The sequence below is a fragment of the Peromyscus californicus genome, unplaced genomic scaffold (assembly GCF_007827085.1).
Source record: "Peromyscus californicus insignis strain IS unplaced genomic scaffold, ASM782708v3 Scaffold_8__1_contigs__length_139910024, whole genome shotgun sequence".
Taxonomy (NCBI): domain Eukaryota; kingdom Metazoa; phylum Chordata; class Mammalia; order Rodentia; family Cricetidae; genus Peromyscus; species Peromyscus californicus.
In genome coordinates, this window is record NW_026294606.1 from 129000755 (window position 1) to 129072246 (window position 71492).

The window sequence follows — 71492 nt, forward strand, 5'->3', positions numbered from 1 at the left end:
AATTGGGAAGAAAATCTGATTAGGAAACACTTGTGAGGAAAAAATCAACATAACTACGTATTATTTTCTCCCCCCCCCCAACTAAGGTTCAAACTTTAATGCCAGGTAGATCTTGAAATCTTTAATTCTTTGAAAAGCTCTCTAAAAAAAATACTGTGGCAACCATTATACTTGCTCTGAAAAATAAATGAAAATGACTCATCAAATTAGCCAAACCTGAGAGAAGTACATATAACTAACTTAATTTACCAAATGGCAATATGGCTCACTGCTAAGCATAGTGCTCATTCCAGAATATACTATTAAGTCTAGTTTTGAAACCAAGTTTCAGTAAGCAGTATACAGTCTTCAGTCACTGAATTCAAGACAGAGCTCACTCTCCTGTGAATTCACTAACCTTACAAGAAAAAAGAATTAGCAAAAAAGAAAATGTGAGCATGGTTTGGGAACTCTCGAGTTTAAAGTATCAGGGGACACACCTGGCTGCACTTAAAAGCACCAAAGTGCCTCCCTCTAGCATATTTCAGTTTAAAACATCCAGCGTGGTTAGGATCCCTCTACTTACCACAAGTCTTGGTGGGCATTGTAAGAGTGTATCAGGCTGGAAAGTCAAGGTGATTTTTTTTTTAATTTCAATTATTTTTAAAAAATATTTATGTATTATGTATACAGAGTTCTGCCTACATAAAGAGGGCGCCAGATCTTATTATAGATGGTTGGGAGCCACCACATGGTTGCTGGGACTTGAACTCAGGACCTCTGGAAGAGCAGCCAGTGCTCTTAACCTCTGAGCCATCGCCTCAGCCCCTTAATTATTTTTGTATATGACTATTTTGCTTGCATGTATGTATGTACACCACCTGCATGAAATGCCCATGGAGGGTAGGAGCTAGTATTGGATCCCCTGGAGCTAGAATCACAGGTAGTTGTAAACCTCCATGTGGGTGCTGGGAACTGAACCTGGGTCCTCTGCAAGAGCAGCCAGTGCTCCTAATTGTTCAGCCAGCTCATTAGACCCTGATGACAATGGTCTTGGAACTTATGGATTTGATTCAGAATCATTTTTTCCTCATATAACACATGACCTGTAACAGCTGTGTTTGGGCTTTTTCCATTGTGAACTCAGTTGTATGTTAAATGATAGAGCCAAATATTTTCAAATCTGTGAGCTTCCATTTCCATTTTCCCATTGGTATATTTCCAATGAGCTAATATTTTAGTTTTCATCAAGTTAATTTTTTATATTTTTATGACTTAAAAATTATCTGCCAATACAAAGCTGATAAAGATTTCTCTGTCTTCTAAAATAATCTACCCTTTCATTTTAGACTATGTCCATTTTGAATTAGCACTTTGTGTATGCTGTGAGGTTGGAGTTAAGGCTTATCCCCCAATATTCATATCTAGTTGTTCAACACTGCTGTTGAAGACAAGCCTCTCTTGATGAAATTCCTTTGGTACCACTGTGAAAATCACCTGGCTCTAGGAGTCAGTGTGTGGGCTTCTTCTTGTTTATCCATGTGACCATCTTTATACCAGCGTATTGATCTTAACGGTTTAGCTTAAAATAAGCATTGAAGTGATGTAGGGTGTGCCCTCTGTTCCTTCATGAAACTGTTTTGTCTACTCTAGATCCTTAGTACTTCATGCACTTGTAGAGTTTACAGCTTTAGACCTTAATCTCCTAGAATGCATGGCAAGAACCCCAGGGGTTCCGGCTGTCTACCTGCAGGATTTCCAGATCATCGTTTCTCAAGGCCTTTTGTGTCTGCTCTGCTTTGTGTCTTTCATGTCAGCCCTTAGAGGAAGGCTGGTCTTTCCTGTTTCCTGGGAGAGTCTGTATAGAGTTGAATTTTATTAAAATATTTGGAAAATGTTACCACAGATCCTCCTGGATCTGAGATATCCTTTGTGGGAACAGATAATTGACAATTTAAAATAGAGACAGAGGCTCTGGATGTCATCTGTTCCTGTGAGCTTTTGTTGCATTTTCTTTCAAAGAACTGTCAGTTTCATCCAAGTTCAGCACCCTGCTGCTAAGGCTGACGTAGTATATCACCTTTAACATCTACCGGCCCAACGGTGAGACCCTGGCTTTCATCCCTCACATTGGTAATTTGTAATATTCTCCTCTCTCTTTCTGCATAAATTTTCCTTGAGTTTAAATTTTACCATTTCTTTAAAATAACCTTTGTAACTCAGTGGTAGAGCACATGCTTAGCTTTCCTGAACCTTCAGTTCATCATCAGGAAACATACACACACGATCACACACACACACACACACACACACACACACACACACACACACACACACACACCTTTGATGGTTGAATGAGAATGGCCCCACACACGATCACACACACACACACACACACACACACACCTTTGATGGTTGAATGAGAATGGCCCCCATAGGCTTATATATTTGAATTCTTGGTCCCCAGTTGGCAGAAAGGTTTGGGAAGAATTAGGAGGTGTGGCCTTGTTGGAGGAGGTATGCCACTTTGGTTGGACTTTCCAAAAGCATCTTGCCATCTTCAGAGCACTGGCTGCTTCCCTTTGTGTGTGTGTGTGTGGGGGGGGGGGGGATGTGAGCTCTCAGCTGCTGCTCTAGTGGCATGCCTGCCTGCCACCATGCTTCCCACTGTGATGGGATGGACTCCTATCCCTCTGGAACTGTAAGCTCCAAATAAAGCCTTCCTTCTACAAATCGCCTTGGTTGTGGTGTTTTGTCACAGCAATAGAAAAGTAGCTAAGATGCCATCTTTCTGTTTCATGTTTTCCCCTGTTGAATTTACGGTTTTCTCATGAGAGTCTGGTGGGGAATCTGAACAGGGTCTAGGCAGCCCAGACTGATTTCCAGCTCACAATCCTCTGCCTCTCTCTTCTGGATGCTGCAAACGTAGGTGTATGCCAGCAAATCTGGAAAAGAGGTTTTGACTTCAGATTATTTCTTTCTTTCTGCTTGTTTTTAAAATTTGTTCCTCTTTTCCTCATTTCTTAAAGGGAATACTTAGATTATGGATTTGAAACCTTCCTTGACTTCCCAGTGAGCCTGTCATAGTAAAGAAGTTCCCAAGCACTCCTCCAGCTGCATCCACACATTTTGATGTTTACATTTAAAATTAATTAAATATGTTGGTTGTTCACATGAAATACGTTTGATATGTTCATATTTAAACTTAATTGACATATTTTCTCATGACTGTCTCTGTGATTCAGTTTGTTTGATGTATATATTCTGATTTCCAATTATTTAGGAATTTCAAAATATCTTTCTCCTACTGATTTCAAATTTAATTTCTTGGTGAGTAGAGAAAATAATTTGTATGATTCCAGTTATGTAAGTTATTTTAACTTTATTGATGTTTCTTTTCTGGCAAGAGACCATTTTGGGGTCTGAAGAGATGGTTAGGAACTGTCCCTCCTGTAGAAAACTTGAGTTTAGGTCGTAGTAACCCTGCTCACAAAATCCTGGGGGTTGTAGAAATGGTTCAGCAGTCAAGAGCACTTACTGCTCTTGCATAGACACTGAGCTGGGTTCTCAGCATCCACATCAGCTGGTTGACAATCTCCTGCAATCCCCACTCCAGAGATCTGATTCCCTCTTCTGGCATCTGTGGCAACTGCACACACACACACACACACACACACACACACACACACACACACACACACACACACACACAGCCACATATTCACGCAATTAAAAATAAGATCTTACATAAAAAAGAAAATTAAAAATAACATCATATATGTATATGTAAGCTCGCCTCTACAGCTCAGGTTTTGTTAAAGTCAAAGCAAGAACGCTTTGCAGGTCGGGATACACTCGGTGGTCAAAGCATGGGCACCTCAGAGTCGGGCCCCCAAATAAGAAACACAGTTTTAGTCTCAGTTTTCTGTGAGATCGAATGAGATCAGGAGAATGCTGATCTAAGACATCATGAAGTGGTCAGGAGAACTGAAAGCCTAAAAATCGCCAGGATTGGGGGGCGGAGGGTACGAAGAGAAACATCCATTAATGGTATACGCTTCGTGCGTTTTCTGATTTTAGAAATTAAAAGAAAAAAAAAAGGAAAATGTGCTTTTGGAAACGAGGGACGGCAGCCTGTACTGCTCTGCTCACTCTGTTTTGAATGTGATCGGATGTCTGTCGCCCAGAGTCTGGTTGTATCAATTTCCAGAATGCTGTTTTTACCCAGAATGACTTCGAACCACACTTCCCAAGTTCCTGGCGAGACAAAAGCCGCTCGGCGGGGCCGCTTTCTTGGGCGCGTCATCTCTTCCGCGTGATGATTGGTCGCTGCCTTCCCAGGACACGCCCAACAGTCCTGATTGGGCCTCAATGCCCTTTTGTTAGGGCAAAGGTGGACCCGGTGCTCCGCCGCGGCCTGCCGGGGCGGCCGGCGGCCAGCGCGCAGGCGTGCAATCTCGAGTTAGGATTGGTGGGAGGCCGCCTCCTCGCTCGGCGCACGCTCCGTGGGCGGGAAGGGCGGGGCTGCCGCTGTCAGTTGGTCGGAGAGCCGCGGCCTGAGGCGTCCTCCGCATCCCGCCCCCTCCCGGCGCCTCCGACGCAAGGTGAGGCGGCCCGGGGCCGCGGGGGTCGGGGGACCGCCGGGGCCCCGCCGGCGGGGCGGGGCGGGGAGCGGGGCGGTGGCCCGGGCGCTGGATCACGGGGCCGCGAGGCCCGACGCCCCGCCGAGCCTTGCGCAGCCGCCTTCCCGGCCGCACGCTGCGGGCTCCGTGGGAAGAGCCTGGCGGTGCCGGACGCGACGCTGTGGGGGTGCGATGGGACCCAGGTGCTCGGAGAGGACGCCCTGCAGCCTGATCTACCATTCAGCTCGCCGCAATCCTCCTGCCTCAGCCTCCCGAGCGCTAGGATTACAGGGGTGGTGGCCCACGCCTGTCTGGGGTGGGACATCTTTGCTTGCGCCCGGGTTTGTTTCTTTGTCAGCTTTTCTCAAGCATCCAGTGGAACAAATATTGGGGAGTAAGGTTTGGGAAGGAGAAAACACACGCTCTTCTGTTAGACTGCCAGACTCTGACGGTGTAATAGCCATAAGGACAGATGTCCCCAAACCGTTATCTGTTTCTGAGACTCAAAGCTGTGCATGGGAATCCTGGTGCCTGTATGCGCCACTGGTTAAACTGGATGCAGCTAGCTCTCTGGAGATCTAATTAAGTCTGAAATCCTTATTGACCGCGTAGTTCCTCGATTTCTATAGAATTTGAGACCCCAAATATGTCAAAGCAGAACATGGACAGAGAGAAACATCACACTCGAGTGGATGCAGCTTGAAGTAAATGAAATTCATCTTTGGTTGTTTTGTTTGGTTGAAATGCCAAAGGAGTCGAGTTTTTCAAAACATTTGACCATCTCAGATTAGGACCTTAATTATGTCTTGGCTGTGAAACGGGAGGCAAGACCTTTATAAGGTTTAGTATCCACATCTGTGAATTGCAGTTTCCTTCTGTTTTGATAAAACTATGTATGTGAAGTGTTTGGTGCATTGGACTCTTAATCTTTAAGAACATCAGCTTGCTGGTGAGTGGATAACAGATGAGAGACATCAGCTGCGGATGCAGAAAGTCCCGTGCTGGAGTTTGGATGGATGTTAGGGAAATGTCACACTCACATCTGAGACGTTAAGCCGAGCTGAGGTGGAATGGCGGGGGCGGGGGGGGGGGGGGGGACGACGACACACGGATGGACACACAAACTGGACATGACTGTAACCTTGACACTGGGTAACCACCCTGATGTGGATTAGGCCACTCTTAGTTTTGGCCCTGAGTTCTAATATGAGGCATTTGGCCACATGGTTTTACTAAAGTTTCTTCTGTGGTCCAAACAAGGGCATAGAGCTGAGAAAGTAGCAGTTAAATGCTTACGAAGTACACAAATTTGAACTCATTAAATTCTCAGAACAAACCCAAGAGATGTATAGTTATTAGCTCCATTTTATGGATAAGGACACTGTGACTGAGATTTTTTAAACTTGACCAAAATTTCAGAGCCTGTAATACAGAGTGAGGGTTTAAGTAGTGATCATCCAAATCTGTGTTTTTAATCACTGTGCTAAATATCTTGAGAGGAGGTCTTAGAAGGTATGGTGTGAGCATGTAGCAGTAGTTAAAATTAATCCTGGCCTACGGCTTGCCATATCCCCCAAGCCTTACTCTCTCTACCCTTTCCACTTCCTGGATTTAAAGTATAAAAGGTTACAGACTCTCATTCACTAACAAGCTAGGTATACACAGGCACTGGGATTACCTGTGATTTTCAAAGAAAAGTTTTTTAAAGCTCTGACATAGAGAATCTCAGAGAATCATGTCGTTTTCAGAGCCAGGGCAGCTGGTAAGTCACAAAATAACTATAAGGTTGTGTGTGTGTGTGTGTGTGTGTGTGTGTGTGTGTGTGTGTGTGTGTGTGTGTGTGTGTGACACAAGTGTGTCACTGCTCAGTGACCCCACAAATCACAGGCGTGGCAGTGTGTATGCTACCCCAGTGCTTGGGAGGTGGAGGTAGGACCTCTGGAGCTTGCTCTAAAACCATCTAATGGAATTGGTGAGTTCCAGCTTCAACCAAAATCTGTCTTCAAAAATAAGGTGGAAAGGGACTAATGGAGACACCCAGAGTTGACCTTTGGCCTCCACACATGCACACAGACATAATACACACAAAACAGCTTTATGTCAGTTTGAAAATTGAACGTTGTTTAAATGGAGAGAAATATTTTTAAAAAAATTACCATGCAGTGTAGTTTCCTTACATTGTCATACATTTGTTTGATTGATCTTCAAATACTATAATAGCTTAAATAACTTTAAAAACAATTTTGAAAAAAAATCTAGTAATCCACTTTCTCTGAAGTGCAGAGAATCTCTGTAAAACTGAGGTAGAAAACATGAGAAAGCAGGCTTTCTGTGCTGCTTGGGAGCATGCTTAATTTGACAGCTCTTTAGCAGTGCTGTGTAAGGATGCTCAGTAGCTTTCTTTCATCCTGAGAGCTGCCGGAGAGTCCGCTTTTACATTTGCACACTGGGCATTCTGTCTCTGAAGGATTTGTATGTGTTTACCTTTCCTCCTCTTTGTAATTGTCCTTAGTCGGAGTCTTTTTAAAGTACTGTACTGTGTGTGTCCTTTGCACTTCAGAGCAGTAAGGCATGGGAGAGGTCCTCTGGTTCACATCCTTGAGCTACCTTGTCTTTTGAAAAACAAGCTCATATTTTACTGTTATGTCTGTTTCTTTTTCTTGTTGCAGACCATTCATCCAAGAGTGTGCATTCAAGAGCTGAAAGCCTGTTGCCCAAGATGATGAATGCTGACATGGATGGTAAGGTCTTCATTCTTTTCTGTGTATTCTTCTACTTTCTGTATGCTTTTGCTTTATTAAGCAATGGAAAGAGCAGACAAACAATCTTTAGAAGGTTTAGGTGGTGACGGCGCACACCTTTAGTCCCAGCACTCAGGAGGCAGAGGCAGGTGGATCTCTGTGAGTTCAAGGCCAGCCTGGTCTACAGAGAGAGTTCAAGGCCAGCCTGGTCTCCAGAGAGAGTTCCAGGACAGCCTGATCTACAGAGTGAGTTCCAGGACAGCCAGGGCTGCACAGAGAAGGTTTAAGTGTGGCTGCTTTCCCATTGACTTTAGAAAGCACACACGGTGGCTTCCATTCTGAACCTGTATGGGAAGTTCAACTTAATGCCCCTATCTGCCCTGGAGTAGAGGCTCTGTATACATAGTTCTTAAGACAATGGTTATGAAATGTTCTGCAGAATGTTAAGTGCTGCATGCCAAAACTGGTACAGTGTTTATTAATAATAAATTGAACACTTTTTATTACAGCAGTGGATACTGAGAATCAGGTGGAACTGGAAGAAAAGACTCGGCTTATCAATCAGGTGTTGGAACTCCAGCACACGCTTGAAGGTTAGATTACACTTTGTAGTTTTCCTGAATGACATCCAGTTAGCGTCAAAGTCCATGGAATAGTTGGGGTTGTTTTTTGTTTTGTTATTTTGTAAAAAGAAAAAATGACTGTTATTTGTACGTGTGGGCGGGTGTATGTGCCAGGACCCTCTTGTGGAAGTCAGCAGCTGACATGTGGGAACATTCCCTCCTTCCAGCATGTGTATCTTGGAACTGAACTCAGGTCATCAGGTTTGGGTTGCGGGTGTCTTTACCCAGTGAGCCACGTTGCTGGCCTCAGTTGTTTTCTCTCTTTCTGTTGTCTACAGCCTTGGCTGGTGGACTGAAGGACAAATTTGCCTCGGTAGGATCAGTCACTGCTCTGACACATCCTTTTCAAGGTGTCAGCAGGATGCTGGCTTAGCGTGAGAGCTCTCCATGTGGCAGTGTGTTACTAAGCCTGCTTCAGGAAAGCTGTGTTAAAATGGAAAAAAGCATTCATTACCTCCAGAGATTCAAGCTGATCATAGATTTGTTTTCATTTCTACCTTCCTTCCATAAAATTAACACTCACATCGACATGTCTTTTGATGTTTAATGCCATTAAGTATTGTTTTTTGTTTGGGGCACAAGCTGAGCACCAGCTTCTCACTTGACAGTAGCAGTCAACAAGGACTGCTGCTTTTCCTCTGCTTCAGTTCTCCTGCTCTAGTTATGTGTCTGTGGGCCCATCTCCTCAGTTCCTCTGAGAGCAAGCGTTAGCTCTAAAACACACTTCCCATCTGCTTTCATGACCCTTAGCCAGTTTGCTTTTTCTCCAGAAAAAGCATGGCATATTGTATATTGACATGCTTAATGTTTACTCCCGATCCCCCTGGGTGCCCACGTGTTCACTGTTGCTGTAGGGTGGCGCCTGCTTCTGTTGGTCATTATACACTGGTTAAATGTGTGAATGGAGAGCGTTTTCACTTGTTTATTAGGACCTGCATCTTTTGAGTTTTTAACTAATGGTTAACTACTGCTTGGATCTCATGCCCAGCATAGGAATCCAGTTGTGTATCTAAAGTATTTCCAGTAAAGACATTGTAGTTTCATGTGGTAGGACATGGACACTTTATCAACACAATGTTTTCTAACCTCTGTAAGAGTTAACATAAATGCTCAACAGACTGAGTCCCATGGGAAACGCTGTCAACAATCACCATCTTTGTCCTCAGTAAATTGTTTTTACTTAAGCCCTTACCCCCCGCAATCTGAGTGAAAAACAGAAAATTTACGAATTGTGGTATTTATTTATTGGCAGTGCTCGGGGCCAAATCCAGGGTGTCACACATGTCGGCAAGGGCTACACCACTGGGCCACACCCTCAGCCTGGTCTCAGTCTTTTAAGAATGAATAACATGGAATCACTGCCATGATTTTATTGATAATTGTATTTTTGGCTTTGTTTTTTATATATAGATCTTTCGGCAAGAGTAGATGCAGTTAAGGAAGAAAACCTGAAGCTAAAATCGGAAAATCAAGTTCTTGGACAATACATAGAAAACCTCATGTCTGCTTCCAGTGTTTTTCAGACAACTGACACGAAAAGCAAAAGGAAGTAAAGAGCTTGCCCCCCTCTCTTCTGTGGAGTGGCTGCTTTTTTTTTTCCCTTAAAGCTTGGATATGATCCAAAAGTTACAGTATCTTCCTTTGCTTCCTTGAGTATTTATAAAGAGAATGTCAGATCTAGGTAATATTAACTGCTTAACAGGAAACATCCTTGAGTTAATGTTCTACGTATTACGTTCGTCTATGAAAATGTGCAAATGTAGAGACTTTATAATTAGAATTACAGATATTTATGAAGAAACTTGAAGATGAATGTTTTGCCAATTTGCTTATATATATATATATAGGTTTAGCACTGTCTTTTAGCATATGCCTAACTAGTAAAATATACAAAAAAATAACCATGTTGTGAAAAAGTGACCAAAACCATGTACTGAATGCACAGCCTCTGTACCTTGTCCACCATCGTGTGCCTCTCCTCCATCTGCCTCTTCCTCCCCATCTCCCTGACCGTAACTTCAGTAGATGTCACTACCAGAGTAACCGGAACTGTAATTGTTGACACTTAACCAAAATAAGACACTTTCTTAGCTAAGGCTTGCCATTTGTGATACTTAGTTATAAGGTAGGATTGCTGGTTTCTCTTTAATCAATTGAAAATAGATTGAAGCTATAAGAAATGAAGGGTTTTCTTTGAAATGTAAATTGTCATATTGAGAATCTAAAAACTCCCTTTTGCACAAAATAGCCCATTTGGTGTTGAAAAGATAAAAGTGCTGGTCACATGTATGTGAGAAATAGAAAACCTTGAGGAAAGATAGAAACAGGAAACTGGATAAGCAGAAGTAACCAACTCCACATGTTTTCCCTCCAGATGTGTGTTAGCTCTGGCTCACAGCTGCACTTTTGGGACAGTGTGAAAGCGGACTAAGTCTGACATGAGCAGATGAAGTAAGCCACATGTCAGAGAGACCGGGTAAGAGTTTGGTCTCAAGGTTTATTTGTACCCAGGAAATGAACTTTTGCAAAATTAATTGAGAGTATATTAGTATCAGAATCATGAATATAAGAGAGTTTTGTATATGTGATAATTGTTAGCCTTAGTATTTTATCTCGGTTGTTTTCCCAGAATTTCTGTAAACTCAACACGTGGTTGCAGAATTTTAGTCATTTCTTTTTAACAATTTTAAAAAATTTAGTTTGTAGCTTTTGTTTGATAAAGGAATTGATATCAAATGTTACCATAGGAAAGATCCACGAATGCAGCTGAAGGCTCTTATATTGGGCTGTGTTGACTTGTGGGATCATCCAATGTATTAGTGCCGTTAGCTATATGGACATGTAATCCTCACATTGCAGATATTTTGCAACCCTTTTGTGACTGCTTTACAGATATTTAAAATTGTGTTCAGAGTTCTGCTTTGCTGTTTAATAAAAAGCTGTTTCAGAGGTTGTGTGTGTTTGGATACAGTTGCTGAGTAAACGTGCAGTGGGTATCCAGGGTTTGCAGTGCCACAGTGTAATAATGTGTCTTATTTAAGCTTCTAAGACTGCGACAGCAGTAACCTTTTATTAACAGTGTGCTGGAGCTTACTCTTCTAGTTAAAGTTCCAGGGAGGGGGCTGTGTTTGGGTTAGGCTCCTTGCCCTCTATTGTTCCCAGGCTAGCCGGCTTTGCTGTATAGGAGGTTCAGTTGTTTTTTAGCCATGGCTTTTGCCACACCAGTAACACTGTTCCATTTGCAGGAAAGGGCATGGGAGTGTGCAGTCTAGGTGTGGTGGGCACTGCCTGGGCCTCTTTACATCCAAAGCCTGGGATGGCCGCGGATAAATGATTTCTTGCCTGGGAAGCCACATGTGGCTACAGCTTATCCCTGTGGTAGGAGGTGAAGGACTTGTCACTAGCAGCCCCAGCCACAGCTTGATCTTTTGCTACAAAGTATTTGGAACTACTTCTCCCACAGATATGTATTCCAGCACCCCCTATCCAGTTAAACATTAAGCTCAAAATCCAAGATCTCTCTTGAGGTCCTTGGGTTTAATCTGTTCTTACTCTTCCCTGGTCTAGAGTATTATGGGACAGGATGGCCAAGGAAAAGTTCTTAGTATGGAAAGAAAGTGGGGTAGAAATAAATCCCCAGATTTGAGGCAATTGTGGAATGCTACTTAGAGACAAGTCTCTTGCTGTGGACCCTGACTCTGATCAAGGTTTTCCTTTCTTACCAACTCCTGTGTTTCCCTCTCGGAAGTTATTCCATACCCACCCTACCTCCACCCCTCAGGCTGTGAAACCAGTTCACTTGTTGGTGCCCATTATCTAAGTCAAGCTTGAGTTTTTTGTTTTCTTTTTCCTTTTGCTAGTATAACTTTCTCAAAGAAACCTGAAGCCTTTTACCTAGTTTACATTTATTCCATCTGTTTGATTGCACAGAGGCCAGAGGTCACTCTGCAGGAGTCTGTTACAGTCTCCTTCCACCATGTGTGTTCTGGGGACCAAGCGCGGGTGGTCAGGCAATACCCTCCCTTGAGCCATCTTGCTCTGAGCCTTGTGTCTGTGTGCTCTTGGTCTGTGTCAGACAGTCAAGCTCTCTTCTAGCCTTGACTTGTAAGCTTTTTTCCCTAGGACTTGACTTCCTAACAGAGGAGACTACCTCGGGACCAACTGAAATGCAAGACAGCTCTGGGAAGGCTGTAACCAGAGCAGAGCCATGGGTTGGAGGTCGGCTCCCTTGGGCTCAACAAATACCAGAGAAATATTTTTCTTTTCCTTTTTCTTTTTTTGATATCTTTTAAATTGAAAACTCCTTCAATATATTACCATCAGTTTTCCCTCCCATGCCCCTCAGGTCCTCCACCTCCCTACTCATCCAACTCCACACCTTTCTTTTTCTTTTTGTTTTCTTTTCTTTTTCTTTTTTTTTGGGGGGGGGCTTTTTTGAGACAGGGTTTCTCTGTGTAGTCCTGACTGTGCTAGAACTCCCTCTGTAGCCCAGGCTGGCCTTGAACTCACAGAGATCCAACTGCCTCTGCCTCCTGAGTGTTGAGATTAAAGGTGTGCGCCACCACTGCCCGGCTCTTTCTCTTTCTTTAGAAAGCATTTTCAAAACAGGCAAATAAGTGAACCATAGTAGTGAAACAGCAAGAAAGGGTAAGCGTGAATAAGCATGGAGACCTGAGTGTGGATCCCAGCATCTTCATAAAAGCTGGACATGACCAGCATGTCTTTAACCCTAGCCTTGGGGGTGGGAGACTGGGGGCAGAGACGGTGGATCCCTGGAGTTCTCAGGCCAGCTGGTCTAGCCAATAGATGAGTTCTAGGTTCAGTGAGAGACCTGTCCCCTAAGTGAGGAGGAGAGTGATCGAGGCAGACACCAAACATTGACCTGGGGCCTTTCCACATACATGCACACACTGTCGTGTGAACACACTTGGGCACCACACACAAAATAGAGGTGGGAAACCCCATAGTGTCTATTTCTGACCCAGACTTCCCTTGGTTCAATGGCCAACAGACCTGAGTTCTCAACTAATCTTATCATTTGCCTAGTCCAGCAAGAATTCTGCTAAATCAGTTCAGAGAGAATCCCTCACCTGCCATAGGTGACCCTAGCCTGCCTTCAGCTGTAACTTTAGCAGTAATTCCCGAATGGATGCCTCTGCTTAGTGGGTTTCCATTCCCCAGTCCTGCAGCTCACCGACGTCTATCTTCGCTGTACTAGTAGCTGAGAGCTTTCTTAGCGATTGCAACCGTCGACACCCGTCACAGCAGGGCTGCCAATGGCATGAGAACAGCATTTTCTCTCTCTTCTCTGGTTCTTCACTTCGGTGAGTGTGACTGAGGGAGAAGCGGCATGCTGCCTCCTCAGACACTGAAATCCTAACACACACACGTGGCCTTGGAGATAAGCACACGATGAAGGTGGAGCTTTCACGTGTGGGATTATAAATAGACCCCAGAGAAACCTCTTGCCACTTAAGGACACAGGAAGGACCACAGTCAGCACTTGGGGGGCGGACCCGCATTAGAACCCAGCTACACGGGTGCCTTGGCCTCGTCTTGTTTCTGGGGCTGTGAGAAATGGTTTTTATTTTTATATTGTTTACAAAGCACCTTGGCTGTAGTATTCCATTACAGCAGCCAGACAGATGTGGCACCTCCCCACCAGGCCCCAAAGAAGGGCTTCCTTTAATATTGGCACTACCATCCCACCCAACATCTGGCTTCTATTCCTGCTGCCCACTCTGTACAGTAGAATACTGTACACCACAGTCCTTTCTTTGGAACTTAGAGGGCCAGATGCTTCAGAACTTGGCATTTTTCAGATTTTATACAATGGTATGATTTATATAGGGGCGCACTTTGGAGCAGTTTGTTTCTGCATCAGAATCTATGAGAATTAGTGATACATGGGATAAAGAGTGAGTGCATAGGAAAGCTTACCTGGGAGGTCAGGGTGGGCTGCCAAGTGAGTTTTGGTGTCAAGGTGGTGAAGTCATTTGTACAGAGATTGACTTTTCTTCTCGAACTGTCCCTACAGAAACAAACTCTTGTGATGTAGAAGTAGCCGACATCACTTGGGGACCTCCTTCCACAGGTCTCAACCCCTCACCTTTATTCCTGGCCAGTTCTTTCCCCTTTAATATGTGGTTCTTTCATAGAATAAAACTGAGAGTAGAGCCAGGCAGTGGTGGCGCACACCTTTAATCCCAGCACTTGGGAGGCAGAGGCAGATGATCTCTGTTAGTTCAAGGCCAGCCTGGTCTACAGAGTGAGTTCCAGGACAGCCAGGGCTGTTAACACAGAGAAACCCTGTCTCAGAAAACCAAAAGAAAAAAAGTAAGAGTCCAATTTTAGGACCTAAGATTAATTAATGGTCAGAAGCAAAGAGAAGTGGGTCTTAATTCTTTAGCTGCAAGCTCTACTTTGCCCAATGGTGCTTCAAGTTAACCCTGAGTTAGTGCCCACTCCTGATTGTCACCAGGAACTTCTCAATGCTGTCCTAACCAAGATGACCACCAACAAGTCTCAGAGTTTGTATGCTGTGAATATGCATCACTCTCATTGGTTAGTAATAAAGCTGTTTGACCAATAGCCAGGCAGGATAAGGTTAGGTGGAACAATCATACTGAGGATTTGGATGAGGAGGGGCAGAGTCAGGGAGACTCGAGCCAGCTACCCAAGAATCAAGATGCCAGAGGACTGGTAAAGCCACAGCCATGTGGAAATACATAGAGAAATAGAAATGGGTTAATTTAAATGTAAGAGATAGTTAGTAATAAGCCCAAGAAATCAGCCAAACATTTAGAATTAATATAAGCCTCAGTGTGGTAATTTGGGAAGTGGCTGATGGGAATTTGGGAACAGGCAAGCCGGGGAGACAAGGCTCTGATTACAAGAGGTTGTTTTCATTCTTAAGCTTGCTTGTAACGAGAGACTGTCACATGGACAGCTGTTTAAGACATGGACAAAAGAATGATATCATTGCCTCTTAGCTACTTCATCTAGAAAACAAACTACAATTGACTCCACTAAAATCAGAGATTGATGGAATTTAAATGACAAATTTACTATAACAAAGACTTAGGTTGACTCTATGACAAGGTCTCTCAATATAGCTAGCCCTGGCTGGTCTAGAACTCACTGTGTAGACCAGAGTGGCTTCAAATGCATGGAGATCCACCTATCTCTGCCTCCCGAGTGCTGATATTGAAGGCCTGTGCCGCCATACTGAGCTCAGAGTTTGTCTTCTGACATAGGGAGAGGACTATGACAGAAGCTGAGGTCACACAACGTGATCAGTTCAACAGTGTTTATCTTGTTTTAACGTTTCCAGAAGATTTATCATGTCTGTTATTATAAAGATGGTTTTCTAGTTGTCCTAGTGCCTATCATTTTCAGGACTGCCCTTAATGTTCTGTGTACTGGGGTCTTAGAGACAGACTAAATGTTCCCAAAGGGCGTGGAGAGAAGGTTTAGTGATTAAGCTCACACCGTTCTTGCAAAGTTCCCAGCACTTTCATGGGATCTCACAACCTCCTGTAGCCACAGCTCCAGGGAGTTCCCAGGTACATGTTACCCAATGCAGACATATGCATAATTAAAATATGTTTCTAAGTTTGTTTTCTCCCATCAGCTTGCCTCGTCTAACCTGTCAAGAGGAGATGGTTTCTGTGGTGTTTTGAATGAGAATGGCTCCCGTAAGCATACATATTTGCATACTTGGTCCTCAGATGGTGGAACTGTTTGGGAAGGATTGGGAGGTATGATCTTGTTGGAGGAGGCTGTATCACTGGGAAGTGGGTTTGAGTTTTCAAAAGACTTGCGCTGCACTGGCTGGTTTTGTGTGTCAACTTAACACAAGCTAGAGCCATCAGAGAAAGAGCCTCTGCTGAGGAAATGTCTCTATGAGATCCAGCTGTAAGGAATTTTTTCAGTTAGTGATCAATGAGGGAGGGCCCTGCCCACGGTGGGTGGTGCCATCCCTGGGCTGCTGGTCCTGGGTTCTATAGGAAATCAGGCTGAGCAAGCCAGGGGAAGCAAGCCAGTAAGCAGCACCCCTCCATGGCCTCCGAATCAGCTTCTGAATCCAGGATCCTGCCCTGTTTGAGTTCCTGTCCTGACTTGCTTCAGTGATGAACAGCAACGCTGAAGTATAAGCCGAATAAACCTTTTCCCCCCCAACTTGCTTTTTGGTCATGGTGTTTCATCACAGCAATAGAAACCCTGAGACACGTCCCATTTCCAGTGTGCTCTCTGGCTCCTACTTCAGCTGATCCTGGTGCCATGCCTTTGCCCTGGAATCATGGCCTGTGATCCTCGGAAACCCTAAACCCAAATTGAACTCTTTTGTAAATTTCCTTGGTCATGTCTTATCACAGCAGTAGAAAAAAAATGAAGTCAGCTTCATTTCCTAACCTCCTCATACTATAGGAAAGTAGGGCCTATGTGATTTGGGGATAAATGATTGAGATGGTTTGAAATATGTTTTATATAAATTATTTATATAACAGATTTAGAGAAATTGTCTAAGTCAGCTGATATCTCATCTTTAAATCTTGCTAAAGGTAAAACATACAGCGAAAATCTAAAGAACCTCACAGACGGGTGTCCAGAGTGTGAGTTATGTGTTGACTGTTCTGAACAGTTTCTACTGTATACAAAATAATTTTACACTCATGCGTGCATGCACTCACATTCACGAGTGTGCCTCTTCAGAGGGCACTTTGGAACTCAGAGCTCTCCTCTTTCCACTTTTAGATCCTTGGATTGGACTCAAGTCACCTGCCCACATGGCATGCACTTTTACCCCCAGCGCTACCCCCTTGGCCCAGTGAAGCCGTTTTGAGAATTCTAGATTCTCTGGTACACTGAATCCACCCCAGCTGCTCATCCCACACTAAGGCTTCCACTGTGTCCCTCCAAAGGAGACTGACACTAATCCTAACGACGCTGATGTCAACCTAGAGAAATGGCCAATGGAAGTGAGCCTCACTGAAGAGTATTTTCAAGGAAAAGAAGCAGAGGCTGGAGAGCTGGCTCAGCCATTAAGCATGAACTGCTCTTGCAGAGGACCCAAGTTCAGTTCCCAGGACAAACATGGAAGCTCACAACCTCCTGTAACTCCAGTTCCAAGACATCCAATGCCCTCTCTGGGTCTCCAGGGGATCTGCACACATGTTAAAAATCCACCCAAGAGTTTATGAATGTTAGAACACGGCCATGGGGAAAAAAAATCACTCTACCTCCACAGCTCTCTGAAAGACGCAAACAGTCTCACTGGCTCTGCTCAGTGTCCTAGGGAGATGAGGCTAAGGTGGATTTCCAGTGTGTGAGTTCTGAACATACCTATCCAAAGGAGCTGTCAAAAGGTAGGGTGTGCATGTCTGCAAAACAGACCCTAACTCATCAAAGTTCCACAGGGACTTAGTATTAAAGTCACCCTCTAGTCCTCATGTAGACTTGAGTGGCCTTTCAAAGGATTGACACATGTTACTTAAGTGTAAAATATTCTTCAATAAAACATTGTAAGTGGAACACTGTGGAAAAGGGGCTTGTCTGGGCACCCACTTCAGACAACAGACTCAGAATACATGTGACCTCGTTAGCAGAAAATCGTGGCAGAAAGATTGGATTTAACCATTAGAATCCTGCAATAATAAATGAAGCCTCTCCAGTAATGACCCATAGAGAGGGTATAATTTAAATGAGAAAAATAATGTCGAGCAGTGGTGGCGCACGCCTTTAATCCCAGCACTCAGGAGGCAGAGGCAGGCGGATCTGTGTGAATTTGAGGCCAGCCTGGTCTATAGAGCAAGTTTCAGGATGGTCAGAGCTACACAGAGAAACCCTTTCTTGAAAAACCAAAAAAAAAAAAATTAAATGAGAAAAATATTTAAATTTTATTTTCAAGAGCAGTGTGTGCACACAGTTTTGTGAATGAGATAAGCCATTTGGTCATGAACTGGCTACAAAAGCTTGAACAAAAATCTGTACATCATTTGGTTTTGACAAGCCTATTATCTTGTGTTCATGTGTAGAATACGCTTGCATATTACCCAGTGATTGCATGAGTGGCCCTTAAACATTTGTTCAGTTGACAAGCCTGTCAACACAGCACCTCGTCAAGGAATCTCTACGTGAACTGACCCTAACCACAGTGTGACACAGGCAAGGTAAGTGTGGATCCCATCCAACAGCATCAAACGATCACACAGGAACTCTGTTACCTTCCGTCTGTACAACAGAGCACACTTGAATTTTATTATAAAACTAACCTGTATCTTCTTCTATAGCCATTTAAATGGAAAGTCCAATAGTTGACATTTCCAATAGCAGTTGTGATGGCTACGTGTGATTTTGCTCTACAAAACCAAAACTATCTTCCAACCATTAAAACTGTAACTTCTAAGGATATTAATCTCTTGGATCTCATGTAATGTGCCACTTTTCTTTTATTCTAAATTCAAAGACCAGTTAATTTCAAAGTTACTTTCCCCCCAAAAAAAGAAAGAAAGAAAGAAGTATCTGAAAAAGTAACATTGGTAGATATTTAGAAAGAGTTTGTGCAGATGGATTCACTGTCCTTTGGAGCACGCTAACTTTAGAATGCCAGCTCTCTCTCTTGGGGATTTGGAATACTTGAGACACATCAGTCCTTCCGTACCCTCCTCTTGCGTAATGACTTCACTGGTGCGTCTCCAGACCCTGTGCTCTCGTCGGCTTCTTTCATCTGGAAAACAATGAATGAGGAAATGTTTCCTTTCACATAACCTTAACTAGTGAGCAGCAGTATGCTTATTTCTCATTGTTTCAACTGTGTGCTCTAGCCATCCAACGCTGTGTTACACAGATAGGCTCCTGTACTTCATGAAGCTGCCTTGATGTCTTATTTACAGCTGGCCTGATGACATTTTCAAAATAATCCTGCTCATCAGATAAGCATGTGGCAAAGACCACTACTGCCTGCTGCTCCTGCAGCTTTTTTTTTTTTTTTTTGGTTTTTCGAGACAGGGTTTCTCTGTGTAGCTTTGCGCCTTTTCCTGGATCTTGCTCTGTAGACCAGGCTGGCCTTGAACTCACAAAGATCCACCTGCCTCTGCCTCTGCCTCTGCCTCTGCCTCTGCCTCCTGAGTGCTGGGATTAAAGGCGTGCGCCACCACCGCCCGGCCTCCTGCAACGTTTTATTTATGACTCAGAACACTGGTCTCAGTCTCATAGGAAATAGTTGTGTGATTCCCGCTGAGGGATTAAACTGCTCACACAGTTTCTGTGAGTAATGAACCCTGAGCTGGTTTTACAGAGATCAGAACTTCTGGAATAAAAGCTTCCAGAAAAATTAGGAGAGGAAAAAAACGTAATGTCTTCACAGTTTTCTCTCCTTTCTTTACCTTTTGGAATGTGTGTGTACCTAACAGCAAACTTTAAGAACAAACTGCGTGCATGGAGATACTACGCAGCTGAAGTCACTTCACACTTCTCCCTGCAGCACACCAAGTTATTTCACCAAATTATGCGATTCAAAAATAGTTTAGCTTACTGACAAATATACACATGAAAAGACTAGAGGGTGGATTGAGACAACAGTCTTTTCAGCAGGAGGACTGCCTTTTAAACGCTCGTGACCTCGTCCATCTTTACCAAGAGTGTTACGGTCCTTTTTTCCAGTGCGGTCTGCTTTTCCATCGTGTGCGGCTCAGATGGAGTGCGCCTCCATCACATGTCAAGATGACAACATGTCACAGCGTTTTCTGCCTTCTCTATCAGTTTGTTTTCAAATGTCAGGAGGCACTTAGTCAAGAAAACGGGGAAGCATGGTGGAAGCTTGTTGCTGTCACGAGGCTTACCTCGTCCTCTGATCCAGATTTATTCAGTTTGTTCATTTCCTCCTGCCCTTCTATGGTTTCCCGTTCTTCTCTCTTCTCTTCTGGTTCACCAACTTCCTCTACTAGAATACAGATTTTATTAAAGGCAGAGACCCATGAGTTAGGATTTTGCTACTGAAAAGTTTTAAGAACAATTAAGGGAGATTAATTGAAATTCCACAATTAAAAAGCAACTTCTACCTTTCAAAACTGAAAAAGAAAAAGCCAGCTAATTGTAAATACTTATTATTTTACACTTATAAAAAAAGTCATCTTTTTGAAGCAAAGGACAAGTTTCTAAAATTATTATTACACAATATACTAAGCCCAAATAATTCTCAGCTGTCTGGTAGGCATGTCTCAGTGACACGTCTTCACTGAGGTGACCCCTGTGTCCCCAGCTTGCTGTCTGAATTATCTTGTACCCTGTGGGCCTTGCCATCTGCCTTTTCATCCACTGATTCTCCTATGGATTCTCTTTAGCCAAATCTCCAACTTTGCCCCTGTCATTATGAAAAGACAGGGAGGAAGTGGGGAGAGTGGGGGAGAAGGACAGAGAGAGGAGGAGGAGAAGGCCACCACACACAAAAAAGAGAGCATGTCCTGAGAGTGTATAAAGTAAAAACTCACTTTACCAAAAATTAGGTTTGAGGAAATGGAAATGGAAGGTGGTACATGTCACCTCTGCCTTTCACACATATTTCCACATGCATAGTGTAAGACAGTGGGGAAATGCAAAACTGCCTTCTAAAATAAGGCCCTGTTGATATTTAAGTATTCACAAATTAGTTATTTGTGAATTCCCTCTAGACAGAAACACCAACATAAAACACTAGTAAGTTACAAAGGCTCTGAGAACTTACAGCCTAAAGAATTCACACACACACATATACACACACACACACCTCTCTCTCTCTCTCTCTCTCTCTCTCTCTCTCTCTCTCTCTCTCACACACACACACACACACACACACACACACACACACACACACCTCTCTCTTTCTCTCTCTCTCTCTCTCTCACACACACACACACACACACAGATACACACACACACACACACACACACACACACACACACACACACACATTCTTTTTAAAGAACTTAGTCCCCTAAGTTGTCCTCTGATTTCCATGTATGGTCCATGACATACATGTGCACACACATGTACACTGCCTTTGAGTCACCTGTGTGCCTGTTAGGAACCCCAGGTATGCACTAGCTAGATTTGGGGGAACCTTGTGGTACTGTAGGTGCCCCAGCTGGGGTGAGGGTATGTCTGGTCACACAGGAATTATGTGTAAACAGTAGTTCATCTCTACTCTCAGTCTAGGAGTCTCCAAAGCACAGGAGGCTGTGGCTATGGACAAGCAGTGGAGACAGGGGCTGCTCAAGGGCTGTCCCTCTCAGAGGACTGCTGATCCACACTGCCAGTCACCTGCTCTTGGCAGTTCAAATGTGCAGGGCTGGCAGTCATCTGTCAGCTCCAGCAGGACAGTATCTGTCAACAGTCACAGCACAGCCTCACCCTTTTCAACGATGACCATGTCACCATCACTGGGTTTCTTTTCCTCTTCCAAATCTTCTGCCTTCTCTGGGGCCTTCTCCTCCTCTACCCCTTGTTCCAGAGCTGCCTTGGTCTGCGGTTTACATAAGTCATTTGTCTTAGGATCCATGTCTTCATATTTTTTCTGTGGTAGTTTAACAAAAACTGTTTTTACTAAAAGCAAAACACTATTTTTTTTTTTTTAGTGCACAGACACTAATTACTGAAATGGACAATGTGCGTCCTCTTCATCATAACATTTATCTACCTTTTTTTTGCACTAACTGACAAGGTACATAACAAACTTTCATTAAATCTTACAGGAAACTGAATTTATTGCATCTATATTGGATTCATTACACTGCCTGATTCATACAACTCTGGAACACAAGCAAGTCTGAAAAACCAAGTTGAAAAAGTGTGTTTTCTTTACCTTTACTTTTCTTGGCCAACAAAACGAAGTAACTAATGCTATGGGCAACCCAGCCATCACAAGGTACATGAGCCAGAGCCATGGGCGCTCCTCTGCTGCTGTGGTTAGCTGTTTGAGCACACCTGGCTGTGGGAGAAATGAGCACAGAACCTTTACAAACTTCCACTGGGAAATACAGATTTTATAACACACACACACACACACACACACACACACACACACCCCACTATACTACACATCCACACCAAAAATGAAAAAGAAGAAAAAGACCCCTTTGATAATACATTCTGTTATTTAAAGAACTTACTAATAAAATCACCCAGGGATTATTGGTTTTTCTTTTTCTTTTTCTATGAACGATTCCACAAGTGGCCCTTGTGCATGAGTTTTATTTTCGTAAATAAAATCTGAGATCACACTATATTTTACTTGTGACAAGCACGTGTCTAAAGAAACCAAATGGGGGTGGGTGAATGGTTTAGCAGATAAAGGTGCCTAACACGAAGGTCCGTTTCTGGCACCTGCAGAACATGCTGGATGCAGTGGACCGCATCAATAACCGGAGCCCCCATGGTGCAGTGGGAGGTGGAGACAGTTTCTGGAGGCTCACAGGCCAGCTAGCCTGGAGTGCACAACACTGCAATAGAGATGAACAGTGATGTGAACTTTAGAGTTCTCGGGATTTCTCTAAGTGAAAATACTTGAAATGCATCTAGTTTAATGCTAAACCTTAGGCTTGCACTGCCAACATCAAAACACAAAGGAGTATTTCTTATTGCTACAAGCCACAAGTAGGCTTTGAATCTCATTAGAGCTTCCATAATTTAACAAATGAAACGAGGACACAGGACTCAGGTGCATGCTGAGCTCATCCCACAGTCTACGCAGAAAAGCTGAACAGTCTGTCTGCAGAATGTGGGCAAGTCCATCTCCTTGGCATTCGGTGGCCACTGCATCTGGGCGCACCCCGCAGTCACTACTGTACCTCGTTAGCATTCGCCACCATTATCTTCAGTTCCCAGCCATCTGCAGCCCAGCGATCTGCCACCTCCTTTTCTGAACAGATGATAAAATTATCAAAGTAGATGTTGGGAGTCATGGACCAAAGCTCTAAGCCCAGAGCACTGAAAGAAGTCAGAAGGAATGGGTGGTCATCCTCAAAATAATCGGGGTTAGGGATCTTCTGAGGACTCCAGATTCCCTGGAAGGAACAACATATGAAGACAATGTTAAATAAAGTGACGCCATTAAACAAACAAAAAGGAACAGAAGAAACCTTTTCTTTTTTTTTTTTTGGTTTTTCGAGACAGGGTTTCTCTGTGTAGCTTTGCGCCTTTCCTGGAACTCACTTGGTAGTCCAGGCTGGCCTCGAACTCACAGAGATCCCCCTGGCTCTGCCTCCCGAGTGCTGGGATTAAAGGCGTGCGCCACCACCGCCCAGCTAGAAGAAACCTTTTCTAAGGGATGGAAGACGGCTGAGTTGGTAAAGTGCTTGCCCCTGTGTGAGGTAGGAGGGCTCGAGGTCAGTCTTCAGCACCATTTAGGAAGTAGGTACTGTAGGAGAGGCCTGTAATCCAAGACCTGCGGAGACGGGACAGGGCAACCCTGGGGTTTGTTGGCAGTTTGTCTATTTGAATCAGAAAGCTCCAGGCTCAATGACAGACATTGTCTCAAAAACAATAAGATGAAGAGCAATCACACACACACACACACACACACACACACACACACACACACACACGCACGCACGCACGCACGCACACACTTTGTGATAAATGCTGTGAAGAAAGACTACAGTGAAGAATTAGAACATATAACCACATTTGTACGGTGTGGGAGACATCAACAAGTCACTACAAAGACAAACTAGAGGGGGAAATGAACAATGGAAGTGAAGCCAGATCCCCCAAGAATGTCTGACAGTTTCAAAATTCTGAATTTTGACACTGTTAGATAAATAAGGAGTTCACGAAGTACAGACACTGATTCTTGAAATGGATAACATGAGTTCTCTCCATGAGAACTCATTTATTTACTTCTGAAAATGGAACTTTATTCCACAGCGAGCATCACCTGACTATCGGGAAGAAATATATAAAATGAGACAGGGTTTCTCTACATAGCCTGGCTGCTTGGCTGTCCTGGAACTCAGTCTGTAGACCAGGCTCGAACTCACAGAGATCCACCTTTCTCTGCCTCTCAAGTGCTGGGATTAAAGGCGTGCACCACCACCTGGCTGCTACATTTTCTTTCTTTTTTTTTTTTTTTTTAAATTGATACTTTATTTTTAAGACCAGTAGTGTTTGGCTGTACCCTAGGCCTCTGGGCTATCTAGTCTCTGGTTCTTGGTTACCCAAGCAGTGTTGGGTATGGGTTCCTTCTCATGGAGTGGGCCTTAAGTCAAATCAGACATTGGCCACTCCAACAAGTTCTGTGCCATCATTGCCCTAGCATATTTTGCAGGAAGACAGGTTGTAGGTCAAAGGTTTTGTAGCTGGGTTGGGATCTTTGTTTCTCTTTTAGTAGCTGGCAAAGTACATCTCCCCACCAGCACCAAAAAGATGATGTCTCCATGTTTAATGAGTTGTGTGGGTGTTGTCTTTAGCAATACGCCCCCCCCCTTGTCAGTTTTTGGAGAGCAACCATTTATCTTAGCAACAGTTGGGGTTGTTTAAGGATTTCCATGGTCCCCTTGGCCAACAAATCAATTGAATGCAACTGAGCCCTGTCACTGGAGGCCTCACTGGTGACAAGAGATGTCTATTTAAGACTCCATTACTAGGGGTCCTTATTAGGATCACCTTCATTAATTCCAGGAAGTTTCCACTGCACTAGGTTTCCACATCACCCCAAATGTCCCCCCATTCCAGCAGTCTCTCCCCACACTCTCTCCCTCTACACCACCTTCTCCCTTCTGACCACTCCACTCCTGTTCCCACCCACCCCCTGTCCATCTGTAAAATCTACTACCCCATCCCAGGGAGATCCACGTGTCCCCACTAGATCCCTATCCACGTGTCCCCACTAGATCCCTATCCACGTGTCCCCACTAGATCCCTATCCACGTGTCCCCACTAGATCCCTATCCACGTGTCCCCACTAGATCCCTATCCACGTGTCCACACTAGATCCCTATCCACGTGTCCACACTAGATCCTTCCTCTTTACCTAACCTAAATGAGCTGACTTTCTTTGACTTCATAAGCTACAAATCAAACTTCTAAAAGCTAACAGAATATTGGTGAGGACTACCTGATTACAGAACTGAGACAGTGGCCATTACCTGGTAGCTAGGATTATTGATCATTGGCGGTTTCCAGACTCCTTTGTATTTTGGGTTATCTATCATAGGGGGTTTCCACTCGCCACATCCAATCTGACAGGCTGGATTAGGCATACGTGGTGCCTCCCATTCTCCATCCATGTCATCACTCCTGAAGTTATTAGAGCAGAGGGAATCTATTAGCCTCCAGTAGTGACAATTAGTAGATAATCAGGATGCACTTGGCACCACCTTTCCTGGAACTGAAGAATGCTTACCAATCATCAGGCTTCTTGGCACTAGGATTGGGGATAAACTTCGGTTCATCATCAAGCCAGCCATCAGGTTTAACAGCACTTGAGTCTTCTATTTGGGCAGGTTCATTTTCATCCCTGTAAATACATTATGACAATGTATTCACTGTTTTAGGAAGCTCTTAAATACACAGGTCAAAATGTCCAGAGGGTTCTGCAGCAGTATGTCCTGTCCTATCATTTGGTTTGTGTGCCTACTAAGGACACCATACCCCCCCCCCAACACACACACACACACACTTCATTTGCTTGTCATATGTGGTCTTGTGTTCCATGTACACTTTTTTTAAAAAAATATAAATGACAGCATTGCATACATAGAATGCTGAATCTTGCTTTTATCATTCAAACGCAGTCAGCAAAAATTACGTACTAGATGTCTGCTGATATGGTTTGGATTTTATGTGTTGAAGGTTTGGTTCCCAATGCAGCCAAGTTCAGAGTGAGGTCTTGAGGCGGTGACTGGATCATAAGGGTGTTGGTTTCATGAATGAATCAATTTGTTTTCAGATTCCTAGCTTAATGGATTTCAGACTTAACGGATTTTGTTATAAAGTGATTCCTCTTTGCTTCCCAGCTGCTACAATGTGAGAAGCTTTGTTTCTAACACGGCCCTTTGCAAGGTGTCCTGACAATGCGCCCAGGAGCAATGGAGCTAGGCACCTATGCATGAAATGCTGAAACTGAGCCCAAGTCTTTCTTCCTATGTGTGTGTTGACTCCTGGGTGTTTTCTGTCACAGTGAAGGAAATCTAACAAAGAGACTGGCACCCAGGAATGCGGTCATTTCCACGACTAACCCTGACCGTGTGGTTCAGAGGCCTTTGGAAGTTGTTCATATGTGGGAAGGGCTTGGGAAAGTCTGGGGACTCGGTCTGGAAAGAGCTTGGAAGGCTGGCAGCAGAACTCAGTGGGCAAGCCTGGCAGGAGTCAGGTCAGACAGGAGCTGCTGGGAGAAATGCAGCCAGAAGAGCCTGTCCCGACAGCCAGGAGTTTGGTATTTCCACCCAAACCAGGCACACAGGGCAGCGCCAGTGTGTTTCCAAACCATTCTTATTTTGTTAGGTCGCCTGTTTCTTTTACATTAGGAAATTGGCCCTTTGCTGGCTGTGTACTATAAAAATATAATCTTTCCACTTTCTACTTTCTCAGGTTTAAAAAAAATTCACACTTATTTATTATCTGTGTGTGTGTGTGTGTGTGTGTGTGTGTGTGTGTGCATTTGCACTTATGCCACAGCACACAGGAGGTCAGAGGCTAACCTGCAGAATCGGTTCTCTCTTCCACGTGGGCTGCAGGGTGGAATTCTGGCCATCAGTCAGGTCCAGTGGCAGGCACCGTTACCCGATGAGCCATCTCACCAGTCCGCGTCGGTTTTTAAATATATGGTTATTATTTATTTAGGCAGGCTCTCATGTCACCCATGCTAGCTTGGAACTTTCTATGTAGGCAAGGCTGTGACACCCTGACGCCCCTGATCATATTTTCCCAGTGCTGCGCCACAGGTTTCTAACATGATGTCTGGCCTTTAACACATGGCCTTTAACACATGCTGTTCCTTTTGCCATTTACAAACCATATGTTTTCAAGCAGCTGAATTTATTAACATTTTATGATTTTTCTAATTTATGTCAGACTTAAAAAGATTCCTCCTACGCCATTTTTAAAAAATTATAAACTCTCCATATTTAATTTTAGTATTTTAATTTAAAAAGAAACAGGAAGACTTAGGAAGAAAACCCCGAGGAGCATGAGCATGATGAGTAGGAGAATGACTGAGACACCAAATCTGTGGAAAAGCGGACATCTTGACGTCATCAGCTCATTCATGGCTTCCCACAAACGAACCTCAAGCTGCAAAACAGATTAAACCCAATTCTGCTGATGCACAGACTCGGCCGACCCGACCTCAGAGTCAGTCTCTGAGCACACATAGCAACCAGATCCTGGCATTTGACAGCCCTTCTTTTAGCACCTCCTAACACAAGTCTCACGCATTTCACCAAACATGAAGCTGTCATCTACAGCTTCTTGAGTTTGAGGGTAACGTCCTCTTTCTGGGCACAGAAATCTGAGTTGGAGAGGGTTCGCATTGAGGCGCACTGCTGTTTCTGGCAGTACGAACACATCACATGATTCCATTAAAGCAGCCTGCTGCTCCTACCCTCTGTAAAGCAGTTGGCCTGAGAGGAAAGGCATCCCTACTACAGTCAGCATCTCTCTGAATCAGCAGGAGCTGACGTGTTGGCTTTTCTTAAGAACAACACCCTGTGTTCTGGACAGGTGGTCACACCAATGTTTACAAACAAGTGACTGGAGGAAATGGGAATGACTTTTCAAAGACACAGAAAAAAACCGCGAGACAACAGCAAGCAGTGGAACATACACATATGGAGCTGTCAGGATGCTCACTCAGTGAAGTAGCAGCCAATCTGCACTCCACACAAACGGCGTGCTCACACTCTAAGACGTGCAAAGAACTGAACTGGAGAAACACAATCATGAGGACAAAGAAATCCACATCAGAACACAGCAAAACTACACAGCTGAAAACTGGTAATGTGGGAAAATACCTTAAAATTGAAAACAGTGACCCACGAGGCAGGGATCATCGACCTGCCATTACGAACTGCAGGCCTCAAAACAAAACAAAACAAAAACAAAAACAAAAACAAAAATGGATGCATTCTCAGAGACAGTGCCCAGTGGTGCTTAGTTGTCAGTGAAAAACCTTCAAAAACTATGCTGATATAAATACATTTTCAGACATGAAACAGCTGGGAAAACTCACTGAAAGCAGAGAAGAACGAACCAAGTACATGTTGCCTGTAAGAAACCCACTGTAGGGCTGGCCAGATGGCTCAGAGGGTAAAGGTGCTTGCGGCCAAACAGAGGACCTGAGTTGAACCCCCAAGGCCTGCATGATAGAAGGAGAGAACTGACTACCTCGGGTTGTCCTGACTTTCACACAGGCATTGTGGGGCAGGTACCACATACACACAAGCACACAAAGCAATAAGAAATTTCTAAAAGCATTTGACAAACTTAAAATGGTATTTCAGCAAAGAAGTGATATAAATGGTAGTAAAGCCACATGCTGAGTGAGATTGGAGAAATGTGAGTTCAGACAGGAGGATTCCACTGCAGATCTTTTAGAATGGCCGAAAAGAAAAACAGAAATAGAATGCTGTGAATGTAAAGAAGCTGAAACCCTTGTGTGAGGCTGGTGCGGTGCAAAATAGCAAGGCCTCGGGAAAGACTGGCAGCTTCTCGCCAATTTACACACACACACACACACACACACACACACACACACACACACACACACACATCCTGAACGGGTCAGCAAATCCATTCCTAGGCATTTATCCTCGATAGGGGAAACTTATGTCCGACCGAAATTCTGTCTGCTGTGGAATGTTCTGTATGGCAAATGTGTTGCTAATTAGTTAATAAATAAAACACTGATTGGCCATTGGCTAGGCAGGAAGTGTAGGCGGGACAAGGAGGAGAATAAAGCTGGGAAGTGGAAGGCTGAGAGAGAGAGACGCTGCCAGCCGCCACGATGAGAAACAGAATGTGAAGATACCGGTAAGCCACGAGCCATGTGGCAAGGTATAGATTAATGGAAATGGATTAATTTAAGCTGTAAGAACAGTTAGCAAGAAGCCTGCCACGGCCATACAGTTTGTAACCAGTATAAGTCTCTGTGTTTACTTGGTCGGGTCTGAGTGGCTGTGGGACTGGCGGGTGACAGAGATTTGTCCTGACTGTGGGCCAGGCAGGAAAACTCTTAAGCTACATCTGTCTGTAAATGTTGACCACACATTTACTTTTAATTACACTAAACTGGAAAATTCTGCAATTTTCCATCAATTTGTGAACGGATGGACCGATGACGACATAGTCCCTGCGCAGGGCAGCTGCTGCAGACGCAGGAGCCAGCACAGGGCAGGCTCAGGGGACAGGCGGAGATCCTAGAAGAGTCCATTTTACACAGTGCTTTGCCAAGCTACAGGGAAGGAAGCCTCATCAAGGTGCAGAACGTGAGGTCCTCCTGGGAAAATGAAAATGCCATAGACATCGGTGTGTCTATCAGAACCCACAGAACCATGCACTGCAAATGAATTTGGCAGTACAAAATTTATACTTCAATGCATCTGAAAAAAATGCCCAACAAAAGACATAAAGAAGATAATAATAGTGCTCAGCAAGTGGGCTGTTAGTCAACATTAGACAATCAGTCACTATAATTCACTGTACTAAGAAAACAGAGAGGACAGTCATTTCAGCAAGTGTGTAAAATCATGTTATAGTTGTTACTGGACTGGACATTGTTAATATATAAAATGGAGTTTTTTGTCTGAATCTGTCAAATGTTAATGGACTAGACATTGTTAATGTTATTTTTTACTGTATATATTGTATATACTTATTGGATAGTTTTTCTTTTATTAGTTATAAGCTTTTTTTAATTTTAGACAAAATAAGGGGAAATGTGGTGGTATTGTGTTCCCCAAAATATTGTGCACCCTAATAAACTTATCTGGGGTCAGAGACAGAACAGCCACTAGATACAAAGGCTAGAAAATGGTGGCACTCACACCTTTAATCCTAGCATTCCAGAGGCAGAAATCCATGAGTTCAAGGATATAGCCAAGCATGGTGACTCACGCCTTTAATCCCAGAAAGCGCGCCTTTAATCCCAGGGAGTGGTGGTAGAAAGCAGAAAGGTATATAAGGCGTGAGGACCAGAAACTAGCAGCATTTTAGCTGTTAAGCTTTTAAGTTTTGAGCAGTACAGTTCAGCTGAGAGCCATTTGGATATGAGGACACAGAGGCTTCCAGTCTGAGGAAACAAGATTAGCTGAGAAGTTGCCCAGGTGAGGTTAGCTGTGGCTTGTTCTGTCTCTCTGATCATCCAGTGTTCACCCCAATACCTGGCTCCTGGATTTGATTTTATTAATAAGAACTTTTAAGATTCCTGCTACATATAATCTCATAGGAATCAAAGAACATTTTTTTTTTAACTTGAGGAATTTGTATTCACACCTTTGCGAAGTCTCCTTCCAATTGGGGTAGTAGGCGGCAGCATGCTATTTCTAGACCCAGTTATAAAATATGGCAGCAATTTCAAGGATGCTGTCTCTCTGTCTTAGATCACTGCTTCTGAAGTGTGATCTAAGCTTCCATGAACACACCTAAAGGGAGGGCTAGGTAGAGAAGGATGGACACCTCCTGGGAATGGGCCATTTGAGCTGGTTAGGAAGTGGCAGCATTTCAAAGCCAGAGGCAGACACCCTCAGCCAGGCCTCCTCCACATCTCTGCCTCAACCCACCGAGGCAGTAATCAGCATGCATTGTGTTTGCTTGGTATGTTTGGGGATATTTGTTACACAGCACAACCTAACACAGTGGTTAAATACAAAAAGAAATATAATCTATTTAGCAGACCTTAATTAAGAATTATGCAGCCAGCAGGAAAAAAAAAAACTATGGTTCTTAGGAATAAAAGAACACGGTCTTCATGCAAAAGTCACAAACCATATCTCAAGGACAAAGACTAGCTCTGTAGAAAGAGAGATATGCTGGCATCCCTCACTATCCAACTTCAAGCTATGGGGACTCATCAACTGAATGCATTTCAGTTAAGGAAAACCTTCAGTCCCCCAAAATAGAAACAACACAAATACAGAGCTAGTAAAGGGAAACAGTGCTTCGGCATGATGATGTGATGAGTCCCACAACAGCTTTGTAAGCTGCTGACAGTATGGTAACCTAAAGCCAAGTCAAACAATCAAACAAACAAAACCCAACCAACCAACCAACCAACCAAAACCAAAACCAACCAACCAACCAACCAAAACCAACCAACCAAAACCAAAATTAACCAACCAACCAACCAAAACCAACCAACCAAAACCAAAACCAACTAACCAACCAAAACCAAAACCAACTAACCAACCAAAACCAACCAACCAACCAAAACCAAAAACCAACCAACCAAAACCAAAACCAAAACCAACCAACCACCAACCAACCAATCAACCAAAACCAAAACCAAAAGCAATCAACCACCAACCAACCAACCAAAACCAAAAGCAAGCAATCAAGCAAGCAACCAACCAAAACCAAAACCAACCAACCAACCAACCAACCAAAACCAAAAGCAATCAAGCAAGCAACCAACCAAAACCAAAACCAACCAACCAACCAACCAACCAAAACCAAAAGCAAGCAAGCAACCAACCAACCAAAACCAAAACCAACCAACCAACCAACCAAAACCAAAACCAAAACCAAAACCAACCAACCAACTAACCAACCAAACAACCAAACAACCAACCAAACAAAAACCCAGTTCTCTATAGTCACCTATAGAGAATACCACACACATATGAGGAAGAACAAGCCAGGAATTAAAATGAAAGGCTTGATGTTTCAAACTCACAGATCTTCCCATAGAACTGATACCATAAAAAATGAACACATGATGAAAAAAGGCAACAAAATAAAAATATTAAAGTAAGTTTTAAGTTAAAAAGATAAGGAAATGCAACATCCATTTCTGAAAATTATTTCATACAAAATTATCAAAGCAAACAGTATTGCTGTTAAAAGAGTTTCATTGGCTATAAATGTCACCGACCCATTTGTTGTGATATTTTGTTTGTGTTCTGACAAATAAAGCTTGCCTGGAGATCAGAGGACAGAGCTAGCCACTAGTTAACCGTAGAGGCCAGGCAGTGATGGCACACACTTAATCCCAGCACTAGGGAGTTGGAGACAGGAATATAAGGCAGGTGGAAACAAGACCTCCTCCCCCCAATTTGGTCTGAGATTTCTTAGAGGTAAGAAGTCTCTAGTGGCTGCTGCTCTGCTTCTCTGATCTTTCAGCTTTCACCTTCTGTATCTGACTCCAGGTTTTTGTTGTTAAGACTGATTAGGATCATGCTTCACCCATCCTGGGCCAGTTCAGACTGGACACCACGTAGTAGCTGAGCTCCCCTTACCAGTCCTCCGGCTTGACTGCGCTGGGGTCGGGGATTTTGGCTCTGTCATCCCACTCATCTGGCTTCTTATCGCTGGGATCATCAATTTCTCTGGGTGGGTTGATAGGTGGAACCACATCCTCTAGCAAGCTCCCTTGGTTCACAACTTTCTGATCAATGAAGATTTCAAATGTATCATCTGGATTCATCACTGGAGAACAATTTTAATACTTTATAGTTATTATTCAGACAGACATTGCAAAGATACTTCTAAATACTAAAATGGCCTGAACTTTATGAATATAATTTTCTCCTAACCAGGAAAAACCAGTGTATTGAATCAAAACTTGCTGAAATCACTAGCTACAGTATTTTCTAAAATAAAGACAAAATTTGTTTAAAACTCATTTTTAAATAATAAAAATTTCCATTATTTCCACAGGTAAAACTACTCAACATCTAGCTAAACCTGGTGGGGACTCATGGCCACAAAGTGTCCCTCTTTTACAGTTACAGAATATAACCCAATCTTCCTCATATTAAAACAAAACCCTCAAACTTAAAAGGCTGCAAGTATATTACAAAGAACTCGAACTGTTTTAGAACCACTTGAGAGTTCCTGACCCAGTAAATATCACCCCTAAAAATGCATTTTTCCTACAAACATACATTCTCCTATGTAAACCCCATTCAGCAAAACAATGTCAGGAAAGTTGCATGCTACGTGACTTCCACTCAGGTATCTCTTCTGAACTCCCCTCACCCCTGCTGGGGGCTTTCTTTTCTCCCCTGTTTTATTATTTGACACAACTGTCTCCCCTAAAGATAAACTTCTTGAAGATAGAGACATTTGTTTTCTCCCAAAAGGACAGGCCCTCAGCAACTCTGCGGTCAGTGAGTACTTTTGAATGAATGAATGAATGAATGAATGAATGGTGTACCAAGGGTATAGAGGTGAGTCTTCCTGTCTGTGAAGAACTCTTTCAGATCAACATCTGGAGGTTTGGCATGCTTTTCTTCAAAAGCTCCAGTTTTGGGATGTTTGTGTCTGAAGATAAGATGAAGTTTATAATCTTCTCCACATTTATCTGGTCCAAACATGATGGTATAGGATGTTTTATCATAAAAGTTTTCCTTCAAAGAGAGATGATGGTCCAGATTAGCCCAGAGTCATAGTGCAGTCAGTGACTCTATTTTGTCCAGTGGGTGGAGTTTACAAACTATATTAAAAGCCAACTTATTGAAGAATTAATACAAATGACAATAAAGGATACGGCAAAGTGAAAACTGCTTCAAAGTAATGTGTTCCTTTAGACAAGCACACGCTACTTCCTTCCCGCAGGTGCTGGGAGGAGCTGGTGCCTTCGCATCAGAAAAAGGTTTCAACGCTTTATGCAAATATACATTAACAGTTCATAGGAAATTAAGCACATTTGTGACCTTAGATTGAAGTGATGGATTATTCATTGCCATTATTCAGGAAGATACCAGCAAATAACCTTAGTAAAATGTGCTCAGACACAGAGAGGAACTCGATTTCATCCCTTGTGGGGCCTACTCTTCTGGCACGTTATTCAGTACTCAGATACTGCAGCTCCAATGTTGCCACTGCCATGTGACCAAGCGTGTGTGGCTGAGTGAGTTTCTGTGACCAAGCGTGTGTGGCTGAGTGAGTTTCTGAGCCCTCCGAATCCCCATGTCATCTCATCTCAAATGTGGAGATGACAGTTCCTACCTTAGAAGGGCTCTCTGAGGATTCGCTGAGTCCAATAAAGCAGTAAAGGGATTCAAACCACCCTTCCACTGAGACGATGACCGACAAGACCTAAAACAAGAGCTTCACTAACTCCGTCCTCAAATGCCTCTCTTTTGCCTGATCCTAAAGCCAGCAGTTCAGAAAGCAATCCGTGATGCGCTCCTTGGAGCTTGCCCACAGCAAAGCCATCTCAGCATACCCGGGGTCTCCTTACTTCTCTTCTAGCCAGACCCCTGACAGAGCTCCCACTGCGGGCTCTTCTTTTGCAGAAAGCTGTGAGACATGTCCCCAACCTATCAGAACTGGACAGCCACTCTAGTTTTTTCTGTGTTTTGCCAACACTTGAAACAGCCCAGTTTTTCACATGGGCTTTGGGCCGCTCCTGCGTTGTGCTTGTCTGAACAAGCCTGTGAAGAGCTCCACTTTGACACCTCATGGACATCTCCAAGCACCTGTCTTTTCTATTTGCAGATGGGGCACAGTCACCTATGTTACTAATGAGCACAGAACTGATGTCTTCACCAAGTAATGCAGCTGTGTTATGAATCTTGAGGGCAAACTGTAAAGACCACATAGACTCATGTTGGAAAAAGACATAGTTACTTTTTTCAATTGAAAATGAACTTTTCAGTTGTTGTCAACCACTCCTTAAAATACTTATTGACTTTAATAAGGTGTTCTTAGATATTAAAATGTCATACCAGAATCAAATCATCAGTGTCTGCTAGCAGTTTAATGTATGCACCTCCACAGTCAATACCATCTTGGAAATTGACTTCATATCTAAATGGAGGAAAAAGAACCACACTGCTGATAAATAAAAGTTACTTCTTGCTCTTTAAAGTATAATGAATCACTCTCAATTCCTTTAAGCAGAATTATTTTATGTTACTACCAAGCTCATTCATATAAAGAATACCCGCAACTTACAGGAAGTGAGCAGAAATGCTCACCTAATGCTTCAAGTCATGATGTTAAAATATGAAAGTATTTTAAAATAATTACAACCAACTAGAGAAAAACCAACCATCTCACTGATGTAATTTTCCCAGCCAAAGTATTAAGGTAAGGATAATTTTTTTGTTTGTTTGTTTTTGTTTTTCGAGACAGGGTTTCTCTGTGTCGTTTTGGTGCCTGTCCTGGATCTCTGTAGACCAGGCTGGCCTCGAACTCACAGATATCTGCCTGGCTCTGTCTCCCAAGTGCTGGGATTAAAGGCGTGCGCCACCACCGCCCAGCAGGATAAAGAGATTTTTAACTAACAGGAACAGCAACCGGAAACCTCACATTCTGATGAGGTAAGTTCTCCCTCTCTTCTCCTTGACAGAGCTGGGCATCAAACCCAGGGCCTCACACAAGCTGGGTAAGCACTCTACTACTGAGCCAATCCCTGGGCCTCACACAAGCTGGGTAAGCACTCTACTACTGAGCCAATCCCTGGCCTCGGTATTCTGGATGTTCTGAGCTACAACAGCTTTCTCAGAAATTGATGATAACATTGGAGATTCAGAACCCACCACTAATTTTTATTTCAATTCAACTACATCTAAACCATGCTCAGTAGTTTGAATTTATCGAAATAACTTTCTCCAAAGAAGTTTCAGATTTTCACTCAAAAACTTGGGGTATTTCACACAAAAATAGCCAACTTCCACTGTCTAGTGTGACAGCTAAACACCTAAGTCTCTCATAGATCTGCAACATACTAGAAGTCTCAGCTAATTTTTTCTCTGTTTTAGGTTGTTTTTAAAGAAATAGTATTGCTAAAATGATAAGGCAAAAGCTTAAGTGTCTGATAAATTAATGAATCATATGTGAAAAAAAATCCATAAAGTAGTTCCCAAAGTGAAAAACAGTAAAAATAATGGAAAAAAGGTTTTGTTATATGAAGTGAAACAAAAAGATGAAAAAATTAAGAAACCATGTGCAGTGCTGATTATTTAATGAATGACTATGGTTTTAAATGCTTCCGAGCAACTTCAGCGACAAGACAAAAATAAAAATAAAAAAGCATATACAATCTGCCAGCTTAAACCCACTGATGTACTCATTTGAATCAAAAAGAGAGAAAGAGAAAACAAAGAAGAAAAGACCGTGAGTGACACCCTGTCTAACTTGGAAGCCTGTGGCAGGCCCTGCCTTGGCTCTTTGCTCAGCTGTCCATAAGAGGGCTCTGGGCACAGACTCTCAAGGAAAAAGCCCAAAACTGCTTCTTGAGTTTTCTGCCTGCCCCATTGGCATCCTGTGTGAGCACAAATCCTTTAATAAGCTCTGATTCTATCTGCTCACCTATGACGCAGGGCGTGGCCCTCACCCGCCTAAAGAACCTGAGGGAAACAAAGGCTCACAAATGTCACATTCTGTTATGGAACTTAGGAAAAACAATTTAAAAAACAGTTTAAAAATAAAAATTTATTTGTTTCCCCTAAAGCCTAAGTTTTACTTAAAACACAACTTGACAGTCTCGGGTTCTTTAGGCGGGTGAGGTGATGGGCAAGTCTAGACACTGCTGAGCATCCTGCAGCATAGCCAAGAATGTCCCACTACATCCTCCCAGGCCCTCTAGACTAGGGACTGTATATGACTGCCAGCTACCCAAGCACGATCCATGCTAAGCCCCCAGAAATCACTGCTGGGAATGCTACACCATGCCACTCTGGACCCACTGCAGCATCTCCACGCCCACGAGAAACACCCGTGGAAGGTACCTGTAGCTGCAGGCCCTGCCAAACACACTCTACCTGAAAGAGCTGTGTCCAAGCTGACAGAGTGACCTCACAAGCCTCGCCCACCTAAGCCATGCCTTTAAGCCCAGCACTGGGGAGGCAGAGAGGCAGATGGATCTCTGAGTTCCAGGCCAGCCTGGTGTAGAGTGAGTTCTAGGACAGCCAGGACGACACAGAGAAACCCTGTCTCAAAAACCAAGAGACGCAATAGGCTTATAAGACATTTCTCAAAAGAAGAAACATATGAGCAAAAGCATACTAAAAGACATGTACTGTCGTGAATCAGGAAAATACAAACCAAACCTTACTCAGGTGGAACTGCTTTAATGAAGAAAAAACAAAACAAAACAAACACACAAAAACTAAAAAAATCACCCCAGAACAAATAAACATGCAAAACTGCTTAGGATGTCAAAAAGGGTAATTCTTATACATTGATGGTGGGACTATGAATTAATACAGCCGCTACGAGAAACGGCACGAGATTTCTCAAATGAAAACCAGAACTACACTCTGAGCCATTTATCAGCTCTCCCAGGACAGGGAACATAGCCACAGGAAGTGTAATCAGTCCGTGAGATGCCCGCACTTGCAACATTTACTTAGCATTATTATCGATTGCCATGATGCAGGATTAACTGAAGTGACCACTGATGGTGGGTAAGGGAAAGGTGGTCCATATGCCCAATAGGATACTGCTCAGCCACTTAAAAAGATTAAACTTTTATTCACAGAGACATGGCTGGGACCATGGAGCATCACATTAAGTAAAATAATTCCAACAAAAATCTCAAGACATTCACTACATGGTCTCACTCCTTTTGGAGGTAAAACATTGATTTTATAGGAGTGAAAAGGAGTCATTAGCGGTTTCGAACTGAAAGAGAGAAGAAGGAAAAAAGGAAGCTAAAGATCAGGGACCAACATACACTCAGGAAGAAGTTCTGGTGCCCTCTGCAGCAGCAGGTGACTACAATAATTTATGTTCTAGAAAGAGCCAGAAGGGAGGGTCTCAACACAAAGAGGTGATGAGTGTTTAAAGAGACAGAAATGTGAATTTCCATTACATACTGACCGTAACATATCTATTAAAATATCAAACACCACACAGATAGCATGTGTAAAATTAAGATTTGAACAAATATTGAGCAAAAACAATAGTACAAAACTGCTATTATATGAAGAAGTGATCACAAAGGTTGGAAAAATGTTTCAAATTTCAAAGCATTTCAGATCTCAGACTAGGTGCGCTCGACATGTGCTGACATGTGCACACACTGGAAAAGGAACCAAAAGTCAGCGGATCCATGTGCCAACCATAGCACTTAACACACAATGTTTTCATTTCAGCCCATCTGACTGCTGTTCAGTTCTTGATCCTCTTTATTTTTTTCAATACAATCATTTCACAGTTATTGGGAAATTTTTAGATGTGTTTTTCTGTTTGCTTCCTATCTGGCAAGGGATCATTTTCCTGTCAGTGATTGGCACAGAAAACACTCCATTCATTTTATCCCTGACAACTTGAATTTTGTATCTGTTTCCTGTACAACCCTTTTCAAATGAATAGTACATTCATAGAGTGATGCTCTATACATCTAACTTCTAAGAGAATGATAGTGAGGCTACCTTAAAGTCTCAAGAAAGGGCTGGGGAGATGGCTCAGTAGTTAAAGCACCTGACACCCAAGCATTAGGACAGAGTTCAGATCCCTGGAACCCATGTAAAATGCTGGGTGAACATGGAGGCCAGCCTGTAATTCCAGCCTCAGAAGGTGGAGGCAGGGGATTCACGGCGCAAGCTGGCTAAGGAGACATGTTGCAGATTGAGAGACTCTGTCTCAGTGAACAGGGTAGGATTGCATCAAGGATGATCCCAGCATCACTCTCAGGCCTCCACAGTGCGCATGCAGACCACACCGCTGATGTCAGTGCAGGGGGAAGAGAAAGTCTCTTCAGCATGGGGCTTTCAAAAGAGCTCCACGCTCGAAAGACACTGACCTGCGGACAGTTTCCTATTAGAATTAATCTGCTACCTTGAGTGGCTCGGTATGAACAGGACCATAAACTGGCCAGGCTTATGGTCCTGTTCTGTGTCCTGAGGTGACTGTGTTATCAGCAAGGAACTAGAAAAACTAAGATAAAAGTGGTGGCTTCAGTGTACCATCCTTTATGGTGACAGAATTGTGCATACAAGACATGTGATGTGTAGTTTATCACTAAACTGTTTGCCCCCCCAAAGCCCAGGGTGTGGTTATGTATATGGACATCTGTATATGAACCTTGAAAGGGAAATGTGGGAATTTTTTTTGTTATATACAGCACCAAGACCTAACATACATTCAGATGCCAAATTACACCAAACTAATACAAATTAAAAAGTCTTAAAACTTACTGAACTACCAAAGGTTTATCAGAGAAAACAAAAGGTTTTGAGAGGACGGCAGATATTGCGTGGTGCTTGGCTTTAGACTTCAGAACCAGTCCTCGGTCGCCGGGTACCTGGTCTTCCTTCAGCTCTTCTATTTCCCATCTTCCTAAAAGAGAAAGCAAAGCAGTGAGCTGAAACAGAAGACAGACAGGAAGCCACATCTCAGCAGCTGTTAGCAGTCATCTTTCCCGTGAAAACTGATTATGGAAAAATAAAACCAAACAGCACATCAGGAAATAATATCTGCAGCTTGTATCTCCCCTCCTCCCCCTCCCTCTCCTTCCTCCCCTTCTCCTTCCTCCCCGCCTCATTCTTCCTTTTCATCTTCCCCTCCCCCATCTCCACGTCCTTTCTCTTCCTTTCTTTCCTCTCTCCTCCTCTTCTTGCCATTTGTCAGAAACTGGTTTCATTTCCTTAGTCCAAACTCAGAAGACTAACAAATAACATGGCAGGTACACTTCTAAACGAATGCTTAGAACTTCTTGATCTACTCTCAATGAAACAAATGATAAATAGGCTTTATCTTATAAGGTCTATGAATGCTGACTTTAAAAAATGAGCTATAAAAGCAAGTGCCCTTCCTGTCTGTGAGTTCCTTCTCTCAGGTACATCTTCTTGATCAAGAGAAAAGTTTGCCTTGTCTGGATACTTAGAATAAAATGAAATTTAAAAAAAAAAACAAATAAAATGAGATATTTAAAAATGTATACGAGACAAAGTGCATCGTTAACTGGAAGTGAGCAGTCTGCACAGCAGTTGCTGTAGGTACTGGAGTTGCATTTGAAAACTATCTCAGCACACAAACTCTTCTCCGATTAAACTGCGTGGCTGTGAGCCAGGCGGGCTAACTGTAGCCCCGAAGTTCTGTGTTGGACATCACTCTTCTGCTCCGTTAAAATAGGAAAAAACAAAATCAACTTATGTTAATTTCAAAATTATATGTTTGAAAATTATATATGTTTGTCTGTTCCAACTAAGCTCAATTCAGCAAAAGATGGTTATTTTGTTATAATGTTTGAACTCACAATTATTTTTATGGGCACATTTAAATCACTAATGCTCTAGACTACTTTTTTTTTTCTAAAGAACAATACCACTACCACAAGTCTTAAGATCAAATCAGCTTGAGTTTTAGTCTGTCACTTTGTATACACTATTGGGATTTTAAAAGGAATCTCAAGGATTTTCAAGAGCAACACATTGTTGTATGTGCCTGTAATCACATCACCACTCAGATAGCTCAGGCAGGAGGATCGCATGTGTGAGGGCAACCTGGGTCACATAGCAAGACCCATCTTAAAAATAAAATAAATGCGGGTTTCCCTAAAGCACACTTCTGTCTTACATTTTTCTAGAGTGAACATTTTACTTAGTTTTTCTTTAAAAAAACACAGTTGCTTAAATCAAGCATTCTGGTATGTAGTGATACTGGGTTTATTTGGATCAATTTTAGCAGTGTATCCCCTGGACCCATTGTTTCTTTGAGGGGAAGAATTCCGTCAATGGTTTTAGCTTGGTCCACACATGTGCTCACGAGATTTCACAGACATGGTGGCAGGAGCGATTTGCTGGGATGGCGAACATTTTGTGTAGAGGAAGGCAGGCAGGCAGGCATGTCTTTCTCTTACACAACTCAGAAGCTGTGGGAGGGAAACTGACAGCTGAAGTCTAGCACATGCTCTGATGGGACCGCCTGCTGAGTCTGAGTTCTAGGCCATGTGCTTAAGGGTGTAAGGACCTCCCAGACAGGGGAATTCCCCTGCTGGTCCCCTGCAGCAGAGGATATAGGATGCTTGAGGAGACTGCTTTTAGAGCAGGAGGGGGGCATTCTTTTGTCATTCTCCAAGGTGGTCTTTCTAGGGAAGAGAATATGACCCCCTGAAAGACACTTCCACAGCCACCCTGAAGACAGCGCCATCAGGGATCCTGTGGATGATGGGCATGGCCTGAAGCTGTGGGCTGCAGTGGTGGCCATGATCTTAGAGTGCTCATTAAGACACCTCTGCTCTTGATCTATGAGTGCCCAGGCTTGAGGGAAACATCCAGAACAGCACAGTGCAAGCTAAACCCCTGGGGTCAAAATCCAACTATGGTTTAAGAGTCAGAAAACTGGTTCAATCCGGCAGTCCCTGAAACACTGAAAAGGAACAGGGTGAAAAACTGAACATTTCATTGTGAGGTCTGGTTGGCACTTCTGGCCAACATAATTTAACAAAAATACAATCTCAAAGGCTAGTGAACATGGGTTATTGTTATCTAATATTTAAGTAAGTATTTTACCATCATATATGGAAATTTCTGAATCCATATCATCCTTCTTTGCTTTTGATAAGACCCACCTGTAAATAAAGGTGAAGACAGATATTTGCCATTAAAATAAGATATGCAACTTATAGATAAAACGAATGTAAAAATACAAGAGGTTACCTAACATAATCAGTTTTCATTCAAAATAAATTAGTGCCAAGAAGTTAATAAGTTAATCTAGCCTTTGAACAATTCCAGGAGGCTTGACATCTGCTCTTCAGTATCGGTGCGGGAGTAAGCTTGCACACCAGGCCTCAGTTTCTCAGTATCGGTGCGGGAGTAAGCTTGCATACCAGGCCTCAGTTTCTCGGTGGGAGTTGGGATGGACTACATATCTGCTAGCAGAGACTCTGGAGCACACTAGTCAGTAGTGAACCGTTACAGATAGGCATGCCATCGCTGTGGCTGCAACAGTAACTCAGAGTTGTCTTGTGAATCTCCACTGTTAACATCTGCCCTAGAGAACAAGGAAATGCTCTGTGTATTCTCTGCATTCCTAATTTGTGTCTCTCTTTGTATAAACACATAGCTTTAAATTATTCCACAAAGTCACAGGAGAGCTGATTCTCATAGACCAATAGCTTCAGAAAACCCATCAAATGGAAGAAAATGCTATCTTTCAGGAGCACTCACCCAGCCAGCTTTCCACTGTCAAATGTTTCTGTAAAATACACTTCTCCTATAGGCTGAGGTGTCTTATATTTAATAGTCTAGAAAAGAGATTTTTTTAAAGCCAAAGTTATTCATTTTTGCAAATATCTGAAGTCATCCTGATAGTTCAGAACCTAGTACGCAGTGTGCATGGGCAGTAGAGATTCCAGGCGGCATGGGCTCTGGTTGTAAAACTCACCTCTTAGTAATGTCATAATGAAACCTGTCATTTTGCACAACTGATGTCTGGTGATAAAATTTTAAGTGTTTTCCCCCACTTGTCATCTCACAAATGTACTTGAGTGGTGAGCATGCGTGCCAATTTTTTAAAGTGTGAACTTTTAAAGACCCCTCTAATAGGGTGTTTGCCTAGGACACTCCTTCCCTTTCAAACCCACCCTCCTCGTGTGCATTTTCTACACACAGAGAAATAAACAAAAGCCACTTCCTTTACTTCTTGAAGAACCACAAGTTATGGTGCCTTCCATTTTGTCTGGCAAAGTCTGATATCATCAGAACTAGAACTAAAGGCATTTGTCTTTGCTAAAGAACTTGATCCTCTTTAACCAGCGAACTCTTGCCTTGGTAGTGGAAACTTCCCACATACTCATTGAGCACAACTGGCAGAGGTGTCATCAATCAGCTGTAGGATGCTAAGGAACACAGTGGGAAAAGCTACATTTTCCCATGCACCGAGAAGACTAGCCCTGTCAGAAGGGATCGGTCACTCCTATGACCATGGGAAGAATAACATAACATTTCTCTTGCAGCTGTCTTACCCCTGAGGAAGTTTCATCTTCTTTAATATTACTCTCTTCTGAATTTTCATTGAAGTCTTCCACTTCAACACCATCATTCATAAATTCTGCATTGACAGTGATGAACAGAAGACTCAAGCATAGTCCAACACCTTGGAAACGCATATTGACCATCTGTAAAATTAAAGCAGCCAGCGAAAAGTCAGGCACAGATGCGGCGTGGTAAGAACCACTGGAAGAAATAATTTCTCCTTTATTCTGGGATGGTTTTATCACCAGTAACATTATTTAAATTAAGCCTTGAACAAGTAAAACACCAACTTCACATTTGCAGTTCTAAGTCTTCCAGAACCAAAGAGCTAATGGTATAAAAAATATAAAGATATCAGCAACATCGTCTATCAGATGCAAATAATATGTTAATTCATTGAAAAGAAAAAAAGCTATCATGATCCCTAAATTTTCACTTATATTATTTCAAATAATGTAGCTTAAGTATATGCAAAATTAGACATTTTATAATTATAAGGCTAGAGTCCACTTACATCTAAACACCAAAAACCAAGCATTTTTAATCATACATTTAACATAATAGTGTTTTGCCAAAATCAAACCCCACGTTGTAGAAAGCTGTCTGCTGGGGACCATGTTCTTTTGAACTCATTGTTCCTATAATTCCATGATCATCACATAGTTATCTGACCACATGTGCCTTCAAACACTGCATAACTGCTGTTCCTTGTGTTAGAAGAAATGCCAAATGCAACCTGTCGTCCTCTTAGCAGAAGTGCTGGATTTATGTAATTATGTTCTCACCCACTGTCATTAGTATATACTAATTCAAGATCTCTCCCTTGGTGCTAACAGACTTTCGAGTACTGTTGGGCACTGAAATAGTTCAGTGTCACTGATTCAAAAGCAGTCATACAATAACACATAATCATCATGTATGCTATTCTTTCCCCAAGAGCTAACATCAACATGGGGACATTTTTAAAGTAGATTCTTAGAACTCTAAAGCTTTTCAGACCATAGATAGCTATGGACATTTCTGGGCCTACTTAAGAAAGATGGCACTACAGTCACCAGAATTGCTATGATCAAAAATGACAATTGATAATCACAGAGATTGGAGAAACCGGAACTCTCACCCATTGCTGAGGTGTGTCAAGGTACCATACCAACAGAGGTGGGAAATAGTGTGGCAGGTTTCAACATGCCCCAGTGATTCCACTCAAGGATAGCCAACATAAAACCCAAACTTATATCCTCACAAAATCTTAGACACAAGCCATGAAATGCAGTTCTTGTATCAACTCAAATGTGGACCAATTCAAATGCCCTTCAATTCAAGAGTGTACAGGCATAAGTTGAAGCACTCATACCATGGGAAAGCACCCAGCAACAGCAAAAGAGAGAACACCCATACAAGACTGCATGAACTCAAGACTACTGAGCCCAGGGAAAAGCCATGGGAAAATCATAAATGTACCATTTCTCTTTAGAGAAAGAAGAACCCCGAGAAAACAAGAACTGGAGACTATGTGAGACATCAGCTAGATCAGGACTGGGGGACAGCTGTGGGCATGTAGGGGGATGAAATGTCCAATGTTGGAATTTGGTAACAGTTACCCAACTCTATAAATATAACTACACATATTAAGCAGTTGAACTTGATAGTACCCAAATTATATATCATTAAAGCGGTTTATAAAACATCACAAAAAAGCATTATTCTATCAAACTAGTTCAACTGATACAACCCCTTTTTAAATCAAAATTTTAGATGAATGTCTGGGCCAGAGACTTTGATTTCTTCTAAAGGTTGCTGGCTACCACTCTCGTGTTTACTTTGAAAATGTACATTTTCAAAACCACTAAGTAGAAATCTACCTTGATGGGAGCTTTCTATATTCAGGTACTGCCATCTTTTGGACATAGACAACATACACACACACTTGCAGAGTAAATAAATTAATGTAAAAAATTTAAAAGAATATCAATATCACCTTAGAACCATGTTTTCTCTTTCAAAATAAATTTTCAGTTTAAGTTCCTGGATGGTTAATATTGTCAACTTGACAGAATCTAGAATCACCTGGACAAAGTCTTCTGGGCAGGCCTGTTCATAGGGGTTTGTAATTTGTGTTAGTCCAGGTATGAAGACTCTTTCTTAATGAAGGCAGCACCAACCCCTGGGCTGGAGTCCTGAACTGAAGCTGAGCCCCAGTGTTCATCTCTCTCTGCTTCCTGACTGCAGATTCCTCTTCCCGTTGTCATGCCTTCCTGGTCACATGGACTGTGCCCCCTCAGACTGTAAGCCAGAAGAAGCCTTCTCCCCTTAAGTTGCTTTTACCCAGTGTTATGTCTCAGCAACAAGAGAATTAATAAAGAGGACATATACCTGATCACTTGATCATACGACGATTCTGTTTTTAATTTCTGAGAAGCCTCCACAGTGTTTTCCACAATGGCCGTGCCCAGGGATCCAGGGGCTGTTTCTGTCTCCACACCCCTGGGATTGCAAGTGCACACCACCACACCCTGTTATCTTTCTATAGATACTTTTTGCTTCTTCCTATGAAAGCTATCTGAGTATTCCCAAACCCTACAGATCAGAGGTCACTCTTCAGTTTTGAAGAATTAATCAGTCTCAAAGATGACCCAACACCTTCATTAATTTGAACTTGCTCTTTCCTCTGAATTGAAACATTGTGCCCATTAAGATGGCCTGAGGAACTAGCTTAATCCCTAGGACCCACATCAAAGAGAACTGATTTCCAAAGGCTCTGACCTCCACACGTGTTCGACCACCCCACCCATAAATAAATAAATAAATAAATGTACTTTTTAGTTTGATTTTTGAGACAGGATCTCTGTTTAGTCCTTGACGTCCTGGAACTTACTATGTAGACGAAACTGCCCTCAAAATCACAGAGACCCACCTACCTCTGCCTCCCAAGTGCTGGGAGGAGAGATGTGCGCCACTGTGCCTGGATTATTTCCCCTTTCTATTACCATCCCCTCGGGTGGACTTGGCTGGGAGCGAGCTCCCTGCACAGCACTAGCCTGGCATGCCCAAGGCCTTGGGTCCCACGGAAAACAAAGCAGGGCGAGGTAGCGCTCCGCGTCCCCTGGGGTCTCTGGTAACTAGTCTCATTAGGGCATTTGTGGAATGAACACATTTTCACCCCTCAGCCTTCATTAGGGACATGACCTCCTGACAGATATCACTAATTGTCACTGTGTCATTTACACTCTGGTTAACCTTCATAACCAACCCCTGCCTTCTTGCAAGCCTGATGTTTTCTAACAACAATTCTTAACTTGGACTCTACTTAAAATATTTTCAGTAGTTCTTATGGATTGCTTCTTTCAAGACTCATTCTTTTATTCTGGGTATTTGCCTTACATATTTTTTAAGACTTTAATTATGTATATGTGTGTTTCTCCTGTAGGGTTATGTACACGTGTGTGGGTGGGTGCCAGAGGAGGCCAGAAAAGGGCATTGACGCCCTGGAACTGGAGTTACAGGTGGTTGTATCTGATGTGGGTGCTGGGAACTGAATCCAGAGCCTGTGCAAGAGCAGTGTGTGTTCTTAACCTCTGAGAAAGCCCTCCAGCCCCAGTACTTTCCTTTTTAACACACGTACACTCCTGTAAATAGCTCCTCTTATAACTGAGGATTTTTGCGTGTGTTCAGGTCTAAGGCGGACTGAGGCATCAGATGTCATTGACGTACCTCAGGAGTGCTCGTTGGAGACTGTGACTCTTTCCCGTGGCTTCAGAAGTCTAACTACAGAATGACAGAGGTCGAAAGCTTCCTGACCTTGCTGCCTTCTAAGTGGCTAGCGCTGTTGTCCAGAGGGCAACAGAACTGGGCATGTGCTCTGGGCCTCTTCTCACCCATGAAGTGAGAGAGTTGAGTGGCATGAGCTAAAGTCCCATCAATGCTGACGGTTCCAATTTTCTAATTACAGAATTAAGAAGGAAAATTTATTAGACACCAAAACAAACCCTGAAGCTAATTTACAGCACCCACCAGTGCATATCCATCAACACATGCCACCATTTACATATGTAAACCATCCCGACCGACCAGAAAAACAGGACAAAAGAAGACTATCTTGTTCGAAGAGTTTGAGGGACAAGGTCAATGTGACTGGATGACCACACCAACAAAATGTGGACTATAACGTCGTCAAAATTAGAATTACCAAAAACAGGGCTATCTAGAGAGATGTAAAAATGTCAGGGCAAGCAAGCAAGTAAGCAAACCAAAAATGCACGGTTTACTATTTCATGCATCAAAAAGTTTCAACACAAATTAATCATGTTCCAAATTGACCGTATTGTTTTGCCTTATTTGTTCGTTTCTGTGCCTTCCGTCTCCAGTTCCCAACTTCCTAGCCATTTATCTGTTAACCCTGAACGAACGCCTGCAGAGCCTCTTTTTCCTGGGTGGGGCAGATGCCACTTAAGTTCAGCTAAAGTATCTGATTGATAGTAAACAGGCTTTAGATAATGAGTCTCTAGTCATTAAGGTTTAGCTGAACTCAACACACTTCGTTTCCCTCCCCAGTGGCGCCCGCTAGGCTCCACCCAAGTATCTAGGGAGTGGCCAGGACTCTCCGGCCACCTTCACCGGGTGGTGGTGGGGTCCTTTTGGCTTCGCAGAGGTGGATTGCACAGAGGTGGGCTGCTTATGAGGAGCCCAAGTTGGTTTTGTTTACGTTTTCTAGAAAGATGCGAAGAACTCCCCTGGGAGCGTGGCCAGGGCTCCGTGGAAGGGGGCCACAATGGCAACCGCTGGGATAACGGACTCCAGGGGCTCCAGGCTGAGCAGGGCACCCGGCCTTCCCCAGCGCCAGCGCAGCAGGTGGAGGACTCTGAAGTGGCGTCTCCCTCCACCCAGGGCTGATCTCTGTACCCGAGGCTGGCAGAGCCCACCCGCAAGCGTCTAGCTGCTGCACCTCCATCCTTGAACTCAACCTCCAGCCTCACCTGGCCGCACCCAGCTGAACCTTCTGGACTCAGAATCGGGTGCAGCCCGGGCATCCGGACCGGATTCCTCACCCCGGCCCCGCGGTCCACACACCTGTCCTGCGGGTTTGTGTCCGGCAGCGGCAGCTCAGGTGTCCGACTGGCTGCTACTCGGTCCCCTGCGTCTCCCCAGACCGATCCCGCCGGCAGCCGCCCAGCAGCGACTGCTAACTGCGCATGCGCGAGCGGCCGCGCCGGAGGATGCTGTAGCCGCCCCGGTGCGCGAGCCGCCGGCTCAACCGCCGCTCGGGACCCAGCGGCCGCGCGGCGACCCTGGGGATGCGGTGATTCCAACGTCAGCTCCTCTCTGGAGCTCAAGCTGCCCGCTCTGCAGACTGCTCGTTTCTACGTGTCGCGTCTTAATTGGCTCCTGGATGGATGGACGGACGGATCTAATTTAGTTTAGTTTTTCTTTTTTCTTTGTGGTTGTTTTGTTCTGTGACGGGTGTGTAGCCAACAGTTTTTGATCCTCTTTTCTCTACTTTCTGACCTTCGGACCACTGTTCTGTTAATGCAGCACTTGGGATCGAAGCCCTGTTGGTGTGCACTAAACGAGCTCTATCAGCGGCGCCACATCCCTTGTCCCCTGAATTTTATCTTAGTCACGGTTTTAGAGGATTGTCAGGATAGGCATGCCAAATTTCATATTGTAGATATTTTTTTCTATATTTCTGTATTTTAACAGCTTAGTGCCCATGATTACCAGTCAGGAAGCTTCCTGTTTCATGTGTTGTGACATCTTAAATGCTAACATTATAAATGAAACTGTATATTTTTCATTCTACCAATATTATTAAAAATTTTACAGAGACACATAATTGCTTTATTAATCTTGAACACTGCTTGAAGGTGTTACTTACTTTTTTTCCTTCTGTATGCTTCCAATTCTGTGTGTGACCAAACTTTGAATCTGTGTAAATGTCTTGTTTTCTGTCCATCTATGCTCAGTCTGTCCCCTTGATTTAGGATGTGTCAATCATCTTTGCTTGAATCAATTTTACTGTGGTTTCATTACAGTAACTTAACACATTTTCATTATTAGACACAAATATAAATAAACATAAATACATCTTCACTCATGAACCTATCCTGTCTAAGCATAGGTTCGTAGAGTCTGTTTTTTTTTTTTTTTTTTTTTTTTTTTTTTTTTTTTGGTTTTTCGAGACAGGGTTTCTCTGTGTAGCTTTGCGCCTTTTCCTGGATCTCACTCTGGAGACCAGGCTGGCCTCGAACTCACAGAGATCCACCTGGCTCTGCCTCCCGAGTGCTGGGATTAAAAGGCGTGCGCCACCACCGCCCGGCTCGTAGAGTCTGTTTTATCCAGTCACATGCTCAGTTACTGCAGTACCCAAAGTGCCCTAGGTTAACTGAAGGAGGTGTCTTCAAGTCAGTTCTGGTAGTCTTTGGACATGAGCCTATCCTTTCTTAATTGGTTCTTTGGAATATGTTTTGTATACAATTTGCTGACTTTGGGGATATGCAAACACCCTAGGAACACAATAAATAAGGAACATGTCACTCCCAAAAGCTTTCTTGACCCCATCCCTAGCAACCACAGACTTATTGTGGAATCTGATAGAAATGGAGCTTAACCAGCACTTCTTTTTCTGGCTCCCTCCAGCCAGCGTGCTGAGACTCATCTGTGTGTCTGGATCCAGTGTTTGCTCCTCCTCACTGCTGCATGGCTTCCCACTGTACTGACTTACAACTGTTTACAGATCTCCTTTTTAATGGATGTTTGGAAAGCTTCCAATTCAGAGCTACTGTGAATAAAGAGGACAAGTCTCCTCTTCAGCAGCGACCAGCAGCAGAGTGGGTGAGATGCTGGAGGGTCTGCTTAGGAAGGTGCTTAGCTACTTGTTACAATGTGGCTGTGCCATCCTAAGTTCCCACCAGCAAAGTGCAAGAGTTCTTGTTGCTCCTCCACTGTTGAACATGGACCGTCTTTAATCTGAGCCTTTTGAGCAGCCGGTTAACAGGGTCTCATAACTGTTTAAGCACTATGTGGTTGTCTCATACAGTACTAAGTCTGTTCTGTCAGTCCAGTTGTCCTGTATTCTCACAAGCAGTGTAGGAGAGGAAGTATATGCCAAAGAGGTACCCATGCACCCAAGCCCTGCAACATCACATTTTTTTTTTTTTTTCCTGCAGGGTCATGGACTTCCTCTGAGGCTCTGCCCCAAAGCTCCATCTCCAGCCTCTTTCGTGTGTGTATGGAAGACATGTTGAATTTTTTCAAATATCTTTCCAGCTTCTGTGAAAGTAATAAAATGATCTTTTAAAAACTTGCTTATTCAATGTAATAACAAGTTTCCTAACAGGCCCCTAAGGTTCATACACCCTGGATTAAATACCAGAACAGGCCGTGGTTTGGTGTATATGGACAGCTAATACTGCACTGAGAAATTTTGGACCAGTTAGCATTTGTTGTTATGTAGTGTGTGCCTGTGATCATTATCCAGATTAAGTATTATTACATTTACACCGTTAAAGAATGTGGAAATTTGCTTTGATCTGAAACAATTTAGAAATAGTGGACTATAGCTATTTGGGGTTTTGAAACTTTGCCTTCATTGTGGAGAGCCCTGGGTTCAATACCCAGTGCCAAGAAATATATATTGAGTTGAATTCCCTTATATAAACATGTGATCACCTGGGGTTGGTAGTGCTTTGTGAATTTTACTTCCCCTCAGCTTTTTCTGGTTTTCTATGAAAACTGTCTGGTTTAAGCTATATGTCTGGCATCCATTTTGAACTGTATCTTTTTTAAAAAAAAATTACACATTTCATCTGGGCTTATAGACAAAAATCTAACATCACCAAAATAAAACAACGAATACAAAAGGCTTCATCATTAAATGGTAGAAGTGTCTACTAAAATCCACAAAGCTAAAAGTGTCTACTAAAATCCACAAAGCATCTGTAAATGGATGCCAATGGTATTTCTAAAATATTTGAAAAACAAAAATCATGTTCTCAGGAGAAACAGCTGGCCAGACTTGAACACCCATCATCTGTTCACACTTTTCACAGTTCTTTCACAGTGGGAGGTGTTTAAGTACACAACCTCATGACAGTTTTCCACGCCAATATTAACAGCCCATGTCTTCATCTCCTCTACCCAAGAATGAAGAGATGTTTATCATAACTATTAATATGTAAATATTACTACATTGCTAGGTACTTCAGACTCTGCTAAAGCTTAAATCTGGAATGTTCCCCTAAAGGTCCATGTGTTGCAGGTGTGTGAGGGGATCCCTGCAGGTGTCATACAGGGAAGCAAACCACACACAGAGATGAGAATGAAAACCCGGTGCAGATTGACTTCATCAACCTGGATCAGATTTTGGGCTTCTAATGCCAGACAGTTCATAGTAGGCATATTTGAACACACTAGAATTTGGAAAAGGGTCTCCAGGCAACAATAATTCCCATAATCATTCCATTTCCAGGTGTTGAATAAAATAGGCAAGCATAAGAGAATTATAATGGGGCTAGAGAGATGGCTCAGAGGTTAAGAGCACTGGCTGCTCTTCCAGAGGTCCTGAGTTCAATTCCCAGCAACCACATGGTGGCTCACAACCATCTGTAATGAGATCTGGTGCTCTCTTCTGGTGTGCAGGCAGAACACTATATAAATAATAAATAAATAAGTCTTCAAAATTAAAAAGAGAGAGAGAGAGAGAATTATAATAGCTAACAGAGGACCAAGGAAAGGGGAAAGCCACTCTCCATTCACCCATCTCTTAATTCCTGCTAATACTTCTGCTGTGAGCAAATGGGTGTGATATGGCCGACTCCATATAAACCTTTATAAACAATCACTAGCATGACAAAACAGTATTATCATGTGTCTCCTATAACAGGTGTGTCCTTTATCCCCTGTGACAAAAGGCATTTGGATTCTGCATGGACAAAAATGAACATGCAACACAGTCATTAAATGTGACAGAATCATTTTGGGGTTAACTGTCGTTTCCCCAAAGTCTCCCCAAGCTATCTTACTCTCTCTCTCTCGGGATATCTCATTTTGGTGGATTTGTCTTATAATTCTCTTATGATTGCCTATATTAATTAGACAAGCCATGGAGACAATGCATTCTGCCATGCCCTCGATCATGGCCACTAATTTTTCTTTAAAAACTTAGAATTGGTGAGATGTAGAGGGCACGAGTGTCTTGTACTCACAGAAAAGCACTAAGAGGGAGGAGTCTGGAATAATCATTCTGGGGAATTAGGGTTAGTTAGGTCTGTCCCTTCAGACAGCAAAAATGTCACCAGGTCATTAACAGCCTCCTCTCTCAGCTCTCTGGTGGAATGCAGGCATTTGATTTCATCTCCCTCATTGAGGAGACACCCCTCCATGACTAACGTTCCAGGTTCTCTTAGTGCTTCTCTGTGAGTGTGAGGCTTTTGTGCCCTCTGCCAGCGCCAGCGTGGACCCAAGCTTGGTGTGTGGAGGGTGGTGGAGTTGGGACCCAGTGGGAAGTCCTCAGCTCACTGGGGACCTACCTGCCTGTAAAGGAGACAGTGGGGCTCTTTCTCCTCCTCCCTTTCTCCCTGGCCCTGTGCTGATGAGCTGCTCTGCATACACTCACACAGTGATTCGCTACCTTGCCACGGGCCCCCCACAAAGCAACAGTGCCAGACAACCATGATGAGACGCTCCACAGCTATGAGCTGCAGCAGCCACATTGTAAGTTGATTGCCTTAGGTATTTGTGGCAAGGATGTGTAAATGAACGAATCCCTCCCCCACCCCCGCCTGTTCCTGAATAACCAATCAGAGGCTTGATATTAATTACAAACTGGTCTGTGGCTCAGGCTTCTTGCTAGCTAGCTCTTTCACCTTAAATCAACCCATTTCTATTCATCTATGCTTTGCCACTTTGCCCTGGCATTACCAGTCTGTTGGCATGTTGCTCCTTGGGCGGTTGGCTGGCTTGTGGAGTCCGCTTGACTCCACCTTTCTTCTCCCTGTCTCTTTGCTTGGATTTCCTGCCTGGCTATAACCTGTCTTGCCACAGGCCAAAGCAGCTTCTTTATTAACCAATGGTAGCAACACATATTCACAGCATACAAAAAGACCATCTCTCAAATATTATTAAGGACCAGCCTTAATAATCTTCCCAGGAGCCCAGAAGAGAGGCTACGAACAGCAAGAATTATTTTCAGGGAAAGAATCTATGTACACCATTCTCTTAGTCCATCTACTTTATTCCTCCGGGATAAAAATCCTACCTACACAGCTTCAGTTCTGCTCTCACACCTAGCTCCTTTCTTGCCTGATTTCTCTCTACATTTATCTGCTGTTCCCTCTAAGTTCTATCTTAATTATCTCATCTTAGTTCTGCCTCATCTAGGTTCTCATCCATCTAGTTCTTTCCCATCTTAGCTCCTCTCCCATCTCCTTCTTCCTCATCTTGTTCTTCCTCATCTTGTTCTTCCCCATATGGCTCTTCCTCATCTTCCATCTTGTTCCTCTAGTCCTCTCTTCTAGCCCTTCAATCTAGTTCTTCCCCATCTAGTATATTCCTCTCCAGTTCTTACCCATCTAGTTCTTCCATTCTCTTTTCTCTGTCCAGTCCTTGCTCTGAAAATGAAACTGCCTTTTATCCCTTTATCCCTTATCCTCCAAGCTATCTCAGCTTCCACAGTTTTTGGCAGGGTGAAGGGAAGTGTGCTCGGTCACTAGGCAACTTGACTAGGCAACTTCCATCACAGCTAAATGTACCTGTAAGTAGAAACCCTTTAGTTCTGAGTTAATTGTTAAGGGTGGATCTAAAACTAGAGATAAGACTTTGGAAAGGAGAAAGTTAAGCTTAATTAGCACATCCGCCAGGCCAGCTAGTCTCAGATAGTCTAGATCCTTAAGTCTGTTCTTAGAGAGTACAGAGGTATCTCTGATAAGATACTTTCGTCCCTCCGGGGATGGTCCTGGCTGGATGCTGCTAATGACAGTAATTACAGAAAGGCCTAAATTAGGGATCCTGGCTGTGCTACTGCTCAGAAGGTTACCTAAATATTCCTTTAGTAGAGGGGAATAGTGCCCAAAGAATGATGGAAAAGTCACAATAGCACACGAGAAATTCATAGCAGGACATCGCTAATAATCAAAAGCCAGTATCACCAAGACTCCTTGAGCCTCGGCTTGACCTCTGGAAGGCCCTTGGCTTCTTCCAGGTCTTAGTTTGTCATAATCAGCTGACATCCTACTTCATATATTTTTGCAACTTGCAGCAACCATCTCACAGCAGGGATGGAAAAGACTAACATGGTCAGTAGCAAAGAGTGCAGTTGGTGGCTTTTTATATCAATACTTGAGAGAAGGTTGGGCAACAGAGAACAGCACTCATACTCCCACAGTCTGCAGAGCTTAAGGAAGAACGTTCATTAAAAACCTGGAAAATCCATGGCCGGGCGGTGGTGGCACACGCCTTTAATCCCAGCACTCGGGAGGCAGAAGCAGGCCGATCTCTGTGAGTTCAAGGCCAGCCTGGGCTACAGAGTGAGTTCCAGGAAAGGCGCAAAGCTACACAGAGAAACCCTGTCTTGAAAAACAAAAAACAAACAAACAAACAAAAAACCTGGAAAATCCGGTTCCTACAGACCTGCTGCAGTACTCAGCGCCTACGCATGTGCCTTGTAGAAAAGTGATTTCAACAACAGACTCAATGTTATTGCTATAAAGTAAATGCCCAAGCCACCAGTGAAGCAATTCTTTATGCCCCCAAATCGACACCAGATTCTTTGAGTCTCCTCCTGATACACCTTGAGTCTAAGATCCTGAGTGGTAAGCCAGGTCCATGACTCCCTGCCACCCTGCATTTGGGAGCAGCAGAGATGGGCACTCTACTCAGTACATCAGACAAAGTTCCTAGAAATGCTGTGTGCCAGCCTCCCCAACTCTGCAAATCATTTCTTTATGGACAGGGTAACTGTTTTTTGTTTGTTTGTTTGTTTGTCTGTTTTCTATTTCCTTTCTGTTTCCTTCCAGCTCCTGCATGTTCCAGGATCCAGCTGTGGTTCGAATGGCCCTTTGAGTATCAGGGCATCTGCCTTCAGCCTTGTGTTGTGCTGTCAGTCCTTCAGTGCCTGTACCAGCAGAAGGTCCTAACCTCCCGGTCCTTCTGCTCCTGGCTTGGATGACTTGCTTACAGTAAGCAGTGTTTGAGGAATATTGCCTCTTGAGAAGAACTGCACCTGGAGGGACCTTTGTTTGACTTTTTGCATTTGCTTAGCGTAGGCCTGGGGAGACAATTTGGATCCTAACATACCATATGCATTTATGAATATGAAGTAAAATATTTAATTAAGGCACTCCAAAAGGTGAAATTTTCAGTTAAGTTTAAACTCTTTGGAAGGCATCTGTGCTGCTGTTCTTTTCACAGGAGAGGAGAAAATGGATGCAACTGTTCACTTTCTGCAGTCTTATAAACGGTCATGTGCCACAGGTCATACTGAGTCAAATGTGTGTGGACTGGCGAGAAAGCCTAGTCACCTGACTAAACTGATGAACCCCATGTCCTGGTGAGACTTGTTTCAAAAGAACAAGGCAGATGACTACTGAGGAATGCCACCCAAAGTTGACCTCTGACCTCCACACAAATGCACATACATGAGCATGCACACCTGTACATTTACGGGTGTCTGTCCACACAAGAACATGTATACCTGCACATTTATGGACATCTGCCCACACAAGAGCATGCACACATACCTGTGTATAATATATACACACAAAATTAAGTCATAGCATTTGGCTAAAATATAAGAAAAAAGAATTATCTCTTATCGTTTAAAATATATAAAGTAAATGAAATATTTCACTATTGAATAACTGCCTTAAGAGATGCTTATAAAAAAACTGGACTAAAAAAACCTTAAATACCAGGGAACTCTGTATCCAACAATTCAGAATACTTTAAAAAAGCATTTTTAAATCATAAAATCAATATCCACAGAAACAAGTGAATGCAACATTTGAAAAGGCACGTTAATGGACCACACATTCTTGTCTAAGCTACGGAGCACTCGAATTCACAAGAGTCCTCAGATATTATCACACAGATAAACTCATCCTAACAGCAATGCAGTCAGAAATCAATAAAGAACAGATGGAAAGATAACTTGTTCCCAAACGACTCATGGACCCAACTGTGACATTTTTAGAAATGAATGACTATCAAAAATATGTCATATACCAAGGTATCTGATGATAGGTTCCTATGGCGCTTGGGTGGGTTTATAGCTGAGACGTGTTTATTAAAAGGCAGCTATAAGACATGGTGGTACAAACAGGCCCAGGCTGGATCTATGCTTTCTAGTTCTTTAGATATCTTGGCAAAATGATCACAACACACAGATCAGTTCCCACAGAGCCTGTCCATGACAGCAGCACACTTCTGAGCTGTTAGATATTTCTGTGTAATGGCCTTGATGTCTACATCAATAAAATATAGTTTTTAAATGTTAGTAATGTCTCTAATTGTACTGTTTTAAAATTCAACTTTTTAGGCTAAAAATATCCCTGACAAAAGCTCTACTTTTGTCTTGACATAAGAAGTCATTTAATGCCTTCAAGTACTATGTTCACTGATTTGTCCTCTTCTAGGTAATTTATCTCCCCACACTTCTTGTTTCTGAAAGATACCGTTAGAAACCAACATGTCAGAGGATTGGGTATGATAAAGTTTCTTCTTGTATGTTTATTATCTTCAATATTCCTGAAATAAAAACAAGAAATCTGTAACATTCAGAAAGAACTTTTTAATCAGTAAAGATATAACCATTTCTGCAGTAATTTCCTGATATTACTCAGTTATTGTGTTCACCTCAATATTATCACGCCATCTCCTTGAAGCATCAACAAAAGCTATGGTTCATCAATTCATCACTTGCACTGGTAGGTAACACCAATATCAACGTGGTTGTACTGTTAAATTACCAAATGTAGACTTCATCTGTAGGGCTCCTGAGAAAGCGAGTATATAAAAGATCATTGCAGCTAAAGAAACACTGTAGGCCGCATGAAAGTCACTTTGAAGAGACCATGAGGAGGGCAGGAGTGATGGGGAAGAGAGAAAAGAAGATTATGGATGCAGGTGACATGAAAGCAAGAGAGGGGACAGGAGGAATGGGGAGGAGACAGCAGGACCACACAAGGTTTGGGGGAGATGGGGAGGGGAACAGGGACAACAAAATATGCATGAAAATTCCATAATAAAACCCATCACTTTGTATGTTAACTAAAAAGCCCCTCAGAAGAAAAAGAAACCAGGGTTGGGGATTTAACTCAGTGGTAGAGTGCTTGCCTAGCAGGCGCATGGCCCTGGGTTTGGTCCTCAGCTCAAAAAAAAAAAAAAAAAAAAAATGTCAAGGATGAGCCTTAAATAATTATTCAGCTAATGCATTTTCATGGGAAATCCCTTCCTTTTCTTACTTGTTGCCTGTCAGACGCAGCAGCAGTCACAGCAATGCACACAGCAATGCATGCAGCAATGCACACAACAATGCACGCAGCAGCAGTCACAGCAATGCACACAGCAATGCATGCAGCAATGCACACAACAATGCACGCAGCAGCAGTCACAGCCATGCACACAGCAATGCATGCAGCAATGCACACAACAATGCATGCAGCAATGCATGTGGCAATGCGCACAGCAATGCATGCAGCAATGCACACAACAATGCACACAGCAATGCACACAGTACATCTCTTTAAAAAAGTTATTGTTGGCCGGGCGGTGGTGGCGCACGCCTTTAATCCCAGCACTCGGGAGGCAGAGCCAGGCGGATCTCTGTGAGTTTGAGGCCAGCCTGGGCTACCAAGTGAGTTCCAGGAAAAAGACGCAAAGCTACACAGAGAAACCCTGTCTCAAAAAAACAAAACAAAACAAAACAAAAAGTTATTGTTGGTCTGGAGAGATGGTTCAGTAGTTAAGAGTAAGAACTGCTCTCCCAGGGGACCTGAGTTCAATTCCCAGCACCCACATCATATGACTCACAATTCCAATCACCTGTAGTGCCAGCTCTGGAGAGTCCTCAGGCACCCGCACTCACATGCACATATCCTCTCTTCCCCCACAATACACATAAGTTAACATAAAGAAAATTGAAAGGTAAAGTCAGTACTTCTAGCAGCTCATGATGATGCTCACTGCAATCCCAGCACTCTGGAGGTGGAGACAGAGGGATTGGAGTTTGAGGTAAGCCTGGGTTACGTAGCGAGGCCTTGTCTCAAACAACAATAAAATCATCGCTTAACTGAAATTTAGAGTCAGTGGAGCAGTGTGGCCGTGTGCAGCACACTACACAAGAACAAGAATGGTTTCACACAAACGCAACCTTAACAAGTTATAGTAAAGCTCTCACTTGCCTGCCAACCAAAAGGCACACTCCCTTTGGAGCATTTTGTAGTCATTTAAAGAGATTACCATTTCACTAACACAAAAGAAAGTTTTTGTTATAAATGTATTATAGAACATTTATTAAAGTTGAAGGTCTAGTGAAATTTCAAAACTAAGGTTCATCATTAAAAGGATATGATAATGTTTTTTTTTGGCTATAAGCTAGTGACCAGAGATGAAATAATTTCTTAATAAATCTACGGTGTAGTTCTATTGTACATTTTAAAGTTTTATGGTAAGTGTCACACATAATGTGGTTTGGGAACTTACTTCATACAAGTGTTTTTGAAACACTTAAGTAATGAACATCAAGGGAAGTCTAGTAACAAATTTGAACCCGTATGAAGTGCAAGATTTTTCTATGATGTGAGATGAACAGCCACCTGATAACTGTACAGACAGATTGAATTTGTATACTCACTTTATTACTGAAGGCTTAATATTAAACAGTATAATGTAGTCTCTTATCCAGTATAATCTGAAAAAATCTGATTCTTGTTGTGCCCTTTTCCCCAAAAATGAGTCTGACAATTTTTAAAGAAGTTGTGAGATTTAGGAAAATCCTAGTAAAAATGGTCCTGTTAGAAATGTAAAAGAAAAAAAAAGTTTAGTATACTCACGTTTGGTAAATTGTTACTTATGTCTGTCTTATGTGCTGTGAAGGTTAAGATGAAAAGTACCAAGATTATGATATCTAAATATAAGGTATTATATTCTCATGCATTTTAACCCATCATGAATTAACAAGGTTAGATTAAAATATTCTTTTCTTTCTTTCTTTCTTTCTTTCTTTCTTTCTTTCTTTCTTTCTTTCTTTCTTTCTTTCTTTCTTTCTTTCTTTCTTTCTCTTCCTTCCTTCCTTTCTTTCTTTCTTTCTTTCTTTCTTTCTTTCTTTCTTTCTTTCTTTCTTTCTTTCTTTCTTTCTTTCTTTCTTTCTTTCTTTCTTTCTTTCTTTTTCCAAGATAGGGTTTCTCTGTGTAGCCCTGGCTGTTCTAGAACTCACTCTGTAGACCAGGATGTTGATGAACTCAAGAGATTCACCTGCCTCTGCTGGGATTAAAGGCGTGTGCCACCATTGCTCAGCTAGATTAAACTATTTTACTGGGCAAGATACATAACATGAGAAAAGCATTCCGTTATAACCACACCTGGACTGAGGTCTCAGAGAAGCTTTTCTCTGTGTACCTGCTGCCTCCTTTATGTGTTTGATGCTGTTACAGTTGCACATGGGCTCACAGAAGATCATTTTTGCTGTTCCAGGGCCTTCTTTGTCTGGTCTGATCTTAGCCTTAGATTTCCTGCCAGCTGGGGCCCAACACTGACAGAGTCCACTACAATGAGTGTCGTGAAGTTCACAATGACAGTTGGAGAGAGAGAAGGGCAGGCCTGAATGATGGCCGCTTCAGTTGACAAAGAATCTATGTAATTACTTCCCTTGGTGTGTGAAGACACAAACGGCAGAGGTGCCGACGCTCTCAGTGGAAGAAGACGTCTTCTGGATGATTTAAATTCTTGGTTTTAGAGATGGAGGAAGCAGAATGTGGGGCTCCCCTGGGAGAGCAGTTCTTACTCCTAACTGCTGATCCACTCTGCATCACCACGACAAACTCATGCCGTTTGGAACCTGAGCTGTTTCCTCTTAACCATCTAGATGCCACTATGGTTTGGGTAACACCCCCAAAGGCATACGTATGGAGTTTTGGTCACCAGGCTCTGGCAGCTGGAGAGTGGTGAAAGCTTTAAGAGATGGAAACCAAAGGGAAGATTTTGGCTCCTGGAGGTGTGTACTTGTGACCGAGGCCCTTCTTTCTGTGCTCAGTTTCTCTGCCCTGTGTTTGCCTGATGACATGTTTGCACCACAGACTCAAAACAAAAGGGCTGAGCAGGCCTGGGCTGACCCGACTTGAACTGTGAACCAAGACAAACCTTACCCTTGTGTTAAGTTGGTTGTCTCAGGTACCCTTCACAGCAACAGTAACACTCTTTCCAAAACTGATGTGAAATTTGAGAATGACTGAACATGACATAATGCTGATTTTTTTCATTTGGTCAATAGTTATTTAAATAAACATACTGATTATATTTATAAGGGCTTTCCATTTCTGAAATATTCTTGCTAACAATTTTTATTTTAGACCAAAATAGTGACAGCTGCTGTGTTTTTCTTTTTCAAAACACCTTTTAAGTCTTATTTGGATTGCACAGCTAATAAGAATAAATTTATGCAGACCAAATTCTTTTTACCATGGTAGATGACTTGGGTTCTTGGAAGATAAATAGCTTTGACCTTGAAACACTGCCCCTAGTGTGGTAGCAAGCAACTACCACACCTGCCTATGACCTGCCCCTGGGGTGTGGCCAAGAGGAGACCCCTTAAGACGCGAGATGCATATGTGTTCACTCTCTTAGCTCCTAATGGTCCTGGAGGCTGGATTTGCAGACCAAGTCAGAGTTTCCCAGAGAACTATGCTGGACTGTACCTCATCTCTCCTGGATCCTGTAATCGACCTCTTATTGGTTGTTAGTTACCCCTGAAATAAACCTCTTTTAATTGCCAGATAAACTACATGGAATTGCCTTGTTAATTATAGCAATATAAATGCATAAACTTTCAATGACAGGCATATTATCACAATCCCCACTTCTTCTTTCCTAAAGGTTTCTAGGTTCATCAAGGCTATGTTACTAAAATTCCATTTCAGAATTTTACCTTGAGGTACTGTTTTCGTCCGGGAAATGATGAGTGGGTACCCACATGCTGGAACAGAGATGGTCTGTATTGAATTCGAACTTCTTTCTGGCGTTGTATACAGCTCCCCTGGGGAAAAGGGCAAGCGGCCACCTTCACACAGATTCCAGTACTAACTTTCTACCACATTTACAGCCCATAGGATCTTTTTAGATTAGTTTTGTTCAGAGTTTTATATTTGTATTTAAAATTTGGCACAAAACATTCAGATCTGGGGTCTTCCTACATAATAGCCCAGCAGAAGAGAAGGGTATGGGGAAGCTGTGTGGAGGTGTGTGGTTCCGTGAGCTCATACAAAGTCAGGCTACATTCTACCGATTTTCATTTCCTCATTCTCACTCTTTTTTCTTTTTTTTTTTTCCTTTTTCTTTTTTTAATTTACTTATTTTATTTTATATGCATTGGTGTTTTGCTTGAATGTATGTCTGTGTGAGGTTGTCAGATCCCTGGGAGTGGAGTTACAGACAGTTGTGAGCTGTCATGTGGGTGCTGGGAATTGAACCCAGGTCTTCTGGAAGAGCAGTCAGTGTTCTTAACTACTGAGCCATCTCTCCAGCCCCATTCTCACTCTTTTTAAGGTAGATTTTTTTGTTGTTGTTGTAGTTGTGGTTTGAGTTTTTGAGACAAGATCTCACTACTCTGTAGCCCAGGCTGCCCAAGAACTTATTAGATAGCACACACTGACTCTGAGGTCAAGACAATCCTCCTCCTTTAGCCTACTGTGCTGTCTGGGGTTAAAGGTGTGAGCCACACAACAGGCTCTTCTCTCTTTTCAGTAGCTTAGATGATTTTGGGGGCGGGGGGTATTTTCCTGTCTATACAATGCTGTCAGAGTACATGATCACATCTTTGTTTTCCTGTATTCATTAATTTTGCATCAAACTATATCCTCTCAAATCTCTTCTTAAGTGGAAAAAGAATTTGATTATAGTACAAAGTCTATACTATACTAAATGAAAAAGCGTTTGAATGATCTCCATGGAAATATAAAAATGGGAGATCATGTCACTATTGCTATTCAAACAAATCAGAACTAAGACATGGCCAAGAGGTAGAGGATGGGGTAAGCATGTGCCAGGCCCTGGGTTCTATCCCAGCATCCTGAAAACAAACAAAAACATCCCAAATGATCATGACCACTATTTGAGAATCATTTATTATCATTTGAATTCAGAACAGTAAATCTCAAATTTTCACATACAGGTTAAGAAAAATCCAGCAAATTTATTTGAATGTGTTCCTACCCAATACTAAAGTATAAAAAAATATTTTATTAAGGAATCTTATAATAACAGAAAAGTAGTTAAATGTTTCTGTTACTTCAGCTTTAAACTAAATTAACATGGAATAAAATTGCTCACATAGTTAAATATGTTAACAAATATGAAGCATTTGACATCGTCTTAGATATTTTCCAGTAGGAAAACAATGAAACCTTGCTGCTCCTCTCCCCGACCCTGCCCCCAGTTCCCCAACACAGCCTGCTGATAATCATGGCCGAATCTGTTACACAAGGTAGTAAGGGAGATTAAATGTCTTGGCTAACTTGGGCTTGTCCACGCTTGCAAAGATTTATTTTATTTAGATGCATATGCAAGCAGTGCCCGTGGAGATCAGAAGAGGATCCTGGATCCCTGGACCATTAATGACAGGCCTTGTGAGCCAAGTGGGTGCTGAGAACCAAACCTGGGTCCTCTGGGTCCTCTGCAGGAACAAGTACCCTTAACCCTGAGTCATCCTGCGCCATCTCTTCAGAGCCTTAAACCTTTTCTTTCTTCTTTTTTTAACTGTTATTAACTTTTATGAATTCTCAACACATTGTGACACAAGGCAAGGCTTTCCGCTTGCAGATCCCCTGCCCCAGCCCTGCCCTCCTCTAGAGAGCTCCTTTCTCGAGTGTCTCATTTTTGCTGAAGCCCAAGCTCTGTTCTATTCCCATTTGTCTAAAAGTTAATTGTGACTGTTATCACATGATTTCTGCACCTTGACTGACATTAACATGTGGCTTTGTTCCTTAAGACTGCTTTTGTTTGGTTGGGAATTTTCAGATTTTGTTGTGTTTTATGGCAGGGTTTGAAAGGAACCTAGGGAGTCATACATGCTGGGCAAATGCTCCATCACTGAGTTATTTTGCTAGCCCTTCCATAAAAATTTAAATGCATAGATTATATTGCATGTAATTTTAATTTAAGTTAAATTTAAATTAAATTTTAAGTCACTATTTTGTTTTAATTCACTGTTTAGTTGGGGGTTTTTGTAGCTATGTTTGTGTGTGTGTGTGTGTGAAAGAGACAGACAGAGACAGACAGACAGCGAGAGAGAGAGAGAGAGAGAGAGAGAGAGAGAGAGAGAGAGAGAGAGAGAGAGAGAGACTCTGACTGTGTAGCTCAGGTTGATCTCAACCTCATTCTGTAGCCCAAGTTTGCCTCTAAGTCATGATCCTCCTGCCTTGACCCTCCAGGCCCTGAGCCCTGGCTTTCTTTCTTGTATCCCCTTTGGTTTTCATGTCAAGTTCATGCTGGAGATGCCTCCTCTTTTCAGTTTTTTTAAATTCTTGGGCTGATGTGTTGTTGAGTGCTTGCTGAGCACAGGTAAGGCCCCAGGTCCAATCTCAGTATACTATTAAAAAAGTCCCAGGTGTTGCCGGGTGGTGGGGGCACACGCCTTTAATCCCAGCACTTGGGAGGCAGAGCCAGGTGAATTTCTGTGAGTTCAAGCCCAGCCTGGTCTACAGAGTGAGATCCAGGACAGGCCCCAAAACTACACAGAGAAACCCTGTGTCTAAAAGCCAAAAATCAAACCAAACCAAAACAAAACAAAATAAAACCCCCCAAAACAAAAACAAGAACAACAACAACAAAAGACTCCCAGGTGCTTCAGGATCCACAAACTACTGTGCAGACATGGCCAAGAACCACACACCACACATAATCAATCCCCCAAACAGCACAGAAATAGCATCAAGAAACCCCAGTCACAAAGATAGGAATCCCGTAAGGAGGTAAACCCCAAGTTCCTGTGGAACATGTGCTTTACCAAGAAGCATAATAATTAAGACCTGAAGACGGTGCAGGCAAACAACACAAAGGCAATCCGTGCATGTGCAGAGGCCATTAAAGACCTTGTGTAGTCAAGGCAACCAGTTAAGCCCAAGATGCTAAAGGGCTCCAACACAAACTCAGCCATCCTGCTCTAATTGTTCATCCCAAGCTTGAGAAGCAGATTTCAGGCTACATGGCCAAGGTTTTCAGGCTCTGTCACAGGAACAGCAGGTGACAATTGAGGTTTCGGGTGTTGGCCCACCAGAAGAAAAACTCTCCGATGGGTATAACCTCATTAGGCAAGGCCACGAGGCTACAGACTCCAGAATATCTTTTGTTTCTGCTCTACCTTCACATGTTTGCTGTTACAATCTTTCCCTGATATCTGATATGATGTATATGGATGTACATATCCAATCCTCCACTGCCTGTATTGTAGTGTGTTTATCTCTTGAAAACATCCTGATTTACTGGGTATTTATATATATGGATTGTAGCATGAGTCTTAAAGAGTTCTTATTAATAAAATCAAACCTGAGCCAGGTAATGGGGTGAACACTGGAAGGTCAGAGAGACAGAACAAGCCACAGCTATCTCACTTTGCCAATTCCTCAGCTGGTCCTGTTTCCTCAGACTGGAAGCTTCTGTGTCCTCATCCCAATGGCTCTCAACTGAACTGCTGCTCGAAAGCCTGAAGCTTAACCAGCCAAAATGCTTAACCAGGCCAAATGCTTCTAGCTTCTGGTCCTCACGCCTTATAAACTTTTCTGCTTTCTACCACCACTCCCTGGGATTAAAGGCTGCTTTCTGGGATTAAAGGCATGAGTCACCATGTCTGGCTGTTTCCAATGCGACCTTGAACTCACAGAGATCCAGAGGGATTTCTGTCTCTGGAATGCTAGGATTAAAGGTGTGGGTGCCACCATTTTCTAGCCTTTGTATCTAGTGGCTGTCTGTTCTCTGACCCCAGATAAGTTTATTAAGGTACACAATATTTTGGGGAACACAATACCACCACAATGGATTGTCAGGAAGATGAATCCTCCAATTCATACAGAGTTTTGATGAATAAAAATAAATACTAGGATATGTTTCATAGCTAAGGCCTATGAGTTCTGTGAGGCCTATGAGTTTCACTTAGCTGCTTTAGAACACAGATCAGATTTATGATTTAGAAAAACATTTGAGTCCAGGAGCAAAGCTGGCTCAAATTTCCTTAATCTTAATGCTGAGAAATGCAGTCATGGGTTTCATATGCACCATTAGGTAAAACAAAACTTCAAAATAGCTTTAGATTAGACCAGATGCCTTGCTAATGATTTTAAAGATAAACATTCCCAGAAAAGCAATCTGTAGTTCACAAGGACACATGCTGAGCTGACTAGCTAGGTCATAAATACAAGACAGTTCAATTATTGCTACCTGGAAAATAATTCATTCCTTGTACCCATTCATGACCTCAATTTGTGAAAATAAATTCTGATTAGTCAGGGCTACAGAGAATAATTTGACTCTGTAGCCCCAAAACAAGGGTTACAGGTTTTCTTGGATAGTCAGGAGTTACACACAGAGCAGAAAGTACATTTTAAGATTTAAGTGTTATGGTCATAGAACTGTGGAAAGTGCTGGCTGAGCTGATACTAAAAGAAATATGGTAGCTCAAGGAGATTGACTTGAGCTGGAACTAGAGACTCTATGACACCCCTAGTGTCTCTTTGTCTGAAACCTGGCACTCACCAGCCAACTCTGAGATCTAGGAGAACTCAGAATTTATGACTTCTAATTATAGAGTGTTAGTTCAAAATGTTTACATAGTCATGGGTTAGTTTGACTTGTTTTTACGATGCCTGGGACATATTTTTACTAATAATCATTCACTTGAGAAATGGTATGTAACCTCTTTATGACTCCTGTATTGCCTGAAAGACTCTGTTGGAATATTTAAGTGGTGGGGGAAGAGGAACAGGAGAGAATAAAGAAAGAATCCATTAGGAGAGTGCATGAGTGTCTTCTCTCCCTAAAACCCCTCAGATAGAAAAGTCCTGGTTGGGGGCTGGGGATTTAGCTTAGTGGTAGAGCGCTTGCCTAGCAAGCTCAAGACCCTGGGTTCGATTCTCAGCTCCAAACTTAGAAAAGGCTTCTGTCTGCCAGTGTGAAGACAGATGGACTGATGTTTGCGTCAGTCGACATATCTACACACTGTTTGCAGATAGTGCTGTATGGTGTTTTTACAAATAAACTCGAGGCAAGATCTGTTTTTAGAAAAAGCAGAAAAATGTAAAACTCATCTGAACATTATTATTTGTTCTTTAAATGTTTAGATAGAACTCACTTATGAACAGGACTTGGACACTTCTTTCTCAGAGAGCTTCTATTTATTGACTGAATTTCTGTCTTACACATAGACTATTCAGGTCATCTGTTCCATCACAGATGCGTTTCCGCAGTGTGTGAGGCTTGCTGGGCACCCGTTTCCTTTCGACCTTGAGGTTACAGGTATACAACTGTAGCATTTGCTATCCTACTTACGTTGGGGTTACATGTATGTAACTGTAGCATTCATTATCCTATTAAGGCCTGCGAATTGGTTACATGTATGTAACTGTAGCATTCATTATCCTATTAAAGCCTGCGATTTCTGTCACCGTATTTTCTCATTCGAAGACTGGTGCCTTTTGTCTTCTTTTTCAATTTATCAGAGCTGTTAGTGACTTATCAAGATCAGTTCTCTTTTCAAACTCAAGTCTGGCAGTCCCCAGTGGAACATCTGTGGAACCACCAGGCCACTCGACTGTCTGGAGCAGCAGCTCTGCTCTGTTTTCTGTTGCTCTACGGTCCACTATGGAACCCTGGCTGGCACTACCCTGACTTTTCTGGATGTCTTACACTATGTGTGGTCTACTTTTCCCATGTAGATCCTTTAATCTGCACCCTACATTTGGACTGAACACCCACACCCACACACACTCACACACAGGCACACATACACACATACACACAGTCATTTAAGAAAACATTCTGATAATCTGTCTTTGTGCATTTGGACAATTTACACTTAACACAAATATTGAAATGCTTGCATTGATGTCTTATTTTTTTTCCTGCTATTTACCTCTGTTCTTTTTGTTGTTTTAGGGACTTGGGTTTTTGTTGTTGTTGTTATTCTTTGTTTCTTGTCCCTGTGTTGTGATTTTTCTCAGCATTATTTTGGGTCCTCATTATTTCATTTAACATTATGGAGATAGCAGCAGAATTTAGGACACGGAAGCTTAACATTCTGCTGCACTCATCATTATTTTGGTAATAAAAATATTGCAGTGATTGTGTGACATGATGGTATTTTCTCAGTCTGTTTGGCGTTTCTGTAAGGACACTCACACAGGGCCTCCCCAGTTACACACCCTCACTGGGGACACTCACACAGGGCCTCCCCAGTTACACACCCTCACTGGGGATACTCACACAGGGTCTCCCCAGTTACACACCCTCACTGGAGACACTCACACAGGGTCTCCCCAGTTACACACCCTCACTGGAGACACTCACACAGGGTCTCCCCAGTTACACACCCTCACTGGAGACACTCACACAGGGTCTCCCCAGCTACACACCCTCACTGGAGACACTCACACAGGATCTCCCCAGTTACACACCCTCACTGGGGACACTCACACAGGGTCTCTCCAGTTCAGTTGCACACCCTCACCAAGGATACTTACAAGATGCTCTCCCAAGTTGCACATCCTCACCAGGAAAACGTCATTTAAGAGCATATCGATGGGCTTCACTTTGTAGAACATCAAGAAAAAATGTACAAAGTCAAGCAGGTCCTTCGATTGAAAGAGTTTTCCTGTGGAGAAAAGCAAACTCGTGAACATGTGTACAACATGTACAACATGAGCACTGTCTGTTCCGTTCAAAGGAGCAAGTGTTCTGAGAACATGGTTACCCCTTGTTTATATTTAGCAATGAACTTTAACTTGCCACTGAGCTTGGGAGACAAGAAGACAAAGCCTCACATTCGCTTCAGAATGTACCAAGAACTAGTAGTTCTAAAGGGACAGGTCTGTGAGAAACGTCACATCTGGCTGTTCTCCCAGGAAACCCATTTTGATCTCACGCAAACCATTTGTCTCAATCACATGGAAGGCAACAGAGCGGAAAATGTGAGAAGGCCACTGTCTCTCAGCTCTGTACAAAGCCTCTTTACCCGACCTTGGTAACACTCAATGAACCTACTACATAGTAACTTTTAGTCCTATTTTTTACTAAAATACTGTATATTTCAAAATTTGAAAATTGTTTAATCAGGTATTTATAAGGTAGAATACTATTTTAGATTTATGGTTCTTAAAGATACACCATATTTTAAAAATAGGATCAGTTAGGCCCAGTTAGTTTTTTCTCTCCGTTACTCTGAGTCCTGAACTTTAAGGTGAAACTGAAAAGATTCAGTTGGATGCTTGTTTTAAAGTATGTAGCATAAAATAATTTGCTCCATTTAGTAAGTTGGATGGACACATACTACGTTTTTTTTTTATTTTGAGGCTATGTAAAACATTTAACATGAAATGTACAATTGTGTTTCAACTGTTAGCTGATGTTGAATTGAATGATGAAAATGGTTAATTTATGTCCCCTTCTGTTATCAGCAAACTGCAAAATCCTATTTTGTTTCTGGCTTCCAGAGTAACAAAAATTAAGGCTGTGTGAAATGAAACTGAAATAAGTCTTTAGAGTCACATACGTGAGTGCTCCTTGTTCAGTGTGCTCTCACAGTGATGAGAACATAAATTCTCCTCTGTCTCTCCCTCTCCCTTCTCTCCCCCCTCTCCCTTTCTCTCTCTCTCTCCTTTTCTCTCTCCCTCCCTATCTCTCTCTGTCTCTGTCTCTGTCTCTCTCCCTCTCCTAACTGCTGACAGTGAAGTTCTTTGAGGATTTCAAGTTCTCAGAATAATGCAGCTACAGTACCATTTCTCCTCCAGGTTTTCCGCTGGGTGTTGTGGTTATTTGTACTTTCTCTTATTTTCACCAAGGCTGAGTGAAACACATTTGAGCTCTTAAAATGTGACAGGAAATTTGGGAAAGAAATGTGATTGAGTGCGCATCTGAAGAACAGATGGGCTTTCTTATCATTCAGAGGAAATTACACAGACTCCGGAATGCCCAGAGAGGGTGGGTGGGTGCCAGAGAAACTGAAAGGAGAGAAGGCAAATCCGTGGTAGAGGCGCCTGAAGCCAAATGCACTCAGCTTTTCTGTGGGAAGGCTGACTGCACAGAGGGACAGAGCTGTTCCCCCTCCCTGGTCCCGGGTGGGCGTGGGGTGGGGGAGGTGGGGGGAGAAGGCAGCTGCGGTGGCGGTGGCGCGGTGGCGGGCAAACCCTCGTGCCCTCTTTCCTGTTGTAGCAGAAAGCTGGCAGCAGTAAGAAGCTGATTAGAGATGGACATTAATCAAGACCCTGAGAGTTTGAAGCATAGCTTTGAAGGTAAAAAAATGTAAGGAACAAAAAAAAAAGGTTTATCACACTCCCTGTATCACACTACCTACTGTTTAATAGATTTAAAACAGGTGGCAGCGTGGGAAACAGCAGACGCCTTCACTTGGATATGTTTCTGTTTCTAAGTCAATTTTGAACCTGGTAGAATTTAAAACTACTTAGACAGTGTCAAAGTGAAAGTAGGAAACTGGGATTTTTTTTCTTTAAAAGAGTAAAATAAGAGAGTGCTTATCATATTAATTAATGTCGGATTCCTGGAAATGAGGGGCTCAGGAACCCACCTGAGACCAGGAAATGAGGGGCAGGAACCTGAGACCAGGAAATGAGGGCACAATAACCCACCTGAGACCAGGAAATGAGGGTGCAGAAACCCACCTGAGACCAGGAAATGAGGTGACCAATAACCCACCTGAGACCAGGAAATGAGGGGCTCAGAACCCACCTGAGACCAGGAAATGAGGGAACCAATAACCCACCTGAGACCAGGAAATGAGGGGCTCAGAACCCACCTGAGACCAGGAAATGAGGGGCAGGAACCTGAGACCAGGAAATGAGGGCATGATAACCCACCTGAGACCAGGAAATGAGGGTGCAGAAACCCACCTGAGACCAGGAAATGAGGGGACCAATAACCCACCTGAGACCAGGAAATGAGGGGCTCAGAACCCACCTGAGACCAGGAAATGAGGGGACCAATAACCCACCTGAGACCAGGAAATGAGGGCTCAGGAACCCAGCTGAGACCACGGAGCTCAAAGAAACAAGGGAGAGGCTGAGAGGAAGGACGGACGGACGGAAAAGGACATCTAATAATGACTGTAGAAACTGGAATCACCATGAGCACTGTCACAGGAACTTTTCTGTGGCCAGTATAATTCATACATTATTTCTTTTTGTGTGTTGTGTATGTGTGTGGTGTGTGTCCACGTGTACGCAGGAACACACGCGCAAGGAGGACCAAGGTCACTATTTGGGTGTCTGCCTTGATCATCTCCACCTTACGTTTTGAGGGAGTGTCTCTCACAGAACCTGACACTTGTTCAGCTAGGTTGGCTGGCCAATGAGCTCCAGGATCTGCCTCTCTCCAGTCTTCTCAAAGCTGGTATGGGCCCCTCCACCATGGCTGATGTTTATACAGGTTCTGGGACCCAAACTTGGGCCCCTGTGCTTACACAGCGGTCTCTTTACCAACTGAGCCGTCTCTGGGTCACTAAATCATTTCTATGTTAAGAGTAGCAACTTTGACATATTGGAAGTTAGACACTTACACCACAGCCCTGAGTTCCTTTCCCTGCAACTTCATTTCTCTGAGAATCAGTTGGGGTTTTTAATTGGTCAGTTTGTTGACTGAAGTATCAGGATAGGACTTGGAGTCTAGCATGTGCTGAGCATATACTGTCCAACTAGGGTATAACCCTGGTCCCTTAGCATTCTTCTACACAAAGGAGTGATAGGACATACTTGTCACTGAACATGTGCGTAACTCATAGCACCCAATTTTATGTTTTTATAATATGTGTATATGTGTTAATTTGCTCATTTATATTGTCTACCTAAAAAAATGATCAAAATATTGTTACCTATAGTTCAGGTGTACGGATCCGGCTTTACCATTAAAGTCATATTATCCATACAGGAATCAGGCCATGCCTTTCCACTTAGTATGATAACAAACTATTTGATATGTTCTTTAAAAGTTCGTGGTGGCACACACCTTTAATCCCAGCACTCGGGAGGCAGAGGCAGGCA

The 71492-nt window shown here is 42.9% G+C and overlaps 3 protein-coding genes across 8 annotated transcripts in view; 1 reads left to right on the forward strand and 2 right to left on the reverse strand.

The window, feature by feature from the left end:
* Positions 1-4282: 4282 nt before the first annotated feature.
* On the forward strand, positions 4283-10917 carry Scoc (short coiled-coil protein). Of its 2 annotated transcripts, none has more exons than XM_052728824.1 (4): positions 4283-4583; positions 7271-7342; positions 7852-7935; positions 9376-10917. In XM_052728824.1, the coding sequence occupies exons 1-4, from the start codon at positions 4298-4300 to the stop codon at positions 9516-9518; spliced, it is 585 nt and encodes a 194-aa protein (XP_052584784.1). In that variant the 5' UTR covers positions 4283-4297; the 3' UTR covers positions 9519-10917. The 2 variants fall into 2 exon arrangements, with proteins under 2 accessions (XP_052584784.1, XP_052584785.1); XM_052728825.1 differs by lacking the exon at positions 4283-4583 and adding an exon at positions 4760-4917.
* Positions 10918-18398: 7481 nt separating this feature from the next.
* Clgn (calmegin) lies at positions 18399-48813 on the reverse strand. Of its 5 annotated transcripts, none has more exons than XM_052728659.1 (15): positions 48006-48813; positions 43023-43175; positions 42226-42302; positions 41566-41624; positions 39250-39391; positions 34831-34912; positions 33315-33507; positions 32395-32584; positions 25347-25460; positions 25090-25240; positions 22792-23007; positions 21807-21932; positions 21356-21518; positions 19809-19906; positions 18399-18694 (listed from the first exon to the last, which is right to left on the reverse strand). In XM_052728659.1, exons 1-15 carry the CDS (start codon positions 48057-48059, stop codon positions 18614-18616), a joined length of 1899 nt encoding a protein of 632 aa, XP_052584619.1. In that variant the 5' UTR covers positions 48060-48813; the 3' UTR covers positions 18399-18613. The 5 variants fall into 5 exon arrangements, with proteins under 5 accessions (XP_052584619.1, XP_052584618.1, XP_052584622.1 ...); XM_052728658.1 differs by having other exon boundaries at positions 19809-19909; positions 48006-48806; XM_052728662.1 differs by lacking the exon at positions 42226-42302 and adding an exon at positions 46744-46971 and having other exon boundaries at positions 19809-19909; positions 48100-48792.
* An 8588-nt stretch (positions 48814-57401) lies between these two features.
* Positions 57402-71492, reverse strand: part of Mgat4d (MGAT4 family member D) — a 41092-nt gene continuing 27001 nt past the window's right edge. Inside the window, exons 9-11 of the mRNA XM_052729212.1 lie at positions 67965-68095; positions 61166-61273; positions 57402-59033 (exon numbers count right to left, since the gene is read on the reverse strand). Of these exons, the coding sequence (XP_052585172.1) occupies positions 59019-59033; positions 61166-61273; positions 67965-68095 (254 nt within the window). The 3' untranslated portion in view covers positions 57402-59018. The remainder of the gene's footprint in view (positions 59034-61165; positions 61274-67964; positions 68096-71492) is intronic.

Bases quoted from the DNA above. Each gene is read 5' to 3' on its own strand.
- Scoc (XM_052728824.1), top strand. From the start codon at position 4,298: ATGATTGGTCGCTGCCTTCCCAGGACACGCCCAACAGTCCTGATTGGG. The intron at 7,343-7,851 runs GTAAGGTCTTCA...TTTTTATTACAG, and splicing joins GATGAATGCTGACATGGATG to CAGTGGATACTGAGAATCAG. The intron at 7,936-9,375 runs GTTAGATTACAC...TTTTATATATAG, and splicing joins ACTCCAGCACACGCTTGAAG to ATCTTTCGGCAAGAGTAGAT.
- Clgn (XM_052728658.1), bottom strand. From the start codon at position 48,059: ATGCCCGGGCTGCACCCGATTCTGAGTCCAGAAGGTTCAGCTGGGTGC. The intron at 25,461-32,394 runs GTAAGGGGAGCT...ATGTATTTACAG, and splicing joins GCAGTCAAGCCGGAGGACTG to GGATGAAAATGAACCTGCCC. The intron at 21,519-21,806 runs GTAAAGAAAACA...AAACTACCACAG, and splicing joins GTTGGCCAAGAAAAGTAAAG to AAAAAATATGAAGACATGGA.